At 38.1% G+C, this 72,089-nt stretch overlaps 1 protein-coding gene and 1 pseudogene across 2 annotated transcripts; both read left to right on the top strand.

The window, feature by feature from the left end:
- The first annotated feature begins 35,954 nt into the window (after positions 1 to 35,954).
- LOC114294050 (N6-adenosine-methyltransferase non-catalytic subunit MTB) lies at positions 35,955 to 50,378 on the top strand. The gene is given in 8 exon segments (XM_082882846.1): positions 35,955 to 36,223; positions 44,766 to 47,426; positions 47,795 to 47,878; positions 48,011 to 48,115; positions 48,246 to 48,354; positions 48,894 to 49,045; positions 49,839 to 49,986; positions 49,989 to 50,378. Coding segments are annotated over 7 exon segments (3,555 nt in total). The 5' UTR covers positions 35,955 to 36,223; positions 44,766 to 44,768; the 3' UTR covers positions 50,288 to 50,378.
- LOC145796984 (vesicle transport v-SNARE 12 pseudogene) lies at positions 39,247 to 40,964 on the top strand (annotated as a pseudogene). The gene has a single exon (XR_014337845.1). The product of XR_014337845.1 is annotated as a vesicle transport v-SNARE 12 pseudogene (transcript).
- Positions 50,379 to 72,089: the final 21,711 nt, after the last annotated feature.

Genomic DNA, 72,089 nt, shown 5'->3' with positions numbered 1-72,089 from the left:
TTTTCCAAGATCTAAAGAGTATTTCCAAACCACATCTCCACAATAGATATCCACCATTTGAACTTATCTTAATCATAAATACATCCCCACAACTTTTCTCGAGAAATCATTTGAAAAACCCTCTTTTACATTTCAAAATCAAACCCTATATTTAGCCAAAAATCCCCAAATCCCTACATTCTTTCAATGAACAAATAACTAAGGTACAATTCATACCAAATGTTGAACAAATCCCTACCTCAAGATTAGAAGAAAATAGAGAGTACGGGTTGAAGTTTGGAAGAGCCAAAAACGATATCTCCCCCGATTAAAATGAAGCTTTAGACGAGCTCTATCTTTTTCTCCAAAGAACTATGGTGGAGAAATCAATGGTGATGGTGTATTTGAGGTTTTAAGTAAGAACTAGACACACACACACACACACACACACACACACACACACACAGAGTGTGAAGAACTAGGGTTTTGAAATGTTTTAGAGAGACAGAGAGGAAATGAAAAGTAAATCAAAAACCCTTTTTCCTGAACTGATATACACGCAAACTGCTCAAGCGACCAAAACACCTCTCGACCATCAGATACAATAAGTGACACCGCTTGAGCAACCAAAAACACAGCTCAAGCACACAATGACCTCCCTCCAGAAGCTCAAACCCGTAAAAGACTGCTCGAATGTAAGAAATACCACTCAAGTGAAGATACTCTACTTCTAGAAGTTTTGCAGACTGTAAAAGACTACAGCGCAAGAAAGACCACTCGAGTGAACAAGAAGAAAATTGGACAGCAACTCTTTGAAACACTAACCGCCAACCTATTCCAAATGCAACAGTAACTCCTAAACAACCAAACTTAACTAGCAATAAGATAAAAATGGCATGAACAACAACTAAGGATATGGATTCCCGGATTCAAAAGTAAGAAATAAGTTGGATCTAAATTGGAATCGTTATACACTTATTAACCTGTGACTGACTTACTCAATATCTTACATGTTTGTATATAAATTATAAAGAAATTATGAGTATGAAGTTGTTTAAGTTTGATTTTAAATTTAATGAATTTGAAAATGAGTTCAAACTTATTTACTTTTTGAATCATTCTCAATCGAGCCTTAATCAAGCTTATCATGAATGGAGTTTGAATAGTTTGATTTTTATAGTATATATAACTGAGACAAGTTAAGTAATAAATAATTCAAGTTAGCTTGAAATCTTGTGAGCTTTAAAAAGTGTTTAATTTTGATTTATTTATATAACAAGTTGATCTCAAATAAATTTTCATGAAATTAAAAATAAGTCAAACTCAAATAGCTAATAAAGACAAAATATGTTAAAATAGCCAATAAGATAAAATGTCACATTCAAAACATAATCATTTCATTTTTTTCTCTCATAACCATCAAATCAATTACAAAAAAAAATAATAAATAAATAAATTATCTTTCCAAACATAACTTTTTTAACCAGACTAAAATAGCTAATTAAATATAATAATGAACAAATGAAACTTTCATCGTTGTTTTATTATGACCAATTACAGTTGGATATTTATACAGATGAGTAAAACATATCAGTGTAACAAACTTCTAACAAATCAATCCTAACAAACTCTAACTGTTAACTAACTTGAGTTGCACTTGAGTTGCATCTGGTGAGCCATAGGTTGTAGCCGTAGCTGCTGTTTTAGCTACTAAGGTAATCTTATCACCCCCCTACAAGCTAATGGGAGGAGAGTGGACCAGTAGCTTGGATTAAAGGTATGGAAACCGAAGTAGACAGAGGTTTTGTGAAGACATTTGCAATTTGTTTAGCAGAGGGAATGTATTTAAGAAGAAGCTTCTTGGATGCAATTTTTTGGCGGATGAAGTGATAATCAACTTTAATGTGCTTAGACCTTGTGTGAAACACAGGATTAGATGCTAAAGCAATTGCGAATGAGTTGTCACACCAAAGAATATGAGAAGAGACAGGGAAAAGAGAAAGATTATGAAGTAATATTTGCAACCAACTCAGTTCAGCAGTAGCATAAGCAAGAGAGCGATACTCAGCTTCAGTGCTAGATCGAGATATCGTAGGCTGCTTTTTAGTAGACCAAGAGATAATATTAGATCCAAGGAAAACACAATAGCTAGAAGTCGATTTTCGATCAACAGAGTCACCAGCCCAATTAGAATTAGAAAAAACCTAGAGCTCAAAAGAGTTAGGACGAAAAGTCAAGCCATGAGAAATAGAACCTTGAATAAATCAAAGAATCCTCTTGACCAAAGCAAAGTGAGCATTAGTAGGTTCATGCATGTGTTGACAGGCTTAGTTCATAACTAAGGATAGATCTGGACGAGTTATATTGAGATATTGTAAAGCACCAACTAAACTTCTATATAATTGAGGTTGAGTAAAGGGTAGAGAAGCGGCAGGAGTGAGGACAGGTTTCATGGAAATAGGAGTATTACAGGGTTTACAAGAGGTCATCCCTACCTTAAGAAGAATGTCAAAGGCATATTTAAACTAAGACAAAAAAAAAAAAAAAAAAAAAAAAAAAAAACAGAATCACCCACAGATTGAATAGAGATGCCCAAAAAATAAGAAAGATTACCTATTTACTTCATGGCAAAGGCAGAGTACATCTATTGAATGAGTGTTTGAATATGAGATGGGCTACTACCAGTGAGTAAAATATCATCCATATACACAAGAAGGACTATAATGGCAGTGGAAGTCTTGTGAATAAATAGAGAGTTATCATAATGAATGTTAACAAACACTTGAGATAACAAGAATTTGGAAAATGTAGAATACCATGCTCAGGGAGACTATGTAAGTCCATAAAGAGCCTTCTATAACTTGCACACATAATGAGGAGAAGAAGTGCTAACAAAGCCAGGTGGTTAAAGCATATACACTTCTTCATCCAAAGTGCCATGTAAGAAAGCATTACTAATATCAAGTTGTTTCAATGGCCAATGATAATGTAAAGCCATACAAAGCAAAACCCTGATGGTGGGATGTTTAGTCACAAGGCTAAATGTCTCTGTGTAGTCAATGCCCTCCTGTTGTAAACAAACCCTTAAAAACCAATCGGGCTTTATATCTGGCAATTGAGCCATCACTGTTTCGTTTGATTTGAAAAACCCACTTACAGCCAATAGCCTTCTTAGTAGAAGGAAAAGGGACAAGGGACCAAGTGCCTTGAGCAAGTAAGGCATTATATTCTTCAAGTATGGCAGAATACCAAAGTAGAGAGGTAAGAGCTTCTTGATGAGAAGGAGGCTTAACATCTGCAAAGGAATGAGTAGTGCAAGCTACAAGACCCTTAGTTTTAGATTTGGTGAGCATCAAATGGAGATTAGTAAAAGAAGTAGAAGGTAAGACTGTGGCCGGAGAATGTAGAGAAGGTAAATTAATAATAAATAATAATAATAATAAATAAATAAATAAAAAGAGTAAATAGGAACAGGGTGAGAAGGATAAGAGAGAGTCAAGGTCTAGTCAATAGGTGAAGTAATCGGAGAAGTTGGAAGAGAGACTGCTAAATTAGGCTATGAAGCTACAATAGGCTAAGATGAAGGCCTAGATTGAGGGACAGTAGATAGGCGTATAGGAGAACAGACCTGAGGATCTGCAAAGGGAACAATAGATAGACGTACAAGAGAAGCTACTGTTGGACAGAACTGAGATATGGGCAAGAAAGAGGTTGAGCAGCAAATAGATGAGACCTTGATGGAGATGTTGCAGTAGTAGGTGTTGGCCAAAAGAAAGAGTAAAGATGCGATAAAGACAGAGCAGGAGAAGAAGGATGAGAGGAGAATGAAAAAATATTTTCATGAAACTCTACATGTCTAGAAATATAGACTTGGCTTGTGGTCATATCCAAACATCTGTAGCCTTTATAAGAGGAGTGATATCCAAAAAAACACATAAAGAGGGCTGAGGCTGCAATTTAGTATGAGGTCTTAACCAAGGAAAGCATTGGCATCCAAAGACCTTCAAAAAAGAGTAATCAGGTAAGACATGATAGAGAAACTCAAAAGGAGATTTGTGAGACAATTTTGCACTAGGCATTCTATTAATAAGATGAATGGCAGCAACAACTGCATCAAACCAAAATTTAGTTAGAACAGAAGAATGGTGAAGCAAAGAAATAGTTGTTTCAATAATGTGTCTATGTTTCTATTCAGAGACACCATTGTGTGGTGGAGTATATAGGCAAGAGAGCTGATACACAATGCCTTGAGCTTTTAAAAATTTATTTATGGATGAGTTCACAAATTCAGTGCCACCATCAGTCCTTAACACTTGAAGTTTAGTAAAAAATTGAGTCTCAATATATGCTTTAAACTCTAAGAATTTTGAGAAAACTTCATTTTTATAACACAGAGGATAAAGCCAAGTAAATCTACTATAATCATCAATGAAAAGCACATAATACTTGTATTCTGATGCAGTAGAATGAAATGGACCCCATACATCACTATGAATTAGAGAGAAAGGTTTATTCATAGTAGAATTGGACAGTTTAAAAGGGAGTCTATGACTCTTAGCCACACTACAATATGTAAAAGGAGAAGTAGCAGACTTTGTTTTATTGAATGTAAAAGACAAGTGCTTCTCTAAAGCAGTAAACTTCAACTGAAATGGATGGCCCAATCACCTGTGCCAAGTATTTTCAGAAACACAAGTTGTTGTCAAGAAAGCAGTAGATGATGAATGAGGAGCATGCATAGCAACAGGATAATGATAAGAAGACAACAGATACGGAAAGTGATACAGGCCATTAGCATTATAGTCCTTGTGTAAAATGGCCTTGGTGTTCTTGTCCTGAACCACAAAGGAAGAATCATCAAACGTAATAGTGCAATTATTATCCTTTGTGAGTTGATGAACAATGAGAAGATTAGATGAGATAGGAACATGGAGAAATTTATTGAGTTTAAAAGAAGAATGAGTACGAAGGAGACCTTTACCTGTGTGGTGAATAGGAACAAAAGTACCATTGCCAACTGTGATTTGATTGGGCCATTATAGGACTGAGACAAGTTTAGATTGGAGAGATCATGAGTAATGTGATCAAAGGCAGCAGAATCAAGATACTAGGGAGCAGCCTCAGATGAAGAAGGAGGAGGAGCAGAAGCAACATAAGCCCGTGGTAGAATATAACCAGAAGAGATTACCGGGGATGACTGGGAAGAAGAGTGTTGAGAAGAATTAGATGCAAAGTCTGATGAAAATTGGCATCCAGTCTATGCCAACATTCAAGAGTCGCATGGTTTCCTTTGCCACAAATCTAACAAATTATAGCAGATGATGAATAGATCCTCCCTTTGCCTCGAGAGTTCTGTCTTCCACCACCACGAAAAGTGCCTTGAAATCCTCCTCTTTGACTTCGAAAAGAGGATCATCCTCTTGAAGAAAAAGATCCACCAGTTAAGTCTCTCATGTACACATAGGCAACTATGTTTTCTTGTGATTGCATTTTCCTCTATTTGGACTCTATATGTAGAGACTCAGAACACAAAAAAGAAGTTAATTCTATAATGCAAATAGGTTCAATCCGTGCACGCACAGTAGTTTTAAGAGCATCAAACTCATCTGGTAAGCCATTCAAAGTAAGCAATACCAGATCTTCATCATCCATAAGTGATGAAGCTAAAGCCAATTGATCAGCAAGTTCTTTGATTTGATTCAAATATTCTTCAACTGATTTGGAACCTATGGTCAAATGAGTCAGTCGATTTTTCATTTGATGGATAAGAGAATGAGATACCATGGTGAAACGTTTGCAAAGAGCAGTCCATACCTCAAAACTATGTTATAGATGAAGAACAGAAGAAAAAATTGTAGGTGCAAGAGTAGCAGGGATACAACTGAGCAGATGAGCATCAATCTTGTTCAAATTTGCTCAATCTGGATTCAAAGCTTCAAGACCATTAGAGTCTGTGATCATCAATGGAGGACATGGAACTAATCCGATTGCAAAATCTAACAAGTTAGTAGCTCGTAAAATATTCAAAAATTGACTTCGCCATATTAGGAAATTTGTGGAATCGAGTTTAACTGTGATGAATGAATTCAAATTGGAAATCAAGAGATTGAGATTGTCAGGTAAAGAAGAAGAAGATGATGTAGCAGCCACATGTGGATCGGAACTATGCTCGTAGGAGCTTCAATTTTGCTCTGATACCATGATGAACAAATGAAACTTTTGTTGTTATTTTATTACGATAAAATATAGTTAAATATTTAAACAGATGAGTAAAATAGATCAGTGTAACAAACTTCTAACAAATCAATCCTAACAAACTCTAACTGCTAACTAACTTGAGCTGCACTTGAGCTGTATCTGGTGAGCCACAGGTTGTAGCCGTAGCTACTGTTTTAGCTGCTAAGGTAGTCTTATCAAAAAAAAAAAAAAACAAACTAAAATAACTAATTTTCCAAACAAGCTCTAAATTGGTTGATTTACAACTCTACTAAACAATAGACCTTATGTGGGAGGAGATAGTTAATTTTGAGTAATACGTACTTTTTGTCCGACAAATACTATATATAAATGAATTATTTACCAAATTTTAGTACTAGATATAATGGTTTTTAGATTTATTGATGTTTATCTTACTATTTTTATGTCTAATGATAAATTAAAAAATAATAGTCGACAAAAATGTATTTATGTATGGTTTTCAGATTTATTGATTTTTTATCATACTATTTTTATGTCTAATGATAAATTTAAAAAAATAATAATAATAATTGGCCAAAATGTATTTATGTATGGTATTACATTTTTGTACAGCATGTTATGTAATGAAAATTGACAATAATACTATGTTAAACTAAAAAATTAAAAAAATTAAGTGTGACCCAAATTTATTATGGTGCGTTGAGGATTGTACCGAGAATAAAATTGGACCACTTACTAATTTTTCAGTGGTGAGCAAAAAGATATGCAACTAAGACCATACCCATAAAAATGGACTAGACTAAACGTCTAGCGAGAGAAGTAACAAGAGAATATCCAACCGAACAAGCAGATATTGGGAATTAAATGAAGTAATGCGATGTCCACAATCAGAAGACATATCACTTATTAAATTTGATGTGATGTTTTGACAGTAAACGGTGTAACACAGAAAACTTTGATCACCTGAATAACAGTTTGATCATTTCCAAGGAAATATTCTATGGATAATAATGATCAAATAATGACACTCAACAGTATAAAAAGAATCATGTGACGAACGCAAAGTTATAAAATCTTCACAACACAAACACAATTTGTCGTCTTTATTTCTGTTAATGTATATATGGTATTCCGAAATATATTAGGTATTGATTTCCTAAATATATTTGGGAATAGTCATAGTTAGGTTTCTTGTAGGATACTCTTTCTCATAGTTAGCTTTCTAGTAGGATATTCTTTCTCAGCCTATATATACAGGTTTTCTATTGTATAAGATAAATTCAGTGAATGCAATACATATTGTTTCCTCTCTCTCTCTCTCTCTCTCTCTCTCTCTCTCTCTCTCTCTCTCTACTATTCTAACATGGTATCAGAGCTGTAGGTTAAGCTCTTGGTGTTCTTCATCTTATCGGCGGGCGACAGCCTTGCCTTGGCCGCCTGCCGGACCTCAACCTATTCCGTTGTCATATTTTCAGTCAATATCGCTTTGTGGTGATCCCTTCCTTTGTTCACTAATTTATTCCTATCCCAAATATCTCTATCATATATATATATATATATATATATTTATTTATTTATTTACTCGCAACCCACTTTTTTGTGTGTTTCTGCTCCACTTTATTATTATACCTATATCATGGAAAACATGGTTATACACCATGCGCACAACTCCAATAAATATATATATATATATTTTTGTACTTCTGCTCCACTCTGTCTTTCCCTCTACTTCAACCTCAAATAGGTTTCTATCTTCAAGCCTATTTGAGTTTGAGGAGGGGTATTATACTTATATCACGGTAAACATGGTTATACACCATGTGCACAACTCAAGCTGCCCCTTGTGGCGCACCACCCAAATCGCCCCTTGGCACACCTGCCAAGCCACTTCTTTTGGTGCACAATCCAAGCCGCTCTCTCTGGTGCACAACCCATGTCGCCCTTTGGCGCACCACCAAAGTTGCCTCCCGACATACTATCCAAGCCGCCTCCTGGTGCCCTCAGTCATCTATTGCCATCATCATTCAATATCATGTCATAAGTTATGTGTGTGCCATGCTTGATTGTTCAACATCTAGTTTCTACAATGGTCCGACATGACCCCTTAAATTGTCTCGACATTGATTCTAATCAATTCCTACAACAGTCCAACATGACCCCATAAATTATCCTAACATTGATTCCGGTTAGCTCTTATAATGGTCTGGCACGACCTTAAATTGTTCCGACATTAGTTCTGGTCATTTTCTACAACGGTCCGACATGACCTTAAACTGTCTCTCGACATTAGTTCTGACCTCTGATTTATCTCAAGTGCCCTTATGGCCTCTGATCTATCTCAAGCGCCCTTGCGCTCCCATTCAGACTTTGCAATCTATTTTCTTTTTATTTTATTTAGTTTTATTTCATGTTTTAGTTTCTCTCTCCAAACTCAAAATGTTTATCCTCCTTGAGTTTAAGGGAGGATGTTAATGTACATATGGTATTCCTAGATATATCAGATATTGATTTCCTAGATATATTTGGAAATAGCCATAGTTAGGTTTCTTGTAGGATACTCTTTTTCATAGTTAGCTTTCTAGTAGGATACTCTTTCTCAGCCTACATATATAGGCTTTCTATTGTATAGGATAAATTCATTGAATACAATACATATTATCTCCTCTTTCTCTCTCTCTACTATTCTAACAATTTCTAAGAAAGAACACATTTTCACTTATTTGACCGTTGAAACCTCCTCTAGTTTAACACCTTGCATTGAGCAGCTCTCACTAGTTTTGTCCTTTTCACAAGTATCTAGAGGCTCGCAAATTGGAAGGAAATTTCCTCCCACAGAATATACCAATAAAAGAGTAAATGAATAAAAATAATACAAAAAAATTTGGATGTTTTTATTTCAAGGCAAAAAGACTGTTAAAAGTGCCTATAATTTAAAAAATGCAATTACCACACCTTTGTACACATCTAATTTCATGTTATTTATTTATTTATTTATTTATTTTGTGCATAACATTGTGAAAAGACTAAAACATAGAGAGTGAAGTAGCAAATCAAGTCATTCACGGCAACGGAATGGGCTGCATGCAGTCACTCTCATGGGTGATACACATACGAACTCACTTTTATGTATGTTATTATTATTATTATTATTCATAATCTTTGAATGAAGTTCTTATTATGCTAATATATATATATATATATATATACATATGGGTCCAACTACACTACAACATATGACTTTTTGCTACAAATTATTTTGGTCCCTATAACCATTATTGTGGTCTCTAAATGGTTTTTGTGACCAAATTACATTTGTGACCAGAAAAGTCGATAATAGTACGTCCAAAAAGGTCAAAGTTGACTTTTAGCAACAAATTTTTGAAAGTGTCATTGAAAATTACAATTAGCGACAAAATTTATATGGTCACAAAATGTTTTATTTTGCATAACTAAATATTTGGTTGCTAATACTTCATCACAAAATGTCTTAATTTGGTAGTTCGACAGTAGTTCGAGAGTATTCGGATGTTTTTCTGGAGGATCTTACAGAGTTACCACCACATAAAGAGATTGAGTTCTCTATCGATTTTGCACCAAACACGGCTTTGATTTCCATGGTGCCATATAGGTTTACGCCAGCCGAGTTATGTGAGTTGAAGGTGTAACTTCAGGAATTATTAGATAAGGTCTTCATTTGCCCTAGTACCTCACCTTGGGGAGCACCGGCTCTCTTTTCAAAGAATAATGATGGCACATTGTGATTGTACATTAATTATCAAAAGTTAAACTGGGTAACTATTAAGAACAAGCACCCATTACCACAAATAGAGGATCTGTTTGACCAGTTAAGGGGGTCACATTGCTTTTCAAAGATTGATTTGAGATCGGGGTATCACTAGTTAAGGGTGAAGGAGGAAGATATTCAGAAAATGACATTTCGTATGCGATATGGCCATTACGAGTTCTTAGTAATGCCTTTTGGGCTAACCAATGCACCAGTTTCATTTATGAACTTGATGAATTGTCTTTCGTAAGTTCTTAAATCAGCTCGTGGTCGTCTTCATTGACGACATCTTAATCTACTCACCCTCCGAAGAGGAACATGAGAAACACTTGCAGGTTGCACTTGAGTTTCTTAGAGCACACCGTTTGTATGCTAACTTCAGGAAGTGTGAGTTTTGGCTCCACAAATTTAAGTTTCTAGGCCATGTGGTGTCCGAAAAAAGGGTGACTGTGGATTCATCTAAGTGTAGACACCCCATTTTTGACCGTCCTTAAGACTTGGACGTCATCGTTTGAACACCGATGATCATCCATGCTCGTGTTCGTTTTGAGTTTCCGAAGGTCTCGGCTGCGCACCTCGCCTTAAGATCTCTTAACTCATCTGTTTTGTGCTTGGTTGTGGACCAAGGACTTGTGTTTTTACTTCTGAGGAAAGGGGGGGCGGTTTTTTGGCCATCCCCACACCCCATCGGCTATGGCATGATGCCATCAGCCTTGTTTCCTTGCCATCGGTCATAAATGTTGGCCGGTTGGCACTTTTGTTGGTCGGTCAGCACTTATTTTGGTCGATCGGCCATATTTTCTGGCTGAGGCCTTTTCTTTGTCTTTTTCAAGCATTGTGCATGCCAGTTGTACCAGCTGGTGAGCACAGACTCTCCCCTCCATACACGTGTATGGAGGGATTTGAACCAAAACTTAGCTTCTCTAAGAAGCTTTGAATTTGATTTCCTATAAGAAGGGAGCCCCCCCTCCTTTTCCAGAGGTTCAGCAAAATTGATATAGAAGATATATATATATATATATATATTTGTGTGTGTGTTTGTGACCTAAAGTATGTTTTTGTTCATACTTTTGCACTAGAGCACCTAGTAGAATACCTTCCTTTGGTTGCTGACGCACTAGGAAGTTGGTTTCAGAGTTCTTGGGTTGGTTTTGATCCAAGGGAGTGGCTAGAGTTGTGTTCTTGAAGGTGTTCTTCAAGGGTGAGTAACTAACCTTTTGTTTCCCCATTTTGGCGTAAGCTTTTAGACCTATTTGCATATTGTTTCAAGCTTAACTATAAACTAAAAAAAGTTCTATTTTGATATGCTTAAGATGATTGTTTAAGGTCTCTTTTGGGTTGGGGGTTGTCTACCCCCTCTTAGGCCTTGTTTGGCATTATTTTAGGTCAACCTTTTTGGCCTTTGTTCTTGCTTTGGCTTGACCTTTCTACCACTGAAATCCAGAGGATTTTTAGTGGTGGAAAGGTGGTTTTAGAGTCTTGTATAGAAGAGGGACACCCCTCTCTCCTTGTGTCTCTTATGCTTGCATTGTTGGCTCATAATGGTAGCATGTTTTTTTAGCTTGTTTGGGCTCCATTTCAGCAAGTATTTGGTGTTATCTTAGCATGCTATACCTCTGTCTAAGGTTGGTTTAATAACATCTTGCATACTCCATGCACTTGTCTTGTAATCGTCTCATTTGCCTTAACATGCATCATGCATTCGAACCATCATTCTTGCATGTTTTGGCTCAACTCAAAAGAGCTTTTAGCCTTGTTTTATCATGCTTGAGCTCTGATTTGCATTGATTTAGTCATGCATGCACTGTTTTGTATGGCCATGGTTCAACCTAGCTTGTTGGCTTTGAGTGTCCAAGTCATTAGCATGCATTGCTTAGACCATTTTCATGAGTTGGAATCATTTCCTATGTGATTTTAGTCCATATAGAGTGGTCATACACTTGCACTTGTCACTCCTTTAATGCTTTAAAGAGTTAGTGTTTTATGCCTCAAGAGTGGGTCATTGTGCATGCCTTTATGCTTAGGCTTTTGGGATGCCATCTCAGCGGGTTTTTGGGCTTATTTTACATGCCATAACTCTGTTTTTCATTGGTTAAGTCATGCCATGTTTGGTAGTAATAGGTGTAGTGTAACACCTCTTTGTTAGCCTTGCATGCTTCATGTTTTCAGTCTTTTTTTCTAGCTTGTGTTGGCTAAGTTCGAGCATGATTTCGGTCTTGTATTGACTTGCCTTGGGACTGTTTTGGTTGCCCTTGTCCCTTTAGGGCTTGCTTTGTATAGCTTTGGTGTAATCCCTTTTGCTAGCTTCAAGCCTTGAGCTTTCTTATATGCTATGCTTGACTTGTGTGCATGATTTGGCATCATTCCTCACATGATTCAGAGCTCATCTCATTGCCGCATTATCGTGTTTGTTACTTCTTGCTCATGCTTGAGAGTTGTATCCTTACGCGTAGGTAATAGGCCATTACATTCGCATGCTTATTGTGCATCTCATTCCATCATTTCTTGGCACTTTGGCCACTGTTTTGGTATGGCTGAGGCCTATCCATTTTTCAGTATAAGTCCATGGATCATGCGGTTTGTGTATTGTTGTATGATTATCGCATTGCATGTTGTTGCATACTTATTGTTGGTATCATTGTTGCATGCCTATCACATTGTATGTTTGCATATCTAGGTTGCATAGTCGTATTGCATACATTTTGTATATCATGTTGTTTACATGTTAGGTTGCATTACATTGCATTTGTCATGCTCATGTTACATTGCCATGCATTTCCATGATGCATTGTACTTGGTTGCATGCATTGCATGGTGTTTGGTTTGGGGTGTCAAACCAAACACGAGGAACGAGAAACGTTCGTACTTGAAGTGACGAAACGTGCCTCAATCCTCGGTCGTCGACGCTCTTGATCAAACATGATAGAGTTCTAGGCATTCATATGTTTTTGTTGCATTCATTCCACATTGATTTGCACACTTGGCTCCTTTAGCCATCATGCATTGAAATGCGCGATTGATGGTCTGAGGGTCGAGAACCATACTCTCTTGAGTTCATGACATGATAGGAAGGGTGGTTGTGCACACATTGCCTTGAAAATGCATTGCCATGCTCTGTTTGTCCTCTGCTGCAGCAAAACAGCATTCTGCAGGAAGATATGGCCGGCCGGCCATCTTCAGTGTCGATCGACTAAACATTGTTGGCCGAGATCCTCACAAATGGTCGATGACCAATTCCACATGGCCGATGTTCCTATATTTTGGCCGGTGACATCCCACAGTGCTCAGGGAGTGGTTCGGAAGCATCCTTGGGACTTGTGCAGTTTTCAGAGGTGTAAAACAGTGCAAACAGAGGCAACATGTTGGCAACGGGTTTCCGAGCGAAACGATCGAGCATGCATCATTCAATCATTCTGAGGTGGAGCTACGGTGGCCTTTTTAGTTTCATAGCTTAGTTAATTTGTTTAAATTAGTTAAGGGTTTTGTAATATTTAATTAGCTAGGGTAGTTGATTAATTATTTGGTTTGTATTATTTATTCGGACCCTCCGTCGAGAGGGCGAATTTTGTAATAAGTGTGCGTGAGTGTGTGAATGTCTTCCAACCCCACGTCTTTCTCCCTTTTACTTACCTGCTTTCAATGGTTAGTTTTAGGTCATGTTTCAATTAGCATCCTTATGCTCGCATGTTTGCATCATTCATCTGTATTGCAAGCACCGGGCTCGGCGCATCATACTAACTGCATAGTATTTCAATTCCAACTTGAATACGTGTATCGAGTTGTCGCATTTCACATGCCATTCTTAGATTAGCCGAGCCTATTCTAGTTGCATTTTTGCATATGTTGCATTAGCCATCTTAACATGAACTAGGATCGTGCATTTGATTACTAACTAGCTATTGTTTTGGCTCGGAGTACTAGGTAAGCGTTTACGCTTTAGTATACCGCATGTGTGTAAGTGTTGCCATGATAGCATGCTTGCCATGAGGCTATTTGCTTATGTGATATAACTGTCTGAATGCCTGTGGATGAAGGTTGAACTACCTGAATTGGAATAATTCATTGAATGCGAGTTTTAAGCCCACTCTGCAGGGTGGCAAAAATCATGTTTTCTAAGCCCACCCGAGGGTGGCAAAGCCACGTCTTAGCCTACTTGCGAGTAGCACCATCAAACCATTTTCAAATAAACAAACATGAAATGTTTTGTTCCAATTTAGGCGATCCGGTCTATACTTGTGTGTTGTGCGCATCACATAGTAATTTTAGGCTAATAACTGGAATAAGAACGCATATGTTTTCAAAACAAAATACCATGCTTAGTACAGGCTGATCTTCGATCGGGCGAGTAGGGGTGCTCATTGCATGACCTTCCCCTCTCATACCCAAGTTCCCGAGTCGAGGCAACTTTGGTGATGACGAACACGTGGCCTTAGGCAACGAGTCAGGGTTTCCTAAATTCCCCCAAAATAAAATATTTAGGTGGCGACTTTGTATCTGGCAAAGCAATCCATGTTTGGCACTTCTTTCTTAAAATCAGTTTTCCAAAACGATTTGTCAGATTTGGACTTTTTGGTGATTTATCAGTCTTGCATTGCACTTTGCGAGATCAGATTAAGAACCGTGACATTCGAGTCCGAACTGTAGTAAGCCCAAATGAACAAAACGGGATCCCCTCCCCCGGGACGTTCGGGTGCGTCTACACTAAGATAGATGTAGTATAAGATTGGAAACAACCTAAGAACACCTTTGAGATCCAAAGTTTCTTGGGCTTGGTCGGGTATTACCGATGTTTGGTGAAAGATTTTTCTAGATTGGCTTCGCCGTTGACTAGGTTGACGAGGAAAGGTGTTATATTCGTGTGGAGTGAGGCTTGCAAAAAGTCATTTCAAGAGCTTAAGGTTGGACTCACTACTGCTCCAGTTTAAGTTATCTTGGAGAGGGGTTTGGGTTATTATGTTTATTGTGATGCGTCTTGAGAAGGTTTGGGTTGTGTATTAATGCAGGAAGGGAAAGTTGTAGCCTACGGTTCATGGCAATTGAAAACCCATGGGAGAAATTATCCTACGCACAACTTAGAGCTAGTGGAGGTGATCTTTGCCTTGAAAATCTAGAGGCATTAATTGTACGGGGAGAATTTGAGTTGTTTTCCAATTATAAGAGTTTGAAATATCTATTCTCACAAAAAGAATTAAATTTGAGGTAGATGAGATGGATGACGTTCATGGAGGATTACGATTTTGAGTTGCATTATCATCCGAAAAAGGCCAATGTAGTGGCCGATGCGTTGAGTACAAATTCCGTGAGCATAGTAAAGAGTATTGTTGTCTAGGCACGGGAGATATTGGGAGTTATTGGCGAGTTTGACTTGCACCTTGGCAAGTTCGACTTGCACCTTGGCGAGTTCGTTGAGTTGGCCATTTTATTTACCACAGTTGCACAACCTACCTTAGTTAGTTGGATTATAGGGCACAACAGTATGATCACGAAGTAGAGAGTATCCGAGAGAATATCTCTAGTGGGAAGGTAGAGAAGGGTTTGAATGTTCATTCGAATTCAAGTGTGAGATATCTAGACCGCATTTTTGTGCCAGATCTTGTAGAGAAGAGATACTTCGAGAGTTCTACCATTTACGCCGTGTGATACACCCGAGAGGCACACAAATATATCATGACCTTTGTCGCCAGTTTTGGTGGAGGAGATGAAGAGAGATGTGCCTTTGTTTTTTTCGAGGTGTCTTATTTGTCAACAAGTGAAAGTCGAGCATAACGACCAGTTGATTTGTTGCAATCCATAGTCGAGTGAAAGTGAGAGCATGTCATGATGGATTTCGTTGTTGGTCTTTCGAGAACTCAACGGGGTAATGATGCCACGTGGGTAGTTGTCGACCGGTTAACTAAATCCGCACACTTTATACTAATGCACACAAGTGACTCAGTAGATTATCTTGTTGATCTGTATGCCAAAGGCATAGTGTGACTTCACGGGGTCTCGATGACTATCGTCTCGGATAGGGATCCACGTTTTACAGCTCGATTGTGGCAAAGCCTATAGTGTGCCTTGGGCACTAAGTTGACTTTTAGCACTACCTATTAACCTTAGACTGACAGCCAATCTGAGTGCACCATTCAAATTTTAAAGGACATGCTTCGGGGCTTGCTTTCTCAATTTTAAGGGGTCGTGGGAGAGGCATTTTTCTTTGGTAGAGTTTGTCTATAATAATAGCTTTCAAGCGAGTATTGAAATGGCACCTTTTAAGGCCCTATGTGGCCGATCTTGGAGATCTCCTGTGTGTTGGGTTGAAGTGGGTGATACACCTATGTTAGGTTTGGAATTAGTCTAGGAAACAACGGTGAATGTCACACTTATCCGTAAGAGGTTAGTTTTGGTTCAGAGTTGTCAGAAAAGCTATACTAACTGAAGGAGGAGACACTTGCTTCTTAAAATCTCACAGAAACAGGGTTTGATGAGATTTGGAAAGAGTGAAAAGTTGTCTCCTAGGTTCATTGGGCCCTTTAAGATTCTAGTGCGGATTGAGGAAGTAGCTTATCGTTTAACCTTGTTGCCCTAACTTTTTAGGGTTCATGATGTGTTTCATAACTGTGTACTTTAGAAGTACGAGCTTGATCCTTCACATGTTTTGGATTGGATCAATTTAGAGGTAGATGAGGATGCCTCGTATGAAGAGAGACTGGTTCGAGTGTTAGATTCTCAAGATCAAGTCTTGAGGGATAAGACTATTCCATTGGTTAAGGTGTTATAGTGACACCATGGAGTCGAGGAGGCAACTTGGAAGCGTGAGGCTGAAGTCCGTAAGAAGTACCCGAACCTATTTTTTGATGTTTAAATCTTTTGTACTAGATTTCACTTGAGTTATAATATATAAGCATTATGAATGTTTTAGGGGATTGTAATTGTAGTATTTTGGAATGGATTGCTATGTTTATATACTATTTATTAACTTGAGTTATCGTTGTTGTTAATGATTTATAGTGTTGTTTTATATTAGTTAAATTTTGGGGATGAAATTTCCTGAGGGGATTATAGCGACTTGGGTTAAAAGTTGACCCTATTGTATTCTTTGGTTTGGGATCCGGTACTCATGGTTATTGTTTATACTCTTTATTGTTTTTTAGTAATGTAGGATTGGTTGTTTAGAGTTGTCAGTTGTGTTTTGAACAGGCTGGGAGTTAGTTTTTCAAAATGGTTTCTACTTGTTTCTCATCAAGTTCACTCGAGCGGTCTTTGGTTCCTTCTAGTATTTGTGTTTGCAGTCTAAACCACTAGGAGGGGGTCATTATGCGCTCGAGCTTTGAGTTGGTCACTCGAGCGGTTCCTTGTGTCTGACACTTGAGTGGTGTTTTGGTCTCGAGCAGTTTATGGGTATATCAGTAAGGGAAAAAGATCTTTTCCTTTGCGTTTTGCTCTCTCTCTCTCTCTAAAAGGAAACTTTACCAAATTTATTCGCACTCTCTCTCTAGCTCTGGTTTAAACACCCCTATACACTCAAATTCGTTGGTCTCGCCGCCATAGTGCTTTGGAGAAAAGTGTAGATCTCGTAAAGGTGAACATTTTAATCGAAAATGTTTTGTTTTCGGCTCCGTCAAAAGTTGGGTCTTATTCTTCTTTCCTTCTGCTCTTGAGGTAGGGATTTCTTCCTCCTTGTATGATTGTTAGCCTCGTTATGTGTTTATTGAAAAGTGTAGTGATTTGGGAATAGTTATATGATTCTTAGCCTCGTTATGTGTTTATTGAAAAGTGTAGTGATTTGGGAGTAGTAGGTTTGATTTAGGGTTTGGTTTGGGAATATAAAAGAGAGATTTTCAAATGGATTCATGGGAAATATTGTGGAAATAAGTTTATTGTTAAGTTGTGTTGGAAAATTGGAAATTTCTCATTTAAATGTGTTTGTTAAAGGAATACATGTTTTGTTGGAAATCATTGGTTTTGAACTAAGAATAAAGGGAAGATGTGGAGTTTTTTTCTTTTTTAAAGATAAAATGAATATATCTATTGATGATGAGAGTGGAGTCGAATATATTGTCATTCCTATATTGAGATTATGAAATTATAGTTGTTAGAGATTTATCTTTTGTATAGAGATATATATTTTGGGCTATCGGTGGAGATTAGCTTTGATTATTGTAGAAATTCCATGAAGATCAGATTGATTGAAATCAACTACTCGTACATCTTGCATTGAACGTTGCTTCATACTCATACATTAAAAGGTATTATTTTGAGAAAAAAAAAAAGGGTGAATACCTTGGTGAACCTAGTTAGGGGGTGTGGTTGTGGTATCATTTATGTTGGCCTGTGTCCTTGGTGAAAGTCCAGAAACTCGCGTGATTAGGTGCTGATCATTTTGGTTAGTACCGATAAAATGGCTTTGGTAGTGCTTGTATAGCCTATTGGCAGATACGTTTCTAGAGATTACCATGTTATGTATCCACTACCTTATTTTCTAATTTAAAAAATATTGTTTTACAAATTTATTTGTAATTATGGCATTGCATTGTTTTGAAAGAGAAAATGTAGCATTTTGGTATGTGGTGTGCATATGCATTCACCATATGACTTTGTTGAGCATCATACAGTGTATTCAAGTATTCTCTACTTTGTTTTAGCTCACCCTATGTGGAAACTAACTTTCAAGTGCTGATGATATACCTCTGCCAAGGACTTAGCTTGGGAGGATCGTGGAGTTGAAGACTTATTTTGTTTTTCTTTGTTATAAATATCTTTTGTACAAGTCTCAAACTTTTTACTTATTTTGGGTTTGACCCACTTTTGTTGTAACCAAGTGTCGTCTTGGAAATATGTAGCCACTAAGGCATGAACTTCTCTGAATTTCCTTTCATTTTACTTATATCGCCTTGTGTCATATGCTATAGATTCAAAATCTAGAGTTTGTGAATGTATGATGCATGTGTTACCTTTTGTAATGATTATCAAGTGAATTAATGAAAGAATGTAATCTTATTAGTTTCTGCACAATTAGCGTACTTTATAGGATTATCTATTGTTGTTATTTAGGGGTATTACATCATCTTTAGAATGTAGAATTTACCTTAGAGCCTTAGTTTCTTTATCTAAGCCGTCTTCAGAATCATATGTAGAAGCTACAGTCTAAACTTATTCCACAGGCAGTGCCAAAGTGGACTTCAGGTTATGAGCATGCAACGGAAATGATTGTGATAGCATTTTCATTAATATATGAACTGGTTATATACAAAAGGTACTTACTGTGATGATAAATTAAGAGTAAAATCCTCGCCGACTAATTTGTTGCAGCATCAAATCAATCTTGGGATTAACCTCCATGATATTAGACTCCAAGTTTTGCACTATTGCATTTAGTTCCTCATTGATTCTCCATTGCTCTTCAAACTCCCTTCTGGTTTCCTTATTTTCTATTTCAAGAGCAGCATGAGTACGTCAACCAGATGCTATCATACCAAGCTTCGAACCACGTCTTAAACCACTTATGTAGCTATACTTACACCCAAACACCTCAATGGAAAGTTGCTCATCAGATAGTGGGCCAGATCCATCTTCTATAGCTTCATTCTCCCGCTCTTAAGTTTTTTTGTATAGTTGTTCATGAAATGAAATAAACTTACTTGTCCATTATATATATAGCATTTGTTTTCTTTATGTTCACTACTAATTCCTTAGGCAAGTATTCATTAACAGGAAAATACTTATATTTAACATTAGAAAATTCTTACATGTCTAATTTCAGTTTCATTGTGGAACCATCCTTGCCTTTTCTGATTAAAGTGTATCTTGTGATACAAATCAACAAGTCCAACCTCTTATCTATCCTCGTCTCACTGTCAAAACCTTTATAGTTAGTATCCTATAGAATACATACATCACCAAAAAAAAGAAATAAAAAAATAAAAAAAAAAAGTATAACATAATACATCATCAGTTAAGTGCCATGAAGACCCTACATTTCAAATCCATCAAATCCAAAACACAACCTTACATAGGTATAACATAATACATACTTTTAATAAGTAGGACATAAAACCAAGATGAAGGAATATTGATCCAAAAGTGCCAAGAAGACCCTACATTCTAAAGACATTATCCATCGAGTACTATAATGAATTTAACATTGCTAGGTGGAATTCGAAAATCTCAATATATGAGTACTTATTCTCTTGGTTTTCAATCTCAGTTGCATCAACAAAATACTCAAATATACACTATGATTTAAAGGTCTTCAATATTGTCACAACTTCAAGAAGAAAGTACACCAACTCTATAGCTTACCTCATCATATTACACCTTTCTAAATGACTTTGAGCCAGCAGTGTGGAGGAACTTAAGCTCAAATTGATTTTTCTTGTTTTTCTAACACTTTTCCTGTATGAAGTGTAAAAATGTATTCAAAAGAAATCAAGTTTATGTGCCCAAATACTTAGCAATAGCTACAGCCACATCCATAGCAGTAGCCTCAACTACAGCACCAATTGTAGCATCATCAGCAACCCACGTACAAGTAGCTTGCACAAGAGCTGTAGTCTCAGCACAAGTGTGTGCAAGTGCATTACCTGGTACATCTAGCAAATGTAACCTAGTTAATTCAACAATTAAATCTAATTTATAGTATATGCAAAGTTATTGACTTTTATTATCAATTTCAACATGTAACTTCTAAAGAATAATTTTAATATTTATAATTTGAAACATTACCTGGTACATCTTATCAACTCACAATTGACACAAGTATTGCCACACCTCTTTTTTGATATCTTCATGTGGGTTTGCAAGGGCTGATTCCATTGTAGGGAAACTTCTAAAATGTTGGCATAGATTAAAGTCATAGTTCTTGTACCGGAGTTTCATCATTCCAAGGATAGAAGCAATAGCATAAGTTTCATTACTAAAAATGAAACCTTCCTGCCATACCAATAAAATTAAACACTTCAAAATATTGAGCAACATAATTCATAAACTAGAAGGGAATATTAAACTAGACGAAAAAAAACTATCTTACTCGAATGTATGCAATTAGTGTTTCTTTATCTTCGGGACTAATAAGAATCCAATTTGGCACATTTTGTAGGGCAAATTGCCTAGTGATTATCCCCAACTTGGTGGTGAATTTATCAGACCACTTTCCCAATGGATTCCCAGTAATCCTCCAACTTTCAACATGCAATTGCTTCCCTTGACTTTTTATCTTGACTAATGTGAGGGTTCATGACTTCCCACCTCCTTTCTTACGCTCGGTTGTATCTATTAAAAACAACATATAAGAAAAAAAATGTCAACATATGAATTGGATGAAAAGAAGAAACAAACAACCAAAATAGAACATAAAACTAAAATATTTACGAACTTACCAGTAATACAACAGTTCGTGCTATAAGTATCCAAGTATGAAAATTGTGATATAACTTCATGCATAGATGCTGATGCAGATGTTGTTAGGGGCACAAACTTTGACGTAGATGAGAAATTGACTAAGTAGATGTGGATGCAAAAGATGTAGCTGCTAATTTGTTGGACACATAGGCTCCCCGTCCTCTACCTCTGACAGACATACTAATAAATGTAAGATCCAAAAGTGCTGTAAAATAAAATGTCACTTTCAAAGCATTAAATATTCCACAACAGAAATATAAATAAGAGTGACATTAGCAAGTAAACTAAACCAAACAAAATCGGGTTCTCTTCCTCTAAAAAATTTATCTAAATATCTAAACATGACCTAGCTAAAAACAAGAAGAATGAGATCAATTATTTTACTTTTCTTAGTGAAGTTTTTCTGCCATAGGATCCAGTGGCACTTCCTTTACTGCTTCAAGAATTTTTCCCTTGTGTACACTTTCTTTTGCACTTGTCTTCTTGCGGACCTTTTCTGCAGGAGTTGAAGGTGCAGGTGCCTGATAATATCACATGAAAAATAACAAATTATGCACTAACAGAAGTGAATCAAACCATTGCTTATGTGCAGCATATGCAAGCTTCTTAGTTCATAATAATAAAGGTGTAAAAGGAAATTCATAAATACATATAAGTGTATGCATATAATGAAGAAAAAAATCCACTAAAGACATAATTATATGTATTTTACAACTTAGGAATTTTGAATGTGCAATGCAATTTTGCTTAGTGTTTCTCAGGTTCTTAACAATGGAATTCAAAAAATGTGGATTGTGTGGCAAAGTTACTAAAAACAGATTTCTACTTTTAGCTTTGTTAGCTTAAAAAACACACACAACTTAGTGATTTAAGATGAGTCGACTAAACCCATAAATATCACTATTGTATATGCTCGGGTCATATGGAATGGCCAAGGTTTGGATTAGGTTGATGCGTTTGGGAGGTGGAGCTTGGTTATGTGGTAGGAGTGGGTTGGTGGTGACATTCGGCTTCTCTGGAGGCACTATCACCCTGTTGTCGATGAGATCCTGAATCTCATGACGCAATCTAAAGCACTGGTCGGTTTCGTGACCATGTTGTTGGTGAAAGGCGCAGTACTTCGCCGGGTTATGGGAGGGAGGAAGCTTTTCTGGTAATGGCCGCAGCTCTAGGGGCTTCAAGTGCCCTTTCTTGATCAGAACCCCCAAAGCTTTGGACAGAGACATGTACAGCGGGGTAAAGGTTCTCTGGCCTCGGGGTGCATATCTGGCTATTTGCGAGCTACTTCCGGACACACCAGTGAAGGGTGTAGCTGCAAGGGTTTTTGGGGTTGTGGTGGTGACCATGCCCACTAGGGATGGCAATTTAAACCCGGCCCGACGGGGACCCGACCCCCCGACCCCGATTTAAGCTATTTTTTTCTGAAAAATATCCCCAACGGGGCAGGGATGGTATTCAAAAATTAATCCCCAATCAGTTTCGGGCGGGGACGGGGACGGGGATAACTGTCTCAGCCCTGTACCCAGCCCGACCCCGGCCCTATCCCCGTTCCCCAACCCTGTCCCCGTTTCCTCAATATAAAATTACTATTATACCCCCATATATATATATATATATATAAATCAAACCCTAAAACACACACAACTCTCACACGGTGTGAGTCACACCGCCTCTCTCTCTTTCTCTCTCTCTCTCGCTGATCTCCCTCCTCCTCTCTCTCTCCCCGCCGATCTCCCTACTCTACCCGCAGATCTCTCGCCAATCTCCCTCCTCCTCTTCCTCAGTTCGACCAACGAATGAGACCCCCCCTCCTCTCCAAACTCTGCCGCAACCACAGCCCTAAGAGGCTAGCCACGGCGGCTCTGTTCGAGCTCCCCGCCGATCTCCCTCCTCCTCTCTGTTCGGGCTCCCCGGCGATCTCATGCTTTTGGGTATGTCTGTTGGGTATTAATTTTTTTAGAACTGGGGCTGATGAGGAAGATGATGATTCGGCTGCCATTGTCGACAACTCTTGAGCTTGTTCTTGACCTCTCTCTCTCTCTCTCTCTCTCTCTCTCTCTCTCTCTCTCTGTGAATGCTTCTGATTTTTTATTTTTTATTTTTTACATCTGATTTCTGATCTGTGCGATTTGTTGAATATATATGTTAAATTTGATGTATGGGTGTGTTGTTGTTGATGATGATGAAGAAATATGCTCAGATCTGTTGTTATTGAAAATCTATGTTTTGGTTTTTTTTTTTTTTTACCAAGGAATCTTCGGGGTCGGGGATCCCCGATCCCCGTTAGGGGGCGAGGGTGGGGGTGGTAATAGGCTCCCCGTCGGGGATCGGGGCCGGGGACACGGAAATTTCTACCATCGGGGACGGGGAGTGTGATCCCCGGCCCCTCCCCGCCCCGCCCCGTTGCCATTCCTAATGCCCACATCTAAAGTTCTAGCAGCTGCAGCACTACTCGTGCCTGCATTTGTACTGCGGTTGAATGCCCTCTTGGGCTTCTCTCTCTCATGGTCAATCAGACCCTGTTTCATGGTGTCCTCGATCTGTACCCCGATCTCATGTAGATCCGTAAAGGTAGGAAGGGGGAGGACAATCATCTTTGCATAAGCTTGGGCTGGAGGTTGCGCACAACCATCCGTATCTGATCTTTGTCAACCGGCCTAATGGTCATCATCGAGGCTTTTGCCCTCCAACGGGTTACGAAGTCGGAGAAGCTCTCCTTTGGCTCTTGCCTAGTTGTCTTGTGATCACGTGTTGTGACCTCGATCTGCGTGTTGTAGAAGTATTGACCTATAAAGGCCTCAGCCATCTCCTCCCAACTTCTCTTGACAAAGTCCTCCAACTTTGCATACCAAATAGCCGTAACACCCGACAAGGTCCGGCCGAAAAGGGAAAGCTTCTGCAATCTGGAGAGGCCCATCGGCCTTAGGATATCCAAGAACAGCCGCAAGTGTACCATAGGATCCCCAGACCCGTCAAAGCGGTCTATGTGCGGCATTTTAAACCGATCTGGCAGAGTCACAGCCGAGTCAGTGTATCTATCCTCTATATCCGGAATGGATTTCACGCCTTGAGCCTTCTTGAACAGCTTTTCTAGCTTGCTCACTTTTAGCGGTGTTGGATCCACCTCGAACTCAAACGGTATATCCACTAGGTTGGTGGGCGCTTTGGACAGCTTGGGTAAGATTGGGGGCAGAGCCGGCCCTGTTGGGACGTCCGTATTTTCTTGGACATTTGCGGTGTCCTTGAGTGTTGGAACTCTAAGTGGGGGAGGAGGTGGGTGCGAAGAAGATGCTCCGGCTTGCTGTGGTTGTTACTACTGCTGAAGTCTAGTAATCAGTTCTGTTTGTTGAGCCACTACCTCTACTTGGCGCACGGCCAACTCTGCTTGGCGGGCAGCATCTCGCTGCATGGCTTACATAGTTTCTTAGAGCTGATGCATCATCTCTTCCATACTTGCCATAAGATGCTGGTCTAACTGAACAACCGGTATATTTATCTCTGCAGTAGAAATTGAAACCTCAGCCTGGCTATTCACTGGTGGAGTGGATAAAGACCACTGATCTGGTAACCACTATACTAATGCACTGCGTCTAACTGACCTCCGTCTAGCAATCGGAGGTAAAGAAAGGAACACTGGTTGTCCGTCTATCAGATCCTTGGATCGATGAAGTCTTCGACCTCTAACCCAGAGTGCTTGGGAAATATCTGCGTAGTCAGAAGGAATGGTGCTAAACTACCTTGTAAAAAGATAAATAAAGCATAATAAGGAAACAAATAACCAGAAAAACGGACAACATAACGGCTTAAATAAACACAACACACAGTTGATATTGTAAGCTGAATACACTGTTCTCAAACACTGATCACTGTTCCCAAATCACTACCCCAGATCTGATACCCTCAGGTAAAACTGATTCCCAAATACTGATGCCCACAGGCTTGATACCCAGACTTGCAAACTGATACATGCATTCCTGTAGAGGCACACTCTAAAAGCACATAGAAAGCAAGTAAGAGCCAAAACACCCCTATGGAGGGATAGGGTTTCCTTGTCCTATCTTGTCAGGAGCTAGGGTTTCACTACACACACAGCGATTTCAAACAACCTACAATCGGGTAAGCAACCTGTCCTAGCTTGGAATAGTTACTATGGATTTTGATATGCACTAGGTCGAATAGTCAAAAAGGGTGCCTTGGTAAAAACCGAGGTTTGTGTTCCCATCGTGGCAGAGCCCGTAACAGGTCAGCTTTATGGCACGCAGCCTCAGGCAAACCGTTCAGGAATAGCAGGCGGCAAACACGGTGTCTTAGGTGCGCCAATGCAAATGCAATGCAAAGAAACACATAAGTGTAAACAAAACAAGATATCATGAGTTCGAGTCGAGTTCTCTAAATCCCTAGCAGAGTCGCCAGAAACTGCAGACTGCCCGGAACGCCGCTCTGCGCGCGAGGGCGCGAATCGTTTGTTCTTAGCTACTACAGTTCGGACTCTTGTTATGGTTCTGAATCTAATCTCACAAAGTGCAACGTGGGACCTAATAAATCATCAAAGATTCCAAATTCGGCAAAACATTTTGGAAAATCGATTTTAATAAAGAAGTGTCAAACATGGACTGCTTTGCCAGATACAGAGTTGCCACCTAAATATTTTTTTTTTGGGAAATTTAGGAAACCCTGACTCGTACCTAAGGCCACGTGTCCGTCATCACCAAAGTTGTCTCGGCTCGGGAACTTGGGTACGAGAGGGGAAGGTCCTGAAATGAGCACCCCCTGTGATATCCCTGTTCCGTAATATGTTAATTGGTCCTTAAAATGAGTAGGATTATGTGTTAATATGATTTTGTGTGCCATTATGTGAAAATATGTGGTTTTGAATTTCTATCTGTTCACCGTAGGAATATCTGTTTGATTATTTGCTTTGGAAATTAAATTGAAGGCCTTATCAGCCATCAAAACCAAAACTGATTACGCCATTGTGATTGGCATAATTTTTAGAGCCTACGGTGAAATTTAATTGAAAATTGATTTGGATCGAATTAATTAGATTAAATTAATAAATTAAGTGCCCAATTGTTTATAATAAAATAATGTATGAGTGGTGGGCCTTTATACACTCAATTTCCCTCATTTACCTCATTTTGGCTGTTGATAAACTCTAAGAAGAGAAGAGAGGGTCGTTAGAGAGAGAGAGTGTGTGGGAGATTGAAGGTTTGGTCAAGAAACTTGGAGATTTTGGAAGTTTACTCAAGAGTTTGTTATAGTTTGGAAGATTGAACTCTTAGGTAAGTAAACTCATGGATTTTTGTTTGTAAATTGTAGATTCAAGTTTGATTAATGGCCAAGAACATGAATTAGTTTGGTTATAAGGAAATTGAGTTGAATTTTTTGAATTTGAAGTCATAGAACACATGCATGTAGAGAGTTGCTATGGATTTCCATGTTTGAAATGAAAGTCTGAAAGGCTTAAATGCCAGTTTGATATGACAAGTCTGAAAGGCTTAAATGCCAGTTTGAAATGAAAGTCTGAAAGGCTTAAATGCCAGTTTGATATGACAAGTTTGAAAGGCTTAAATGCCAAATTGATATGACAAGTTTGGAAGGGCCGAAAGGCCAGTTTGATACGAAAATTTGATAAGGCCAAAAGGCCAGTCTGATATGAACGTTCGAAAAGGCCAAAGGCCAGTTTGACATGAATGAATTAGGCCCGAGGCCGTCTGATGTATAATGTTCCAATGTATTTACTTTATTTGATATTATTCACTAGGCTTTCGCTCACGCTCATTCATGTGTTTGTAGGTGAGCCAAGAGAGGTCCAGACCTAACCCCAGTGAAGTCTGCATGGAGCGACCAGGTTCTTGGAGAGTCAGCCCACGTGTCTCACGCACGAGACTCGCCTTCGCCTTTTTGTTATTTTGTTTTATGTTGTCATGTTGGCGAAGTTTTTGTATACGTCTGTGTATAGTTTTCACGGGTTGACTTAGTTTTTGGATGATCCTATTTGTACAGAACTTATGCTACTGTATTTCTGTTGTGAGTTATTAATGTATATATGTTTGGTTGTTTGGATGTGCCATGTAAGCACAACTCTAAGGACAAAGTTTTGAACTGCTTCCGTTTGGCCCCCATTAACTCTGTTAAAATACATTTGTTTTGGTTTGAGGCCGTAGGTAATCTTATGATTACTGGCTGGTTATGTCCTTAACCCACGGGGGCGGTTTTGGGTCATGACACCCCCACTCGCCTGATCAAAGATCGGCCTCTACTAAACGTCATATGTTGTTTTTGAAAACACATGTGTTCTTATTCTGGTTTATTAGCTAGTTTACTATGTGATGCACACAGCATACAAGTATAGACTAGATCGCCTAAGTTGGAACAAAACATTTCATGTTCGTTTGTTTGAAAACGGTTTAGAGGTGCTACTCGCAAGTAGGCTAAGTCTTGGATTTTGCCACCCTCAAGTGGGCTTACAAAACATGATTTTGCCACTCTCAAGTGGGCTTAAAACACACATTTTGATGAATTGTCCCAATTCAAGCAATCAAACCTCCACCCACAGGCATTCAAGCAGTTAATCACTTAAGCACATAGCCTCATGGCAAGCATGCTAACATGGCAACATACACATCTCATGCAGTATGCTAAAGCGAAAACACTCACAGTGTACTCCGAGCCAAAACAGAGAACTAGTTAGAAATCATGCATGATCCTGGTTCATGTTAAGATGGCTAACGCAACACATGCAAAAATGCAACTAAGATAGGCTTGGCTATTCTAAGAAGTCATGTGAATGCAACTTGATAACATGCTGTTTGAACACGTATTCAAGTAAATGTATTGAAATACAATGTAGTTAGTATGATGCGTCGAGCCCGGTGCATGCAATACAGATGAATGGGTGCACGCATGCGAAGCATAAGGATGCTAATTGGAACATGCCCTAAAACTAACCATCGTAAGCGGTTAAGTAAAAGGGAGAAAAAAATGGAGGTTGGAAGACATGCATCACACACACGCATGCTTATTGCAACAGTTGTGCCCTCTAGACGGAGGGTCCGAATAATGAGCTAACTAGCTAATCTAAGCTAATTAAACTAATTATTACAAAACAAGCTAATTAACTAACAAGTTACTAACTAATTATTACAACACAAATTGAATAGCTAAGTACATTAACTACTTAAGTACAAAAACAAAGCATTAGTTAGCTTAAGCAAAGCAACTAAGTGAAGCAAATAAAAGGGGCCTCAGAGCGAGAAGCGCATGCATGCTCGGTCACCTCGTTTGAAAATCCATCGCGATGCCCCAATTTGCCTCTGTTTTCAATTGTTCTCAGAACACTGCACAAAGCTCTAGATAGTTTCAACTCCACCATGGGAACCTATAGGAAGGCTTCCGACCACATGTTGGTGGTGCCAACCACTTGTAAACCACTTACCATTGCCGCAGACAAGAAAAAGTGGTCGGCCAGCCACTTTTACTGGTCTGCCGACCAGTTTTTGCCGCACTTCTCCAGTTTGCTGCAACAGAGAACAAGAAGGGGCATGGCAATGTATTTGTAAGATATGTGTGCACAACCACTCTCCCTATCATTTCATGAGCTCAAGGGAGTGCAGTTCTTGACTCTCGGGCCACCAATCGCGCATCTCGATGCATGATGGCCAAAGAGGCAAGATTGCACGAATCAATGTAAATGAATGCACACATAACACATAAATGCCTTAATCTTTATCATGCATGATCAAGAGGGTCGATGACTGAGAAATGAGGCATGTTTCATCATTTCAAGTATGAAACGTCCCTCGTTTCTCGTGTTTGGACTAACACCCAATCTAAACAAATGCAATTCAACTCAAGCATGCTAAACACAATGTAATGCATGCATACACAATGCAATGCAACATGAGAAACCTATCAATGCTAATGACATGCATACACAATGCAAGGCAACATAAGCATTTCAACACAAAGCAAACAATAATGCAAGCATAATGAAATGCAACATAAGTATGCATCAACAATGTAAACAACAAGCATGCAAAACACAATGCAACTCAAGCATGCAAACATGATGCAATGTAACAACATTTGAACAACATGCTCAATGGACTTAAACTAAAAATGGACAGACCTCAATCATGCCCAAATCAGTGGCCATAATGCTAAAATCAAGGCACCAAAAGGCAAGACATGCATGCACATGCATTGGCCTATCAACTAGGCATAAGAGCACAACTCTCAAGAGTTCTCAAGGAGTGACAAATCAAAAAGTGTAGCCACACTATATGCACTAAAATCAGGTATGAAATGATGCCAAATCATGCAATCAATACAAGCATGGCATGCTAGGGTTCTTAAAGCATAAATCTACCAAAGAGGACTACACAAGGGGGCATGCAATACATGGGACAAATGAATGAACCAAACATGGACAGAGCTCACATAGGTCAAGACAATGACCAAAACATGCTAAGTTAGGAGCTCAAAAGTCTAGGCACACATGCATACATACTAGGCCATAAACAAGGCAACAATACACAACCCTTAGAGGCACTTAAAGGGTGAAAGAAGTGGAAGCATGGCAATGCTACATGCTCTGAAATGTCATGTTAAGTGATGCCAAATCATCCAAACAACACAAATGAAGCATGTTATGATGCTCAAAACTCAAAGCTAGCAAGGCCAATTGCACTACAGCTATGCAATACATGAAGCATATGGCAAGTATAACCCAAAATAGTCCTAAAGCATGCTAAAATGATACTAAAACATGCGTGGACCAAAGCTAAAACAAGCTAACATGAAGGGCATAAAGCATGATGTATGCAAGGCCAAAAGGTAGGATTACACTATAAGTGCCAAGACCAAGCATGAGATGGCTTCGCCAACAAAAATCAGAGTTATATCATGGCAAAATAACCCCAAATACACACTGAAATGATAGCTTGCAAGCTTAGGCATGATGGCATACACAATGGCTCATGTTTAAGGCTTAAAGCATAAATCCTCCAATGCATTGAAAGAGTGACAGATGTGAGTGTATGACCACACTACATGCACTGAAATCACATATGAAATGATGCCAAATCAGGAAAATAGCCCAAGCAATGCATGCTAGTGGCTTGGAAACTCAAAGCTAGTGAGCTAGATTGAACCATGGCTATACAAAGCAATGCATGCATGACCCAAAACACTTAAAATAGAGCTTAACCATGGTAAAACATAAACAAAAGCTTCTTAAAGTTAAGCCAAAATCATGCTAGAATGATGGTTCAAAGCATGATACACATTAAGCTAGTGAATGGAAATGCACTACAAGTGCATGAAGCATGCATGGGGCTATCAAACCAAGCCAAAAAAGATCTAAGGCATGTTAAAAAAACACCAAAAACCTACTGAGATGGACTCAAAATATGCTAGAAAGACATGCCACTTCATGAAGCACAAAAAGCTAGTTTGTAAGGATTACACCACAAGTGTAAACAACATGCATGAGGTGACCAAACCAAGTCAAAACAGTGGTATGAAATGCTGAAATAATTCCAAAAATAGGCTGAGAACAAGCCAACACAAGCTAGATAAACATGCTCAAACATGAGGCATACAAAGCATGCAACTAAGAAACAAGGAGAGGGAATGACCCTCTCCTATTTGGGATCTCAAAACACAAGTTTTACCACTGAAAATCCACTGGATTTTAGTGGTTAAAAAGCCAAGAGAAAGTGATCTCAAGGGCCTAAAGTGATGGTGCAAAACAAAGCCAAACAAGGCATGCAAGGGAGTAGATCACCCCCAACACAAAAGAGACCTCAAACAAACATTACAAGCATGCAAAATCAGAACTTTTTGTAGTAGAAAGTTAGGCCTAAAACAACATGCAAGTAGGGCCAAAAACTTAATCAAAAACAAGGGTTTAACAGGTTAGAAGGTCACCCTTGTAGAACCACTTTAGAACAACAACTCCAGCAGCTTTCTTGGATCAAAGCCAGTGCAAAAACACCAAAACTAGCTTCAAAGTGCCTCAGCAACAAGAGCATGGTGTTTGAGTGTGTGTTTGTATGCAATAGTATGATGAAAATGCACTTTTAAGCACAAAACAAGAGAGAATGAGCAAATATAGAGATAGGTGTGTATCTATAGCTCAATGCCAAAATTCTGAACCTAAGGCAAGAAGGGGGAGGTTCTCTTTTATAGAGAACCAAAGTTTAAGCTTGTTGAACAAGCTTAGGCCTTCAAGCCATTCCTCTATATGGAGGATGGTTTCTGTGCCCTCTAGCTGTTACAGCTGGCACCAAAAGATCTTCAAAAAGGTGCTGGAAAGCTGCCGACCACTTAAAGTGGTCGGCAAACTACTTGTAGTGGTCTACTAGGAAAGAAAGTGGTCGGCAGGTGGGGAGAGGTGGTCTGCACACTGAAAGCAAGCCAATGGTGTGGTGGCCGACCACTTTTGGTGGTCCAAAGACCAAGAAAACCAGTTGGCCGACCAGAAAACTAGCTGGCGGGGGAGAAAAGTGGTTTTCAGGGAGAGAAACTGGTCTCCCACCTTCATTCCACCTTCATTCCACCCTCCAAGCAAGGAAAACAAGGGTTGTGCCAAAAACAAACCAAAAAGAATGCAAGACAAGAGTCCGGGGGACAAGGCGCGCAGCCGGAAACCCCGAAAACTAGTCCACAGGCACCAAAAGCGGTCTACGAGGGAAAAGTGGTCTACGACCGCAAAAAGTGGTCTCCCAGACCTCAGTGTTCCTCTAGACCAAGGCAACAAGGCATGGTCCAAAAACCATACCAAAAGGAGAACGTTAAGCGGTCCCGAGACAAGGTGCACAACCAAAGACTCTAGAAATCGAAAACTGGCTTAGCAGAGGGAAAAGTGGTCTACGGACCTCTCTCTTCCCTCCAGGCAAGGTCAAGAAGGCTTGGTCCACAAACCGAGCCAAAACACAAAAAGTTCAGAGGTCCGGAGGCAAGGTACTTAGCCGAAAACTCCAGAAACTCGAAATGAGCACAAGATGCACTATCACCGAGCGCTCAATCGATGACGTCTAAGTCTTAAGGTCAGTCAAAAATGGGGTGTCTACATATACAAACCCACTTTTTAGATTCATTTTCTAGACCCGATGATGGGTAAATAATATGATTGATCAATGATTGAGAAGATATGAAAGAATGTGTTATCTTAGATATCCTAATTGATTATCACATTATTGAACTTAAAAATTAGATATAATTTGTAGACTTATATAACAATGCCCTTGTTTTATAGATCTTAATGAGAGGATTTAAAAAAAAAAAAAATTATTTAAGTAAAACTAAAGATGTAGATAAAAAAAAACAATATTAATTTCTAAATTTTAAAGCCATTACAGATTTGAAAATAATATGCTAACATCGTGATATTGAGCTTTTAACAATCAATAATGGTATTTTTGGAGAAATTTTTTTTTTTTTGAACTACGAAGTATTTATTTCTCGTTTTTAAAGAAGTTGTTTGGTGCAGTTTATTTGCGTTGTTTATAATTTTTTTATTCTTCAAGTTTGTGTTAGATTATTTAGTGAATTTCTACTTATATCAGACAAAAATTGGTTAAATTAAGTCGAAAAAAGATGATTTTTAAAAATTGAATAAAATATGCTTTTAACTTTTACTTTTAAATTAATGATTTTTAATTTACAATAAATTACACCAAATTGCACCAAACTAGTAGCATAAACTTATAAGTCTAAACCAGCCAAATCACCCTCTCAACATACGTAGCTACTAGCAAGAGATGGTTTATTTAATTTTTGGGTAAATTATTCACATTTTTTTTTTTTGAAAAGTGTGTATTTTATTTAATCTCAAAACCCTTTAAATAGACTCAAAAGTCCTATACCCATTTATCTTTTCATCTTTCCTTACACATTATTTTTTCTCTATATCTCTCTTTCTCTAATATCTACCACAACCACGCCTTCTTTTTTTTTTTTTTTTTTCTAATCTACAATCACTGGCAACTACTGAATACCAACTCCTTACTTCGTGTTCACTGACAGCGAAAGAGATGAGTTTCCGACAAAGAAGATGAGTATATTTACTCAAATCTGATGTAAATCTACTCAGATCTACATCAAATCTGAGTAAATATACATTAGATCTGGCTATATCTAAACTAAAAATTAGTTGTCAGAGTACAAGCATCTCTTTATAGTTCTCAGTTTTAATACTTTTTTTGTACTATCTATACTTTTATTTTCCCTATTATAATGGAGAAAATTTTCAAGTTCTGAACAAGTTGTTTTCGAATTTTAATTACAGGCGGTGAAACCTGTAGGTGCCGTTTGGTAACACTTACGTTTTCAGTTTTCTGTTTATATTTACAAAAATTTAAAAAACTCAAATAAAAACTTGTTTGGTAAAATTTTTTATTTATAAATCAGTGGTCTCAGTTTATAAATTTGGCCAAAAAATGAAAACACAAAAAATGTGTTTCCATTTTGAGTTTTCAGTTTTTTTTTTTTTTTTTATCACCCAACATTAGCCACCACCCGCCACCATTTTCCACCACCGTCATCCGCCGCCACCACCCACCACCCACCCTCCACCACCACCCACCTGCCACCCTCCACCACCACCACCTGCCGCCACCACTCACCGCCCACCACCCACCTGCCACCCACTTGCCATCACCACCCACCCCTCGCCACCACCACCACCACCACCTACATGTCATCCACCCGCTACCACCCACTACCTGCCACTACCATTCACCGCCCGCCACCACCACCCGCCACTTACTTGCCACCACCACTCACCACCCACTTGCCACCACCAGCCACCCACCACCACCGCCCACCTGCCACCCTCACCGCCCACCACCCACCTGCCACCCACTTGCCATCACCACCCACTTGCCATCACCACCCACCCCTCGCCACCACCACCACCACCACCTACATGTCATCCACCCGCTACCACCCACTACCTGCCACTACCATTCACCGCCCGCCACCACCACCCGCCACTTACTTGCCACCACCACTCACCACCCACTTGCCACCACCAGCCACCCACCACCACCGCCCACCTGCCACCCACTCGCCACCACCACCACTACCCACTCGCCACCCACTTGCCACCACTACCACCACCACCACCACCCACTTTCTACCACTCGCCACCGTCACCCACCCACCCACTACCACCACCCCCGCCACCTACCTGCCACCACCACCTACCACCACCGCCACCCACTCACTACCACTTACCACCCGCCACCGTCACCCACCCACCCATCCACCCACCACCACCACTACCACCCACCATCCGCTACCCACATACTATCACCACACACCACCCGCCGCTGCCACCACCACCGCCACCACCCACTCGTTACCACCCATCACCCGCCACCGTCACCCATCCACCCACCATCACCACCCACCATCCGACCGCCACCACCCACTACCACTTGCCATCCGTCACCCACCCGCCACCACCACCACCACCACCACCCCCACCCACTCGCTACCACCCGCCACCGTCACCCACCCACCCGCCACCCACCACCCGCCACCTACCCACCACCTACCACCACCCGCCATCCGCTACCCACCTGTCACCACCACCCACCACCCGCGCACCACCACCACCCGCCACCGTCACCGTCACCCACCCACCCACCCACCCCCCACCACCCACCGCCACCCACCGTCACCACTTTCCACCACCGTCTTCCGCCGCCACTTGCCACCACTTGCCATTTCTCACTCTTTTTTATATTTTAAAATTTTTTTAAACATTTTGTCAATTACCAAACGCGTTTTTAGTTTATGTTTTTCTAAAAATAAACAAAAAATAAACATAAACCAGTTTATAAAATTTTTGTAAATATAAACTGAAAACGTAAACGTTACCAAACACACCCGTAACATTTTATAGTTTCAATTTTTTTGGTGCTGAATTTAATTATTCTTTAAAACTGTAAAATTTTACAATTTCATAACATGCTTTTCAGTTTGTTTAATAAGGATAAATACTTAATATAATCATACTTTGAAACTGTAACATTTTACAATTTCAAAACTTGCTTTTCAGTTTGATCAATATTATAAATTATTTGCTTAAATCCTACAAAAATTGAAAATTTGTTGTTTGTTGTTCTTAGGTTTTTTTCTTTTCTTCTTTTAGTTTATCAATATTTAGCACATTTTGTTATGTTTTTTCACTTTAATTTCTCAGGTTATTTTTCTTCTTTTTTTGGGCAATATTCTAGACATTTCGGTGAGTCTCCGGTGATATTCTTGAAGTCCAGCGAATATTCTAGACATTCCGATCTAGTGACGTTCAGAACGTTCCGACGATACTACGGCAAATTTTTGATGATATTCCGGCGATTTTCCGGTAATATTGAATATTCTGGCGAGTCCCCGATAACCGTTTAATGGAAGTCCAGCAGTGGTGAGATGTAGGAGCCTCTTTAATTATTGTTTTATTTTTTTTAAATAGGATTTTTTTGGTAATAATTAAAAACATATAGGACTAATTGATGCAAGTATTTTATTTTGAGATTAGATAAATTTTAAACTTTGTGTATGTGACTTATAAGTAAGTTCTCCTTTATTTTTTGGTTGACCCAAGAGAAAAAAGACTATCAGCAGTCCAAACTTCCAAGAATTGGGCTTCATGAATGGGTTTCATTGTAAGGGCCAAAATCCGATGACTTCGTTTGATATGGGCCACGAGTACCCAATCCGTCACGATCTCTGCAACGATCTCTCAGCAGGTCATCGTCGTCGTCGTCTCTGTCTCAAGTTGCCTCACAAACCCTAAACCTAACCCTCTGTTCCACCAACGCATCTCGCTGTTTTCGTCTTTTTCTGAGCTATATCCAGTGCCACAATCAGGTGCTTTATTGTAATATCCTTAGTTAAATTACTTCTTATACATCAGAAGCTTCAAATTTTCCATTTCTAGTTTGCTAAGTTTTATATTTTCAACGAAGATATGCTCTTGAAGATATTTTTCTTTGAGCCATTGCCAACTTGAATTTGGTTTCTGTTTTTTTTATTTTATTTTAATCTTATAGTTATTATCGTCATTGTGTGTTAGTTTTCGTTATACTTAATCCACGCCGCAGGAGTAGCGGGCAGGGTTTGATGTTAATGTTTCTGTTTCTGGGTTGAGGATGGTGTTGTGCGAGATGTCTCCGAGAAAATGTGAATTGGCTCCAAAGCACTTAATTTTGCATAAAATGGAGTTGGAGTTAGATATAATTTTAGGATTTTTTTATGCCATTTTTTGAAACCCTGTTTGGTAAACTAAGTGAGAAAAGAAATGATAGAGTTATGGTTTCTAACCCAAGCTATGAAGTAGATACGATACAATATGAATACAACAATACAACAAAATCTAAAAATTAAGATACGAGTATAACCATCATACGTTGGAAAAACAAATTATAATTTTTAGTATTATATTTTACACGAGCTCAAAGAATAATGAGAAACCATTATGTAAGAATTAGATTTTCGTTGAAGAGTCAGTAGTCAATTTGCTCTTTTATTTAGTGGATACATTAATTTGATAAAATCTGAAAAGAGAAGGTACTATTTCAATTTCAATATTTTCTTTTTCAGTAAGAATTAAGAAAATATTGAAAAACTATTATTGTAAATGTATTTATTCTATACTCTAATACTATGCAAAATTTATTACAATCTCAATTTCATAATAATTTGGATACGTGACCTAGAGTATCCAGAGTATCCAAAAATTATCCGATACTTCTCAAAATTAATATCATATATAAGATACGTTTAGGAAGTATCGGATATGTATGTGTGAGTATTTGAGGAGTATCGGTACTCGATAATGGTATGATACGGATCTGACTCCCATTTAGAAGTATCCATGCTTCATAGCACCTAAGTGAGAAAAGAAAATGAATGATATATTGTGTTTGGATAAACAATAAATATAAGATAGGACATGTGTTATTTTATTTTCAATGTTTTGTATTTAGATGGACAAAACTATTGCAAATTTTCTCCAGAGATCTAGAATTTTTATGATGATTTTAAAGCATTTTTTTTTTTAATTATCTAGACTCAAATAAGAAATAGTTGGTGTTAGATTCTGTAGTTGGTTATGCCCTCTTCTCTCAAAGAACTCCTAATGATTTCGAAATCTAGGTTTGTTGAATCGAAATCAAAATTTTGAAATGCATCCTTTGTATGTCATTCAAGTTGGTGGAAAGGCTGTTAGATTTGAACTATTTGGAGTATTTAAAGTGCTTTTATAGTTATAGAGACCCCCTTATGGTTCAAAAAAGACATTTATACCCTTTTATATCTTCTACAAATTATATACTCTGCAAAAAGAAGAAAACTTTAAAATTATTATACCTAATTAAGAATCATTTTTTTTACTTACCAAAAAAAAAAAAAAACCCTACAATTTACTACCTATTAAACTTAATTTAGATTTATTAACATTTTAACTTAATCAAGAACATTAAGTCTACATGCTAGCAATTTTACTAACCAATATACTAAAAGCTTGATGTGGCAACAAACAATAAGTCCACAAACTTACTAATTATATATTGAATGTTAATGTGCACACCAACATCAACAAAGTTGGCCCCACAACTTTATAACAACAGAAAACGAAGAAAAAAGAAAACCCTCTAGAAATTGAATTGTTGTTTCCAAAGAAGAACCAACACCAAATCACGACAATCTTCTCTCTCACCTCCCTCCATAAATTATATAGGGCACTCCCTTTTAAATATCTTCAATATCTATTAAAATTTTCAATACTAGTTTTGATTGGTACTCAAAATGTTCAATTTCTATTTTTATTTCTCTCTATATATCTATTGAATTGGATCCCACAACTTCATGACAAAACGATGCTAAAAAGAAAAAAAAAGAAAAAGAAAATCACATTTAGCCAGCTCTTCTGAGAATGAAGCATTTGTCTTCATCCATCGTAGTCATAGGAACAGAGAACCCCTCTAGTCTCAAACCCCCCAATAGATGTCTGCCTCTCTCTTTGAGAAGAAACTCTCTCTGTTGTCCCTCAATTTCTTCTACTCCGTGTGTTGTTTTGTTTGTGATGGTTAATTGGTTTTGATGGTTTTATATATCAATCCAGTTTTGAATTTTTATTGAACTTTTTTGAACATGTGGGCTAAGATAGAGGCATTCATGCAACCCTTTCAAGCTGGTAGGGCTTGAGAAGTTGCATCTCCTTGATTGGCAACGTTATTACCTGTGGTGGGAAACACCCGAGATGATTAGCAAGGCTGGCATGGATGGAGAGGCCCTCTCGGCTCTCAACTAGATTTGTGAAGAGAGACGAAAGGTTTGTGTTTTTGTTTTTGTTTTTGTTTTTGCCTTGCTTTGTTATTAATTGTGGGCACTGTTTTTGGTTAAGTTAGGTCGGAGATATCAAATGGGTTGAGGGGAGAAGATTAAGTCAAGTGCAATAGTGCCTTTTTACATAAAAATTTGACTTTGACTTAACTTTTTTTTAGCCCTCTCTCGAAATCCTCGCATTGGATGGGAAATGTAACAGTTGCACTTTTAGTCCAAACCCATAAGAGAGGTCTCTACCTATATTTGAACCCGGGGGGGGGGGGGGGGTTTAAAGTGCTCCCAACCTTAACCACACGGTGATAAAGTGAATTTTTCCCTTTGAATTATGATCTGACCATTCTTGTAGTGTTTGCTTTGTGGTGCTGTGATAGAATCATTGTAACATTCAATACATCAATCAATAATACATCAATAGATACAATATTCTCTGTATTTCTCTCTTTATACATTGATTTTTACATGGTATCAGAGCGAGGTTGAAAACTTAGTAATTCCGCTTCACCGGCGGGCGGCAGCCTCGCCTTGGCCGCCCGCCGGACCTCTACACACACACACCCACTGTCTACGTTTAATCGGAGATTCTTGGATTCGAAAACTGAGAAGTCCGATCCGATCGCTGCTTTTCCTGCGAAATTCCCAATCGTCGCTCTCTTTCCTTCCCTGTGGACCTTGGAATTGACTTCATTGACGAGGGTGTTGTGAAGCTTTTGGAGGAGCGATGAGTCAGGTTTTCGAAGGATATGAGCGCCAGTACTGCGAGCTTTCTGCCAATTTATCCAGAAAATGTAACTCTGCTGGTCTTCTTCCTGATGGAGAGGAAAAGATGCAAAAGATTTCTGAAATAAAAACTGGAGTGGATGAAGCTGATGTTTTGATAAGAAAAATGGATCTTGAGGCAAGAAGTTTGCAGCCAAGTTTGAAGGCTGTCCTGCTTGCCAAGCTAAGGGAATACAAGGCTGATCTAAATAAGGTTAAAAGGGAAGTTAAGAAAATCTCATCAAATGATGCTAATCAGGTCCGTGAAGAGTTGTTGAAGTCTGGAATTGCAGATGCGCATGTGATTTCTGTGGATCAAAGAGAAAGATTGGCAATGTCAACCGAGAGACTAAATCAGTCAAGCGACAGGATCAAGGAGAGTAGAAGAACTACGCTGGAGACAGAAGAGCTTGGTGTCTCCATCCTTCAAGATTTGCATAATCAACGTGAAACTCTCCTGCATTCCCATAAGAAGCTTCATGGGATTGACGATGCCAGGGAGAAACCTTTTTGCCGGAATTGTCGAGGAAGAAGACTCGGAAGTCTAGGGTTTGAGGTTGGCCTTCTTCTTTGATGTGAATCTCAGGCTTGTAAAGAGCAGTGCAAGTGAAGGACCTCCTCTTAGGAACCAATCTGCTGTTGTTATTGGTGTTGAAGCAGAGACTTAGGCCGTTGGATCTTCGCAATGGACCTCTGAACAGTAAGGCAATGGTGAGGCTACTGTGGCTATCACTCTAGTGGCCCCCTTGGTCTTGGACTCTCTCTCTCTCTCTCTCTCTCTCTCCTATCATACACAGATAAACACATTGCTTTTACTTCTTTTTTAAATACCCACTCATCATCTCTCTTCTCTCTCCTCTCTCTCCCGAGTGTGATCTTGGTGCTAAACAGTGTTGTGCAACTTGAGCTGTTCAACACCTCTTTACAGGCTGTTCATGATGTGGGTTGGAAAAGGTAAAAGCTATATAACCTTTATATATAGTTATATATATATTTTGGTTTGATTTCTGCTTTGCCAAATTGCCAGCCTAGTTTGGGACTTGAAAATCTATTAGAAAATTCGTTATCCCATGACCCCAGACGCATTATTATGCTCTCTACTCTCACCTTCTCTCTCTCCACTTTATCACGTGGGTTTGTCCCTCTCTCTCCTCTGTTTGATTTCAAAATCAATTATTTTTATTTATTTTTTCCAAATCACTTTTAATCTTTTTTTAAATACCCACTCTCCAATAATATATCTTTTGTAGGGGCACTAACCCCAATTTTATTTTGAAACAATCACACTGATGTTTTTCATATAATCCATCTACAAATATTTTTTATCTATTTTCTTTATCCCTTGTTTTCTTTCATTTTATTTTTATTCTTAAACAAAACATCACAAAAAAAAAAAAAAAAACCAATCCATTCCAACTCGGTTTTCTTTCCACAAACTTATCATTTCTTCATGCCGGGGATCAACCCCGTTCACAATTTTACACCAAAAAACAAAAAAAAAAAAAAAAAAAAACAAAAACAAAAACAAAAACCAACCCACAAACCCACATCCACAGGCGGGATTTTTCTTCTCTACTCTGCCGCCGGTCTCTTCTTCTTGCCTCCGTCCTGGACGGCCCTTGACGGTGTTGCCTCCGTGTTTCCCACTCCACTGGGCACGATCACTACTCCCTGCTCCTCCACTGCAGCATATGACGGCCCTCCAAATCGGAACATCACGGTGGCCTTCCGCTTCAGCTCCTTATTTTCTGTCTTCAGCACACTTATCTCTGCTCGCGCATCCTTATACATGCGTTGGAGCAGAGCCAGCTGGGAGTTTAACTGTTGCACCTCATTTGTCCTGCTCTGCAGCCGGTGCGACAAGTTTGTGACCGCAGTCATGGTTTCCACACATGACTTCAGAGTATACTGATTGGCCTCAATATCCGTTTGCACCGCCATTTTTTGCTCCACAGACCGCATCGGAAAGTTCAACGGAGCAAAACCAGAGGTGTTTGGTTGAGGTTCACTGGCCACCGCACCAGTTATTTCTCTTGTGGGCTCGTTGAGTTCTGGAAAGAGCGTGAGCAGACCACGGGAAGAGGAGGCCATGTTTTGGGTAGCTGGACGGGAAGAAGAGGCCATGTTGCTGAGTGTTTCAGAGACGGGTTGGTTACAGAGTATTACAGAGTTTCTCTCTCAGGCAAGGAAGAGTTTTTCAGAAGATTTTAGCAGGTTTTCTGCCTCAGCCTCCGCATTGATTTATATAGACCATGACGAAGAGGCCGACACGCGCACTGTCGCTCACGTGCCTCGCCGCGTCTCCGGCTCACCTTTTGATGGCTCGACGCTTTCTGTCGGGCACGACTTTTGATGAAGTGGGCGCGCCTTTTGAGGGCGCAACTTTTGATGGCACGCCTTTTTATGGATTGGGCACGCCTTTTGATGGCACACCTTTTGACAGATTGGGCACACCTTTTGAGGGTGCGATTTTTTAAGGGTCCGACAAGACTCTGTAAACTGTCCCGACATAGATTCCGGTTAGTTTCTACAAGGGTCCGACAAGACTCTGTAAACTGTCCCGACATAGATTCTGGTTAGTTTCTACAAGGGTCCGACAAGACTCTGTAAACTGTCCCGACATTGTTTCCGGTTAATTTCTACAAGGGTCCGACAAGACTCTGTAAACTGTCCCGACATTGATTCCGGTTAGCTCCTTCATGGGTCCGACAAGACTTTGTAAACTGTCCCGACATTGATTCCGGTTAGTTTCTACAAGGGTCCAGCAAGACTCCGTAAACTGTCACCACAACTGTCACAACATTGTCTGCTACAACGGTCCGACATGACCCCATAAACTGTCTTCTACATCGGTCTGACACCGCCATCCAGTGTCCTCTACACCGTTATGACACCACCATGCAGTGTCCTCTACAACGTTATGACACCCCCATACAGTGTCCTCTACAACGTTATGACACCACCATCCAGTGTCTTCACCAATGGTCTGACACGACTATACAGTGTCTCCTATCCTCTTTTATTTTTATGTATTTTTCTTGTTTTGTTACTCTCTCCAAACTCAAGTTGGTTAGTTCCTATCCCCCTTGAGTTTGCGGGGGCTGTTAAAACCTATCACCTACTTCACCCACTAAACCTAACCCACTACACCACTACCACCTCACCTACTCCACTAAACCTAACCCACTACACCACTACCACCTCCACTTTACCTACTCCATCTACCACCTACTACCACCTACTCTTCTATATATAGGAATCATTGTAACATTCAATATATCAATCAATAATACATCAATAGATACAATATTCTCTGTATTTCTCTCTTTATACATTGATTTTTACATTTATGATACTTAATATTTCATTGTAATATGACTTGGATTTTAGAGCTTTATCTGGATTTATTTACTCCCTTTAAATGATGATGTATACTTCATCAAGGCTGAATATTTTCAGTAGAACTGCTGTCCTTTGATTAAAAAATGCCAAGTGCTTACTATGGAAACATGTATCCTCTGCTTGGTCGGTCAGAAACAGTGGGAAGAGAATTGAAGTTTCTCAACCCTCCGAATGATCTTTGATAATTATTTGGCTTAGGATTTTTATGTTCTTTGGATAAGAAGTAGAAAGTTTAGTGACCAAAAATTTATAACTTCAATAATATGTTCTTTTTTCTTTCCCTTGGTTTGTTAGTGAGTGACAAACAAAAAACTTTGGAATGCTTGGATCGCCCATGGAATTTTATTTGTAATAATGTGATATAAAAATTGTAATATAAAATTGGATTGTAAAAGAAAATAGAAGCCATCACCACCAGTGTGTGCAAGTTTGTTGCCAAGTGATATTGTTTTTATTTGTTTATTTATTTTTTTATATGGATAATCCTTTGATTTTATCAGCATAAGTGGCCACCTAACTGCTTTTTTCTTGTAAGAACCCCTTTTGGAATGATAAATTTTATAGTTTTAATAATTCTGATGGATACCCGTGGAGACCCGACCCGATATACATGGATTTTCCCCATTTCCCCTCATGGAGTTGGCTTGTGACATATTTTGAATTCCCAATTGGGATGGTTTGGGGACGGGTATAAGCTCCCCTCCCCCTTTCTCCATGTGTTTTACAATTATTCCCTGTTTGAGACTAGGATTTCCAGCATACAGTGACTTGTTTTCTACTGCACTCTCTCTCATTCTCTCACTCCTCCAGCGGTGATAGCCATTGGTGCTGACCACGGTGTTTCTCTGGCGAGGTGAGTTTCTCTCTTTGTCTTTGCCGTTTGGGTTTCAAATGGTACCAAAAACTCGTATTTGCCTGTAGAACGGAGGATTTAGAAAAATGCAATGCAGAGTAATAATTCGAGTCAATGGGTGTATTGGTATGTTTTACTTGTGACTGGGTTTTTCTTTGGCAGTGGTTGGATTGTTTTTTGGTTAGTTTTTTACTTCAAAGGCTGAGATTTTCCTAGGTTTTTGTAGCAATTAAAAAATTTAGTGAACATTCAGATATATATATGTATGTGTGTGTGAAGAAGAAGATGATGATGAAATTGAGAATGAATTATTGAAACAAATGGTACCTGGACATTGGGTGACGTGAATTTGCATTGAGCGTGTGAATTTGTTTCAGTTGTGATTGAATGGTTTCTAATAATGTGTCGGTGTAAAGAAATCTCTACATTTACTTGATTCCTCTAGGGCACTGTTGATGAAAATGGGTTTCCTCTCTCTTTCTCTTCATTTTTTTTTTTAATTTTTAATTTTTATATTCTGTTTCTTTGGAGAGACATTTCCTTCGGGAAATTGTTTTATTTATTTATTTTTATTTTTTAAATGGATTTTAGATTTCATATTGAAGATACAAAACAAATTTTCACAAACAGTCACAATAGAACATTCTATTGAAAGGAATCCAGTTTTTAAATTAATTTTGGTAATTTCAATTAATAGCAGCTTATTTGATTGTTTCAAGATTATAAATTTGATTACTTTAAAATAATTTTTTTGATTAATTAACTAGATGTGTGTTTGGTTGTGGTGAACCCGTTAAGGGACGGGAATGGTAGTCCCCACTGGGGATCGGGGATGGGGAGTTCAAAAACTGCTCCGTTGCCATCTCTAGATGAATGAATTGATTAACATTTTATTTCTCATATTGTTCTATATTGGATTTCAGGATGATTTTCTTATAAATTTATGATGCTTATTAACCACATTTTTTTAAAGCACATAAACTGAAGAGGAATCAATGTTTTGAGGTCATTCTCTTGTTATGGATTCTAAAGGTATTTCGAGCTATGAAACAGGAAATGGAGGATAATTCAGATATGAAGAGTGATAGAGCCAGAGATACTGAGGAATGGGAGGGCGATGATAAGAGAAAGCAACGGTCAAGCAAGCCAAGAAAGCCTGGGAATGGAGAAGAGGCTGAAGGATTAGATGGCCTTGGAAGAAGGAGAAGTACTGGGGATAGAAATGAGAGCCGAAAGAGGTCTGGTGGCTCAAGCAGAGTGGATAGTGACGAAGACGAGTACAGAGCAAGAAAAGAATCACGTTCAAAGCAGATGAAGAAGCAACAAGAGGAGAGTACATTGGAGAAATTGAGCAATTGGTATCAGGATGGAGCACAAGAGAATAAGCATGATGGGGGAGAGAGGTCTGCAAGTCGAGGACATGGTCAAGCCGATGAAAGTGATAAAAGGAAATCTACCTCAAAGTTCTCAGATCATGACTCATCCCAGAGCAGAATTAAAGGCAAAGATGATAGATCACATGAGAGGGAGCTTGAAAAGACACTGAACAAAGATTCCAGATATTCGGAAAGGAGGGAAACCAATCAAGAAAAGGATCATGGATCTTCTGAGAAGGGGAGAATCCTACGGAAAAGATGGGATGAATCGGATGATGTCAAGAAAGTTGAAGAGAGTAACTATGTGGAAAAATCTGATCTGAAAAGTGTGAAGGCTTCTGATCCTAAGCGTGAGAGTGCTCGAGAGAGAAGTGTGTCTGCAACAATCGAACTGAGTGACAACAAAAGCAGAGGTTTAGATTCGAATAATGACAAGGGTACAAAATCCTACGATAGGGAAGAGAGAAGAATTGATTCTGAAAGGAGTAAGAGCAAAGTCAGGTCAGAGGCTCCAGAAGAAGACAATAGGGGAAGTTCTTTGACTCGTGAAGAAAAGTCAGTTAAGGAGAGAATTGAGAAGCACAGACAGCAGAGAAATTCCACTAGTCAGGATGTCGTCGAAAGTCGTGAGAGGCCTTTTACAGCAGATGAGGAAGGAGCATTGATGAGAGACAAAAGTAGAAGAGAAGTAGACCACTGTAACAGGTCAAAGACCCCAGAGAGGAGTGGAAGGCGACATCATGAATCAGAAAACTCTGAGATGGATTATGAAAGAAGCATTGCACTTAAGCAAAAGGAATTAGAGAAGGATGGATGCAAGGATGACAGATCAAAAGTAAGAGATAATAGCTGGAGTGACAGAAAGAGGGACCAAGAAGGTTCCAAAGATAATTGGAGAAGAAGGCAACCCAGTGGCAATGAGAAAGAGACAAAAGATGGGGATATGGCTTACGAGCATGGAAGAGAATGGGAGTTTCAGAGACATGGTTTTGATAGGAATGACAATGAAAGGCCTCAAGGTCGTTCTGGAGGTAGGAAAGATGCAACCAGAACTGAAGCTGTTAAAACCTCATCGAATTATGGAATCTCAAATGAGAATTATGATGTGATAGAGATCCAAACCAAGCCTTTTGATTATGGAAGAGAGGAGTCCAGATCCACCTTTGTCAGGAGAACTGAAGCTGCTCAGCAATCTGATATAAAATCGGCTCCAAATGATGAGTGGACATATCTGCGGGAGGACAGGGCAAGAAAGATTGATACATTCGGGTCTGGGAAATCCGGTGATGATTCAAAGGATAGATTTGTGGATGATGGTCCTTCCATGCGAGATCAGAATTCATGGAGAGATGACAATGACTTTCAGGCAGGGAAAATGAGAGGCCAGAAAGGTCTTATGTCCTATCGTACTGCTGGTGGCCATAGTTCTAGTAGTGGTTCACAGACTCCTCATGGAAACCAGGAACCAGGTTCCTTTAATAGAGCTGTTCCACAAGGAGCTAAAGGGAATAGAGTTGGAAGGGGAGGAAGGGGTAGGCCTACTGGGAGAGACAACCAACCGTTTGGAATCCCAGTGCCCCTCATGGGATCACCTTTTGGACCACTTGGAATGCCTCCACCTGGACCAATACAACCATTAACTCCCAGCATGTCTCCTTCTCCAGGTCCTCCAATATCTCCTGGTGTCTTTATTCCACCATTTTCACCACCTGTTATTTGGCCTGGAGCTCGAGGTGTTGAGATGAATATGTTAGCTATTCCCCCAGGTCTCTCACCCATTCCTCCTGGACCATCAGGGCCAAGATTTTCTCCTAATATAGGGAACCCACCAAACCCTATATATTTTAATCAACAAAGCCCTGGAAGAGGAGAGCCTCAAAATTTATCCAACCCTGGTGTTAATGCTATAGTACCAATCGGACGAGGACAACCACAGGATAAAGCTTCTGGGAATTGGGTTTCTCCTAGAACTAATGGACCCCCTGGTAAAGCTCCTTCTAGAGGAGAGCAGAATGATTACTCCCAAAATTTTGTTGACACTGGTATGCGACCCCAGAATTTCATCAGGGAACTAGAGCTCACTACTGTTGTTGAGGACTATCCCAAGCTTAGGGAGCTTATACAAAAGAAGGATGAGATTGTAGTCAAATCTGCTTCGCCTCCCATGTATTACAAGTGTGACCTCCGTGAGCATGTACTGTCACCAGAGTTCTTTGGAACTAAGTTTGACGTCATTCTTGTGGACCCCCCTTGGGAGGAATATGTTCATCGAGCTCCCGGTGTCACTGACCACATGGAGTACTGGACATTTGATGAAATAATGAATCTTAAGATTGAGGTAATTTTGTCTGCTTGGAGCTTGATATCCTGATGCTATGATTTGATGTGAAGTTACTCTTGTAATTTTCCATCCCATATTTTTTTTGGGTGAATAATAATTTTCCATTCCATATATTTTTATTTGTATGACATTATTGTTCTCATATGCTTAAACTACAATTTAGATGATATGATGCTGGTCAAGTTGCTTTCTGACGCCGTGAATGCAGCTTATGTCTAGTTAATATAGATATCAGTGATACTTCAAAATATCTTTGTTGTGCTTTATAGTGCAAATATGCCACCTGATCCTAACATATTCAATTTCAAGTTTTTTTTCCTTGTTTTATGCTTGATATCTGAACCATCTATGGTGCATGTTTACAGGCAATAGCTGACACACCTTCTTTTATCTTCCTCTGGGTTGGTGATGGTGTTGGCTTGGAGCAGGGCCGCCAATGTCTAAAGAAGGTATGCATTTGAAGCCTTTGGAAACAGCCTATATGTAATGAATTGCTGCTTTCTTCTGGTTGCTACGTTTCATTTGGTTTGTAATATCTTCTCTTTTTCCTTTTTTTTAACTGTGTTTTCTTTTTCATGTAGTGGGGATTTCGTAGGTGTGAGGATATATGTTGGGTGAAGACAAACAAAACTAATGCAACTCCAGGATTGCGTCATGATTTTCATACTTTGTTTCAGCGCTCAAAGGTTGGTGGTCAGTGTTTTTTTCTGCATCTGCTGCTTTTTCTCCTTTTTTTGATCTCCCTTTTGTTATGCTGTGATGTGAATGCAAATGTTGTTTTCCTGAACTGTTGATTTCCTTGGCATCATGATGAAGGAACATTGCTTGATGGGCATAAAAGGAACCGTTCGTCGCAGCACGGATGGTCATATAATCCATGCCAACATTGACACTGATGTGATTATAGCTGAGGAGCCTCCTTATGGTTAGTTTTACCATTCATTTCTTGGATGTTAATGACCCTTGGTATGCTGCAATGCATTTTGGCTTATTTTATTGATTTTGATGTATAAAAATAGAATGAATGCATATGGACTATGAATATAGTAATTGTGCTCTTGTCTTCTCTTCCCCTTCCCCTCCTATTTTTCTTGTTTTCATTTATTTTATTTTTTTAAGTTAGTGTGGGTTTTCCTCTATACCTGCTGCATGAAAGCAAACAAAATATAAAAAAAAAAATGTGAGGCATTCTTTGCAGCTTTTTACTCAACACGAGGAACTCATGTTTCTTAGTTCTTGCAAGTTTTAAAGATTTTTTAGGGTCTTTTGTTTGGGAAGTGTTCAAATTCATTTTGGTATGGTATATATTGAATGAAATTGGAGCACAAACAAATTCCGTTTACAATTTTGTGTTCCCAGGAACATATGTAAAATGTATTTTCATGGGCTCCTAAGGATATTCTTTATTTCATGTAGCATTATAATGTATTTAATTCTGATATCTTGTTTCCAACGAAATTGTAGGTTCAACTGCAAAGCCTGAAGATATGTATCGCATAGTTGAGCATTTTGCCCTTGGCCGCAGGAGGATCGAGCTCTTTGGTGAAGATCACAATATTCGGTCTGGCTGGTTGACTGTTGGTAAAGGACTATCCTCATCAAATTTTAATGCCGAGGTACTATGTTTATCATGCTTATCATACAAAAATAGAAAAGGAATAGTAAAAATCAACCATAGTTGCTGAAACTATTGCCCATTGGCTAATGTGTTTTTCGGAGTGGCTATTATTTAGGCATATTGGTCTACATTTATTTAGTGAAAAGCGAACATGGATTATGAAAACTGGGAACTTCTAATACTAGTGACTGGAGAAAGAGAAATGCAACTTCTTATAAAGCTTGTAGTCTTCAAAATGTAGGGAAAAAGTCACAGTGGATTAAGATTGTTGGCATGTGCTAATGGAAATCGCAATCTAGAAGATACTCTTCAGTTTGAACAGGATATTGGAATGTGGAAATTGCCTCTGCCCTTCCCTCGTCACGGCTAGAAAATGTAAAAATAAATAAATAAATAGATAAATAAATAAATAAATAGCTTATCCTATATAGTACCTTGAAATAAGTAAAAATGATGTTTCTTACGGAAAATATGTTGGATTTTTTCCCTTGATCTTAAAAAATATCAGCTGGTGAAAACTTAAAAATTTTGCATGAAGGAATGACATGCAGAGGAAGAACAAAAACCACACAATTTACACTTGACTTCTGCACAACCATCAGGGGCATGCATATCAAGAGAATTTGTATGGTCCCATTGAGAATTAATTTTTATTTTCTGCTAGGGCAAGTTGGCCAGCCTTGAAGTTTTTAAGGTTTTTGACAAGTACATGATTTCCTTGACATTTATGTTTAGTTGATTGGCTCTTGTGACCATTGTTCTTACTAAGAAAAATGTTTATTATTTTTCAGGGATTTATCCAGAACTTCGCTGATAAAGATGGGAAAGTTTGGCAGGGAGGTGGGGGACGAAATCCACCCCCAGAAGCACCTCATCTTGTTTTGACAACCCCTGAAATAGAAGCTCTTCGGCCCAAGTCACCAATGAAGAACCAGCAGCAATGCAGCAACAACAGTCCGCTTCTATCTCTCTGACAACAGCCAATTCCACCAACAAAATGCCCACTGGAAACTCCCCACAAAATCATAACGCTCTTGTTCTAAACCAAGAAGCTTCTAGCTCCAATTTTTCAACTCCCGGTCCTTGGGCTTCACCAATGGAAGGCTTTAGAGGAAGAGAAGGTAGAAATATGGCTGCCGATGATAGGTTCTTCGATATGTATGGTTTTAATGCGTCCAGCGGGCGGCCAAATGGTGAGTATCAAGATTTTGTAACTCAAAGAGCAATGAATTTGATGTAGCAAATCAACCAGCATCAAGTATGTTTGTGATGTTCCTTAGATTTTTCTAATTTCCCCTCAGTATAGTAATAATGGAAAAAAATTGCATTTACACCCCCCTGTGCACATTTTGATTTGTCTGTTATATGAATCTGCTCTGGCCTGCCCTAAAGTTTTCTGTCTCCATAATTAGAAACTGTAAAAGTTCAGGTATTACACCATCAAAATTTGTGTTTTTTGGGGACAAAATTACAGCAGTATTTTTCTTCTTCTTATCTCTTTTTTATTTTTTATTTTTTTATTTATTCATTTTTTTATTTTTTATTTTTTATTTAAAGATTGGGTAACCAAAGAAACAAGCTACAAAGCTTCAAGAAGAGCTAACGACAAAAACGATGAAAGAACATTTTCCATCCAAACAACTAAACCCTCTAAACGGACATGCCATGCGAGCCAATCCATGTGCCAACTTATTACCTAGTCAGGGGGTATGTGAGATATGAAAACGTCGAAAGCACCGACCCCTCTGAAAGGCTTCCTGCACAACTTATTACCTTGCCGGGGCGTACGTGAGATACGAAAACGTCGAAGGCACAGACCCTTCTGAAAGGCTTCGTGCAGAATGTGACCAAAAGGAGAAAATCAATTTGAAGCATCACGTATAGCATGCACAATGGTGAGTAAATCACCCTCAACATGAATGTCTTGAATCCCCAACTTACTAGCGAAATTCACTAGTAAAGTTAAAGTAATTAGAACTAATACAAATGGTGTATCATTTCAAGAATAAGTGTAAAGCATATATTTTAATGTAAAAAAATATGCCAATATTTTTTTTTTTTTTCTTTTCTAACTTTACGTATCTTATCTTATTTTATTTTATTGTTATGTGAATTAAAAAAATTTAAATTTAAGAAATCTAGTCTATTATTATTATTATTATTATTTTATTTTATTTATATAATAAGCAACCAACTGCCATAGATAAAGATAAAATACATTAGTTGCTTCCTAAGAGCAGTAGTTGCTTCCTTACATATCTTAACAAAACAAAAGGATAGCAACATGTATGGAATTTCTCCTGTCATAGACGTGCATGTCCAAGGACAACAAAGAACATATGTCCATGAAGGATTCATTGTATTTATATCTATATATATATATATATAAATAGAGAGAGAAAGAGAGAGAGCCTTCATTATTTCGGTGTGTGAATTTAAGTAGGTGGGTGAAAAAAAAAAAAAAAAAAAAAAAAAAAAAAAAACCAGTAAAATTCATTTGGATATATAACAACTCAATGAATAATGATAGATGATTAGCAAGATGGTTTAATCAGAAATATAAACAAATTCTAGTCAGTCCAAAAGAAATAAAACAAAAACATGTTAATAACTTTGTTTAGAAAGTCATAAACACTTTGGACCACAATTTTTTTGAATCCTCGAATAGTTTCTTTGTTATTTTTGTTTCATTTTTAGCCTCTGATAAACCTCAAGTTTCTCCTTGCTGTTCTCCAAACCACACCCAACCTTATTGCATATCTTTGTTTACCCTTTATAGGCCCATACCACAAATAGAAATACACATGAAGAAGAGAAGAGACCACCTTAACTTGTTCATTATATCCTCCATTTTAGAATTCCTCAAAACATAACTAGTTGAAAAAATGGCCGGCAGAAAATTCACTGCGATGATGGCAGTCATAGCGTTGGTTGTTATGGGAAGTGCCATCGCGGGGGAAGCAATTTCAGTTTGTGCTAAAGACTGCATGCCTTCATGTTTGGGGGTAGCAGGATCCACCATTCCCAATTGTGAGAAAACCTGCGAAACTTACTGCAAAACACAAGGTCATCAGCTTCTCTCCATTCCATATATTTTGAGCTCCCTACTTCAAAACTTACATAAATTCTACATGAATTCAGAATTCCTCCCCTATGTTCTTAAGCTTTGTTTTCCATTGTGGAATCTAAGCCTCGGAAATATTGGGACTCGAAGTTATCTTAGTTCAAAATTCACTATAAGAAATTATGGTTTTAGAAACAAAAAATTAGGGATAAAATTTTTTATTACCAAAACTATTATTATTTTATTTTTAGCTATAAAATTAGACATTTAGTGATGAGCTACTAACCTTTTGGGACAAAAAATTATCTAAATAAATGAATCTTTTTGGGACCAAGTTTATTACTGACATTTTCAAAATTGTGTCCCTAAAAGCTCATTTTTTGACTTTTCGGAACAACCTTTCATCAACTATTCTCGCGACAACTGAAATTAGTCTCTTTTATATATTTTGCAACAAAATTTATACTTTTAGAGACAAAAAAAAAACTTAATCTCTAAAACTCTTATATATTGTAGTGATTACTGCGTTTGTTTCAGTGGAAAATATTTTCCACTGAAAAACATTTTTTATAAATTCCAGAGAATGTTTTCTATAGAAAATGTTTTCCTATATTTGGTTGTGTTCTTGAAACTAATGTATTAATAGTTGCATTAGTGGTAGTAGTAGTGACGGTGGCAGGGTGGAGGAGGCGGCAGCGGTAGTGGTGGTGGTGGTGTGTTGCAGTGGAGGTGGCGGCGTGGTGGTAACATGGTGACATTGGTAACAGTTTAATTCGGAAAACATTTTCTGCATTTTAAAAGTAAAAAACATCTTTCCGTTCAAAGTGGCTTGTTTTCCATTAACTAAGGAAAATATTTTTCGTTATACCAAATATTAAAAAATATAAAAAATATTTTTTTAAAATTATTTTTTGTCAAAACAAAGGTAGTGTAACTATAGTTGAGAATTCGGGCATGGATTCCATACTGCCAAATCCAAGGCTCATTTTTTATTTTTTTTATTTTTGGGACTTGTTTACAATTTGAAAACACGAGATTGAAGTTGTTTGACAAAACTTTGTAACTTATATTCTGTTTGCTTTGACTTAAAAGTTTTTGTCAAATATATTTTGCATATTTTTTATTGTTTAGTTGAATAAAAAGTAAGTAAAACATATTTGAAGGAAAATATTTTTTTTATCGTAATTTCCAAAATGATTTATCATTAAAAAATTTATGAGTCAACTTTTAGAAAGTTCACTTTCAACTTGGTGCTTGCAACTGGTCAAAAGATAGCTCTTTAATTGCTTCCTACTTAACTTTTACAATAAAAGGTTTTTGTTTCAAATATCAACCGAACATAAATAAAAAAAATTTAAAAAAAAAATTTTACGGTCAAAGAAGCAAAGAGTTAAAAATATCAACCTTAAATAGGAATTATTTAGTTGAGATTATTCAAAAGAGTAGGAGTCTTATTTAGGCCAAGTTTGGCAAGTCCATATAAAGTCAAAAAGTCAAAAAATTATTCAAAAAGTTAAAAAGTTAACACTATTCACCAAAAGTCAACAATTACGGCTACACAACTCCTAATCCTAATTTTCCCCTACACACTAATTTATACAATTTTTTAATACACATTTTTTCATAAAAAGTCAAAAAGTTAACCCAAACATCCATATTTTTGTCCTCAATTTTTTAGTCCGAAAAAATAAAAAGTGCACTTATTTAGGACACCCCAAACAACACCTTAGTTTCCCCATTAAGTTTTGAAATTTTTATTTTTATATATGGTTTTTTTTTTTTGATAATCAAATTGCTCTCACTAAAAATTTAGAAATATTATTTTCACTTGTGGTATTCTTTTAGAAAAAGAAAAAAAAAAATATCTGCTCTCTTGAGTTTGTTTGTTTTACTATCACTTCAAATGCAATTATTATTAAAATAAATAAATAAATCTTTAATCAAATAAAATATAGATAAGTATATATATATATATATATATGTATGTATATTGCCTTATGAGATTGTTTAAATTTTGACCTGACTAATTTGGAATACATATAATTTCTATCATTTCATATAGCCCTGTTTGGTAGAGCTGTGGGAAAGTGCTTATAGCTTATGCCTAAACAGCTTATAGCTTATAACTTTCAGCTTAAGCTGATTTCCAGCTTATTCTTAAAGTATCTCCTGCCCCACTCAAAGAATAAGCTGATTTCTGACTTCCACAAAGCTATAAGCTATAAGCTATAAGCTAAACCAAACACATCAAAATAGCTTAAATTAAGCTGAAAGCTGAAATAAGCTGTAAATAATTTCTGCCAAACAGGCACATATCATGTAATTATTGGATTTAAGACGGTGGAGTGTCATTATTGATCCATTCCTTGTGGTATGATTTCAAAACTTGTAAGGGAATTAGAAGTTATGACTAAGAAAGACCCATTCAATATAAAATTTTTTAAAAAAAAAAAAGAAAAGTAAATTGAGAAGAAACCCTACAATCTGTTGCTCGAATTTTCTCTTGAATTATGATCTTTTTATTTTTTTCAAGAGCTTTAAATATTTAAATTGGTTTTCTCTCTCAATTTATTTATTTATTTATTTTTTCAGGCATTAAATATCCAGCATGATTCTGACATCTTTAGACAACAACCAAGAGAGGGAGCCAAAAAACTCTAGTGAAGATTTAGATCTTAGTTTGGAGACTTGATTTTTGCAATCAATATCACTGCCCCTTTCTTAGAAGTATTTTTTGTTGTTATTAATGTATATAGTATTCCTATAATCAAATATTAATCAAAACTAATCAACAAGATTTGTACATTGGCCAAAAATTTGCATCATCCCACCTGCATGTATGCCATAAAAAATTAGTATTTTTCTACTTGTATGTAGGTTGTATTATCCTTCTATTTTTTTATTTATTTATTGTGGTAATAATGAAATGTACTTTATCTTTATTGTGATTGTGATTACTTCATTGTAATATGTTATTGTATAATTAAAAAGAATGATCAAAATTCTTACCTCCTATAAGTCATACCAAACTAGTGCACTTACTAAGTGGTCAACCGCTGGACCGTCCGCTGCATCAACCGTAGTCAATCAACATTTGAATGATCAAAATTCCCACAACCGATCAATTAGGCCAGTCTACTACCTCCACCAATATATGTAGAATAATGTTAGGGATCATGAAAAAAATGTTATGAAATACTTCGTGAAAAATTTTTATCATTTGATTAGTAAGTGGTGTTTTCTTATATGTGTAATCTAATGATGAAGAATCTTTCATAATTATATTCATGATATTTTTTGCATGATATCTAACATTAATTTTCTATCATGACGCAACTCTCTACCTAATGTAACACCCAAACTCAATAGGATTCACATTTATGACTGAAGGTTGGTAAAGCAGCGGTACTTATGGGACGAAAAAAAAAAAAAAAAAAAAAAAAAACTTACATGTCATTCATATACGAGTTAAGAGAAAAGCCCTACCTATAGAAGCTCTCTCAGGAAAAACAAAGATATGGTGGTGACCCTAGCTTGTTCAAGCTTCAATGGTCTAATTCTAAACGTCCAAGCAAGCTCCAAGTGTAACATTTCAAATTTCTGAAACCTTATTTTAATGACTATACCTCCAAGTTTGGATTATTTGTTTGTAGATCCAAAGGTTGGTATGACTTATGAAGTCAGTCGTTTGTTTCATCTCTATTCTCAAGATTGTAAGGATTATATCGAACTTCGTGTGCCATTTTGGTTGTCACATTTTGACTTTTGTATATTTTGCATTGTGAAATTCGAACTTAGATTTGAGATTTTGAGGAAAATACCCAACAGGGGTATTCCACACGTGCGATAGTGAGGCAAAAGTAAGAGTTTTCCGAGGTGTGAGTTCTGGCCAAATCTGCACGTGCGGCCACACGTGTGGCAGTGCACTGGTGGCTGCGGACATGGCATTCACTTGACTTTTCATTTTTCTTTTCTTTCTTTTTTCTTTTACATAGCAAATGTCCCTCTCCATCTCACTTTCTATCATTTTTCCATATCTCTCTCTCTCTCTTTCAAATTTCTCTCTTTATATTTCTTAACTTTAAACTCAAGATGAAAAACACCTCGGGTTGGATTTTACATTTGGTCCAAGAAAGAAAGTTGTCGAGCTCATGAGGGGGCAACAATACTATTGGTTCAAATTTTCATTTCGCCAACTTCGAATATTTTGGGTATCTCCATTTTCTCACATTTTTGAGGTAGGGGAGGTTCTCTTCTCTCATCTATATATTATTATGTATTTTGTTTTCTTGTTAGTTTCATTTACATACGATATAGTTCACCATGTTATGGTTAGATTTTTGTATTATTTAGCATCTTTATCTCTTCTACTAGTGTAGTTTTGTGATTAGGAATATATTGGAGTGTCTTATGATTTTTATTTGTGTTTGGAATACTTTGGTGGAAAGACTCCAAAATTTTTGTGAAATTAGATTTTGGTTGGAAATTTTAAAATATATCACTGTTGTTGAGGTTATTTTTGAATGCATATTGGTGTCATGGGAATATTGTTTATCACTCACAATAAAGATTTTTTTTTTTTTTTGAATATTGCTTATCATTCTTTATGAGGATTTATGAAAATATTATTTATCACTCTTAACGAGGAATCATTGGAATATTTTTTTATCACTCTATATGGAATTTATGAAATTATATTAAATATCAAAATGCGAGTTTTAATTTCATATTTGGTACTACCGGATGTGGTAGGAATTTTGTGTGAGTTAATTTGTGGAGTAAAGCAACTTCGGTTTTAGGATTTAGGATGAGAGACTCGAAACTTTGTCAATGGGACGCTGGGTCTTGCACATGACTTCTACATTTGAAAAGTGCATGGAAGTGTCATGCAAACCAAAAGTGTGTTGTATGGTGTAGACGCATGATTGTGACATCACAGAACTTGTTAATGAGGAGCACACATAGATTAACTAATTTATACCTAACTAACTTCCTAAATTTTGGAGCGTGATACCCTTTGTCATACTAACCACATATGTACTCCATTTAGATCACGAAATGAGAAGAAGAAAAAAAATTATTGAGGTTTATCAAGGCGAAAAAGAAGAAGAAGAAGAAATGATTGTGTTTTCACTATCGTGTTTGGATGTGTGTGGACTCGTCTTTTTCCGCGTCCCGTCTTTCGGAAATGGTTGAAAAGAAGGCCTCACAATTCGGACTCCTGCTGTTCTAAATCTAGTCTCACAAAATGCAATGTGAAATTGATAATCACCAAAGAGTCCAAATTCGACAAACCTTTTTGGAAAATCGATTTTAAATCAAATAATACCAAAATTAGACTATTTTGATAGATACAGAGTCGCCACCTAAATATTTTGTTTTGAGAAAATTTAGAAAACCCTAACTAGTGTCAAAGGCCACATGTTCGTTATCACCAAAGTTGCCTCGGTTCGAGAACTTAAGTACAAGAGGGCAACGTCATGAGTTGAGTACCCCCGCTCGCCCGATCACAGATCGGTCTCTACTAATCATGATATGATTTTTATAAACATTATGTGTTTTTATTTCGATTATTAAACTAGTTTTACTATGTGACGTACACAAGCAAGTATAAACTAGTTTACTCAATTTGAAACAATTCAACTCATGTTTGTTTGTAAAAATGGTTTGAATTTACCACCCTCAAGTAGGCTTAAAAGATGCAAATTTGCCACCAAACATAATGGGCTTAAACTATGATTTGCCACTCAACAAAGTGGGCTTAAAACTTACATTCGTTGAATCGTTCCAATTCAAACAACAAGTCTTCATCCACAGACATTCATGCAGTTTGACATTTAAGCACATAGCCTAATGGCAATCATGCTAATCATGGTAATATGGCAATCACACTCATGCAAGCATGCTAAAACATAAACACTTACCGAGTACTCCAAGCCAAAACAGAAACTAGTTAAAAAAATGGATGATCCTAACTATACAACATGTCTAATGCAACGCATGCAAAGAATGCAATTAATAGGCTCGGTTACTAATATGGCATATGGATTGATTTGATAACATGCGATTAAATACGTATTTAAAGAAGATGTTGAAATGACAATGCAGTTTGAATGATGCGTCGAGCCTTGGTACATGCAATACAAATGAATGGATGCAAGCATGTGATATGCTAATTAAAACATGTCCCTAATCTAACCATTGAAAGCGATTAAATAAAAGTGAGAAAGACGTGGGGTTGGAAGACATACACACATGTACGCACACTTATTACAACATTATGCCCTTGCGAAGGAGCGTCTAAATGAATAAGCTAGCTAACTAGCTACGCTAATTAAGCTAACTATTTATTACAAACCAAAAACTAATTAACTATTATAGTTAACTAATTATTACAAACCGAAATTGAATAATTAGTTAATCTAATTAATTATTTACAACGCTTAATTAGCTATAACAAATTAATTACAACACATATTTAAGCTAGATATTTAAACGATAAGTAAACTTGGAATGCAAGGGAGGCTCATGTACGTGCTCGGCTTTCACCCGAAAAGGGACTATCTTGCTACTGCATGTCTCTGTTTGCACATTTGAACACCAAAGAAGCTGTCCACTTCCAGAACACCTCTGCTCCACCTCAGAAACACACTGTGCAAATTTCATTGGTGGCCGACAGGGGGCCGGTCGGCTACCAGTGGTGGCCGGTCGGCCACTAGTGATGGCTGGTCGGCTACTGGTGATAGCTGTGGGTCACTGATGGTATGAGCTTCCTTGCTGCAATAGAGAGCAAAACAGAGCATTTCTCAAGGGTTGTTTGCACACATTGCCTCTCATTTTCATGGGGAAATCAAAGGAGGAACAAACTTTGGTTCACAAACTATCAATCAAGCAATTTCATTGCATGATGGCTTGTAAAACCAATTGTGCAAGATCAATGGATGCAAAGACAAGACCAAAAGGACCATCACCTTATCATGCATGATCAAGGGTAATGGAGACCAAGGAAAGTGACACACTTCATCACTTTGAGTATGAAATGTCCCATTTTCTTTGTGTTCGAATTAACGTCCGATTCGAATACATGCAATGTAACACAAAGAATGCTTATCTTGAACACTATTACTTGTCAATTTTGTTTACTCATTTTAATTACCAAAACATTTCTTAATCCATTAAGTCCATTGGTGATTGTCCTCTAATGAAAGAGAGCTCAAACCACAAGTTGCTTTAGGCATGAAAGAGGCATTACGCTGTTGGTAATGAACCTCCCTAAGGGATTAAGCCATTAGGTGTAGCACCTCTATTTCACACTTAGGCAAACAAATGGTTTGAAACCACTTTCAAAACAAAACAAAAGAGTGAAGAATTGAGGGAGATTGTAGAGATTATAGTGCTAAAATTAGGTGCAAAACAACACTAAAACATGTTATCAATTCAAACCAATGGTGTTTAAAGCCTTAAAACACTAAGATAGTGAAGGAATTAACACTACAACCATGCCATACAAGGCTCAAATGAATTAATCAGCCAAAAATAGAGGCAAAACATCCCTAAATATAGTCTAAAACATGCTGGACTTGAGCCACAAAAAGCTAAAACAATAAGCTAATAAATGAGGCTAACTAGGCATGCAAATAAGACACAAGAAGGGGAGGTTAACCCCTCTAATTTTGGACTTCAAAATAAGGTTTTGCCACTAAAAAATCTCTGAAATTCAGTAGTTAAAAAAACCAAAAAAGCTGGTTTGAAAGTGATGAATAATAACACAAAAGCTTAACAAGCAAAGGAGCAAGGAGGGTGGACCACCCCTTAGCTGAAAATGGCCTCAAACCCACACTTTTAGGCCATAAAACAGAGTTTTTTTACAGTTCAAAATTAGCCCAAAAATAGTTTGAAGAGATGGCAAAACGAGTGTACAAAACAAGCTTAAAGGACAAGTGTTATACCTCTTGAAGCAAAGGACAATTCTAGGCACAAACGAGGCACTAAATCAAGCCAAGACCACCTTCTAGAGCTCAAAGAGGGTCCCAAGTAACCTCAGTCCAAAGATAAGCAACTTTGGTTAAGGGTTGATAGGTAAACTAGAATTATATTTATACTTGTATGCACAAAAGTTCAAGAGAGAGAATTATAGAAAGAGAGGCTCTCAAAAATTTTCCAGCCTTGAAAACAATAGAGAAGGCCTTCTATATATAGAAATATATGGCTTCAGGTCGAAAATATCTCAAAATGGGACAGCTGGACCAGTGTAGAACAGTTGGAGGGAAAATATCTTCACAAAAACTGCCTTTTGACACCAGTGGCTGACAAGCCTCCACTGGTAGCCGACAAAAGTAACCCTTGGACGACACATGGCCGTCAAAGCCCATCCATGGCCAGCAAACTCCACCAATGGCCGGCCAGAAAAATCTGCTCTCCAGGTCCAACTTCAAATGGGTATATCTCCTTCATCCGGACTCCTTTGCAGGTCATTCTTGAGTCTAAATTGAAGCCCCCGTCTTCTTTCCAATGGTGGCAGCCTCACATCAAAATTCCAAGCGTGAAAAAAAGGTATACCTATTTTAGTGAAGGCTGCTCAGTTTTGGTCCTAACGAATTCATGCCTAACTTCTCCTAGTTTTCTTCTCTCCCCTCCTATTTTCTTCAACTCCAAAACTATAAATAAGGTGTTTTGAAATATTTTTCGAAGATTTCACATCTCTTTCATTTATTTCCACTTTGTCCTTGCTCGGTTTACCGAAAAGTGCAACATTTAACGAAATGCGAGTCTCGGAACATCGTAGAAACTTTTTCAAAAATATTTTGAAAGAGAGGGTTTTAAGGTCTAAAATCATTTTGGTCAAAATAGTTTTGGTCCAAAATGGGGTGTAAGGTTGGGATTTGAAGCTCTCCTTGCCGAAGAAATCGAACATTTGCACAACATAGCCTTCTTCCTCAAGTGATCAACTTGTGACACCCAAGTCTTATGAGCAGTCAAAAATGGGGTGTCTACAATGTGTAGGAAAGCAAAATCTGTGATATAGGAATAATGGAGGGATTTCTTTTACTACTAAAAAAAGCACTTTTTTCCACTACTACAAGCCGTCGCAAATAATAAAAATACAGTCGCAAAAGACCTTTTGGGACGACCCATACGACCGTAAATGGAGGGACGCAAATGTAGGGGTGGCAAATACTTTTTGTGACGACAAAGTAACGATCGCAAATTATTTGCGACTGCCTAAACTGCTTTTTGCGACAGCTATTTTGCCGTTGCAAAAAAAAAAGAAAAAAAAACACTTTTAGTGACCATTTTTTTACCATCGCAAATAATTATTTATTAAAAAAAATCATATATAGGTTTGCTACATCAAAAAAATCATTAACAAGCACCAAACAATTTTTTGTTAATAAAAAATTACAAAATTAAGAAATTAATTAAATTTATAATAGACATATTAACTTATATTCACACATATATAAGTGCGCAAATAAAATATAAACTTTCATACATGCAAAACAAATATCCATTAACCATCCTTAAAATACACTGTACTAAAAGATTCAAGTCTTAAAAAAATAAATAAATAAAATAAAAATAAAAAATGCATAATCTTTGGCTTTCAACATCACCTGCTCGATCATATGAACTACCCCCTCAACAAAACCTGCAAAAACATATATCAAACTTGACTTGAAAATTTAATGCACTTCAATGTGTTATTTTAGCTTGAAATAATCAAAATAAAACTATTTCAAAAGAAATTGTCAAAAGAAAAAAAGGTCATTCTGTAAATTCTTTTGCTTAGAGTAAATTACAAAAATATAAATGTCAATTCGTAATTTGCACAAATAAATAGACAAGAAAATGGTTACCTAATCCAATCAGATTAATGAATAAACCAAAGAATTTGAAAAATGAACATAATTGACATAATCTCTGTCCTAGCATGGGTTAATACCAGAAGGAAGCAACAAGAAGAAATTTGGCTTCAATATTTAGAAGTTCATTATCACTACCTAGTGACATCGAGTTACCGACCTCACTATGTAATTCAACAATTATATAGCAATGAATAATTTGGGAAATAAATTCAATCAATCAATAACAAATGATTACAAAGGTGATTTGCATCACACTCCAAATAGATGAGAACACTTGCCTTCTCAAATCAAGTAGTCCATTAGTAGATTGAATTGCTAGATTATCCAATCTAAAAGTTTTGCCTCCAAACACATACCTAAGAAGACTTCTTGCTTAGCTTTATCGTGGACCCCAAAATATGATTTGCCAAATTCAGTACGCTTCAATTCTCCATTGCCATTCTAATAATTCAAAAAAATAAAATAAAATAAAGGAAAATCAATTTATAAAAAATCCAACTCTTATTTCAGGATAGGGAATTAATAATATCAAGACAAACTGAAAAAATTCAAGGCAGCATTTAGGTAGACACATAAAAATAGACTTACAAGTACTATAAATTTTTAAGCTGGCCAAGGTGAGGAACTAATTGGCCAGATAATGCTGCATTTCCAAGATCACTGAAGAAGAGACAAACAACCATCATAGAAGGCCTCAAAAATTGGGAGAAAGTTATGTACTTCATGGAAGTTCAAAATGTTTTCATGTGCATTGATATCATCAAAGAAGATAGCTTACACTCTTTTCACACTATTTTCATTTTTTATTTGGATCAAACCTATGGCATAGATCAATCATCAACCCCATGTATATCCTATATTTTACTTTTGATTTAAACCAATTAGTCATGCATAGAGTAAGTATAGAGTACACTAGCACTGTTAATTTAATTATCCTTTATTCTATCCCTCTGTGTACTAAGGTCTAACCTACACATACAAACTTGCAGGCACACTGTATACTGAGAACATAGGATTATGAATGAATATTAGGTTTGGTATAGAATTTGACATGGCCTGAGATGCTGAATTAGAGATTTGAAAACGAGTTACTACAAGCACTTCTTGAAGTTAAAAGTTTGTTCAACGTAGGATTATGAACTTGATTCATGCTTATATTAGTTAGTGTTGTTTGTCTATAGAAGCTTATAGTTTTGACTAATCATGTATGCTTTGGTTTAGGGAAGAGTAAGAGAAGTATCCTGTCACAATTTTATTAACCATTCTTCAAAGAAAGAACATTTCCATAATTTTATATTTATACCAAATTGATATTAACAGCCACTCGCAATATAAAAAGATACTAGTCAGTAAAGTTTAGTGCTATAAAAATTACCTAAGAGACTAAGCATAGATTTGCCAATCAGAACTCAGAAGCTCTCTCTTTAAATCCATTTATTTTCCAACACTGTGCTTGGCCTTTGTGTGAGATTCCAAAGCATTTTCCAAGTCAAATGACCTGCAAGAAATATTGGGAGAGGGAAAATTGAGATAATATTTTTGGTAACATTCACACTATATTAGTGTAAAATAAATATCAGCAATTTACAAAGAACATGTAAAATACATGTTAACAAAGATAACATATTGTTATCCCAACAATACCTAGAGACAACATGGTTGTATATATATTCCCAAACAAAAACAAAAAATTAAAGAAAGTGTTGGAAATCCTGAACTATTTTAGTAATCTAATAATTCGAAACCTAAAATTTGTAGGACCAAACTTTCCCTAACAGTATTTGCAATCGGCCTTGGATTCGAGATTCGATTCGAGATTGGAAATAAGTAAGACAGATTACATACCATACCAATCTCATCAATTTCTCTAACAAAATCAAATCCATACCATACACACTTGACTCGACACTGAGAGCAAAACTCATGATCGTTCTTACTTCTTCTATAAATTTTTAAAATGTAAATGCCAAACAAAGCTTCCTGTATTCTAATTGATAATTAACAATCACAAACAAACCAAATCAAAGTACTATGCAATTAGTTTACTGGGCTGTCAGATGAAAAATCTGAGATAGAAGCTTGATCAAATATCCACAACTGGTTGTCTGTTACCAAGGTTCTGAAACTAGATATCGTACTATTTGGATGACCAACATCTTCCCCTTCCACAATATCCAAAGACAAAATTCCAGAATGATTGGTTTCAGTTGAATTTGTTTTCTTATGAAGAAGGGTATGGTTTATGGTTGGAAGAGCTTGAAACTGTTGCATTGATAGTGAAGGAGAATGAAATTGAGGATATGAAGCAGCCAAGCCTGGTTTGGTCAATTCTGCAAAATGAAAATATGAAGGAAAATTAGATTTTGACTCTATATTAGCTTCATGCATAGTATTGCCACAACAACAAAATGTCAAAGCAGAAATTCTTTTACATAATGTACAATACAAAAGATTATCATTGTATATGTCTTTCTATGTTCATGTATTTTTTATGGCAAAAAATATGTAATTATGATTAAAAATATTTGTGCACAACGTTTATAGGACTTGTCAAAAGATGTGACATCCAAAAGTGTCCTTGCTTTGTAGTTTCTAACAAGAGTACTTCTCAAATTAAAATACAAACATGGTGAAGAGCCAAAGAATTACGGAAGTTTACCACGATGAATATCATAATAAAACTCCTCAAACTAGAATGAGAGCAAGATAGAGAAAGAGGCCCAATGAAGAACCTGAATTCTAATTGGCAACTACATCACAAAAAATCAGAACTTAAAAAGGAACATATTGCTTGAGCACCTTCTACAAAACCTTCTACAAAAAATTGGAGGAACAGATTCTAATTTACAAAGGTTGCATTTGGATTGATGAATTTATAAAATTGAGACTTGGGTTTCAAGTTCAAATCTATAACAGGATTCATTATTGGAGCTGGATTTTACGAAATTAGGGTAAGGATAGAGGTAGGAAAGGTATCTCAACTTGAATCATTGTGGATAAAACCATGTAGACACTCCATTTTTGACCGTCCTCAAGACTTACACGTCATCGCTCATTGTAGACACCCCATTTTTGACTGACCTTAAGACTCAGACGTCACTGATTGAACGCTCAGTGATATTGCATATTGCGCTCGTTCAGAAGTTTCACAGTCTCGGCTGCGAGCCTTGCCTCCGGACTTCCGGGCTCTTTCGTGTCTTGCCTCGGTTTGCGAACCAGGCTCTGTTTTCTCTGTTTTCTCTTCCCGAAGGGAGGGAGAGGTCTCGTAGATCATCTCTCAGTGGCCATAGGCTACGTTTCGTGGTCGTAGGCCATTTTGCCCATTTGGAGTCCGGTTTCCAGTTTTTCGGAGCCGTTGGCCGTGTGCCTCGGTTCGGGACCGCTTAACCACCTCCGTTTGCTCCGATTTTTGGCATGCATCTTATTTGCTCCCTTTTGAGGGACATTGTGGCTTGAGAGACCAACTTCGTGGTAGAACACCACTTCTGGTGCCTAACAGTCAGTTTTTGGGGCCTCGGGCTGCGCGTTTCGGCCCTCGAACCTTCATTTTGCATCAGTTTGGGCTCATTTTTGGTGGAGACCTTATTTTCACTGCTAAGAAGGTCGTAGAAGGGTGGGAGGCCAGTAATTGTTCTGACAACCAGTTTTATTCCTCCATCGCCCTCTGTCGCCCGTTTTTCTCACTTGAAAGCCAATGTTGACCACCCTAAGGCCACTTTTTCCAGCCCTAAACCACATATTTGTGTTGTACACACCTGGGAGGCCGCCAATATCACATGACCAGCCAGTAATTGTGTTTGACCCTTTTGAACCCCTCCAAAAAGTGGGCTTTTCTCTCTCTTGGTTTACTTTCTCCAGTTTTTGACCACATGGTTGTATTGTGCACACATGGGAGGCCACCAATTTGGGGTGGTCGGCCACTAATACTGCTTGAACCTTTTGACCCTTGGCCGGCCGGCCATGGGGAGGGCCGTCCGGCCACCTGCAACTTAAATACCAGGCCGGCCTTGCTCCCCTCCTCTGGTACATTACAAATCTGTATTTTGTTTCCCCCCAGATTGTGTATCCGGGGGGCCTGCACTTTTGGGGGGAAATTTAAAATCCATTTCCTCCCTTTTTTCCCACACTCTTGCCTATATATCCAGGCCCTCCAGCTCTCTTTTGAAGGGTTAGAAAATCTGGTCTAAGCCTCCTACATTGTATCTCTCTCTCTCTACACTCCAACCCTCAAAACCCCTCAAATCCCACACCCTTTTCTACACCACCACATAGCACCACACTACCACCATCCTTTCCAACACTTGGAGCTGGTTTTCCAGAGCTTAGGAGCACCTTTTCTCAAGCCAAGAGCTATTGAAGCTTGGTCTACAAGGGTGAGTCTTCATTCTCCCTCTTTTGTGCTTTATTTTGTTCTATATCTAAGCCATACTCGCTTACATTTTTGGGCTCCGACCCTAACTGAAAATAGTCATGTTTTAATGTCTTTTTCATGATTGATTAAGGGTCCTTACATGTTTAAGGTCTCTAGCTACCACTTGCTTCTTTACCTCTCTTGTATGCCTTTTTCTTGCATAGTATTTTAGGCTCATTTGTAAACTGTTTTGAGCTCGGTCATAAACTGAAAAGTGGATTGTTTTGAGCCCTTATTCAATATTTTTGAAGGGCTGTTCACTGTTTGAGGCTTCCTTTTGTCACTTGCCTCTTCATCTCTCTTTTGGCCTTATTTTTGCATGTTTTGTTAGCCCCTTGTTCTTGTGTTTTTGGGCTCTGGTCTGAACTGTAAATAGCCTTATTTTGATCCCCTCTTCATGTTTGATCAAGGGACTTTTACTGTTTGAAGCTCCCTTTTTGCTCTTTGTGTCTAAACCTCTTTTTAGGCCTTATTTTGCATAGTATTTTAAGCTTGCATGTGCATTGCTTTGGGCTTGGTCACTAATTGTAAAATACCATGTTTTGAGCCCCTATTCAACTTTGTTGAAGGGCTCTTGGCCATTTAGGGCCAGCAGCTGCTACTTGCTTCATTATCTCTCTTTTGGGGCCATTTTTGCATGTTAACTTAGCCCTATTTGTGTTCACTTTTTGGCCTTGCTTAAAACTGTAAATATTCTTGTTTTGGGACTGTCTTGATTCTGTCTTCACACTTCGTGTTCAAATAATGCATGCTTTTCATAGCCATAGGTCATTCCATATACCTAATTTCATGTTTCGGGTCTCATTCCATGTATCGGGTGCCATGTTTCCATGTTCTGGGGCTGTTTTGCATCATATTTTGCTACTGAAATTTTCATACTAGTATGCCATATTCCATGCCTTGCCATGTCTTGTCAGAGTGGCATTTGGTGCCTTAGGGTCGATCCTCGGTTCGCGTGCACGTGGGCACGCATTTCGAGTTGTCTCATTTTCATCGTATGGCTACTTATGTGAGTGTGGCTGAGGTCCACTCGTGTTGGTGTAAGTCCATTGTGCATTGTGTATGCCATTTCATTTCATAGCATTGTGTATGCTAGGTTGTATGTTAGCACATTGTGTATGCCATGTTACCTCGTGCATCATGTATGCCATCTCATAGCATTGTGCATGCTAGGTTGTATATTAGTTGCATTCATGCATGTCATGCATATTGCATTGTGTTTGGGATAGGAGTTAGCCCGAGCACGGGAAACGAGGGACGTTTCATACTTCGAGTGACGGAATGTGTCTCTATTCCCAGTCACCGACACTCCGGATTATCCATGATGGAGTTTAGGTCTTGTTGTGTTTATATGTGCATTCATTTCATATTGAGTCGCGCAATTCAACTCTTCGGCCATCATGCATCGATATGCGTGATTGGTGGCACGGGGATCGAGGACTACACTTCCCGAAGAGTAGTCATGCATACATATGTGAAAATACTTTGCCATGTCCCTTTGTTGCTCTCTGTTGCAGTAAAGCAAAAATCGACAGCGTTCCGGAGCTTGGCACGCATTCCAAGAACAATTGCAAATAGAGGCAAACCGGGGCATCGCGAGGGATTCTCCGCACAAGGCAACCCGAGCATGCATCATTCATCATCCGGAGTAGATTTGAGGCAGTCCCTAGCTTGCATGCCAATTTATTGCTTTCCTAATTTAATTTGTTAATTAATTAGGGTTTTGTATATATTTGGACTGTAATTATTTGGGACTGTATATTATTTATTCGGACCCTCTACGCGAGGGCAATGTTGTAATAAGTGTGCGTGCGTGTGATGTATGTCTTCCAACCTCACGTCTTTCTCCCTTTTATTTATCCGCTTATGATGGTTAGATTAAGGCATGTCTCAATTAGCATACAGTATGATAGCATGTTTGCATTCATTCATCTGTCTTGCATGCACCGGGCTCGGCGCATCATACTAACTGCATCGTATTTTCAATTCCAAATTGAATACATGTTAGCTGTAGCATTTCATATGCCATGTCTAGAATAGCCGAGCCTGCTATAGTTTCATTTTGCATGTGTTGCATTAGGCATTTCTGTATAGTTAGGATCATGCATGGATTTCTAACCTAGCTTCTGTTTTGGCTTGGAGTACTCGATAAGTTTTACGCTTTAGCATCCTTGCATGCGTGTGAGTGACTACCATGATAGCATGCTTACCATGAGGCTAATTGCTTATGTGATATAACTGCCTGAATGCCTGTGGGTGAAGGTTGGGTTATTTGAATTGGAACAATTCATCAAATGTGTGTTTTAAAGCCCGCTAGATAGTGGCAAAATCATGTTTTCTAAGCCCACCCGAGGGTGGCAAATCCACGTCTTAGCCTACTTGCGGGTAGCACCATCAAACCATTTTCAAAATAAACAAACATGAAATGTTTTGTTCCAATTCAGACAATCCAGTCTATACTTGTATGCTGTGCGCATCACATAGTAAATCTAGGCTAATAACCGGAATAAGAACGCATAAAGTTTTCAAAACTAGATATCATGGTTAGTAGAGGCCGATCTTTGATCGGGCGAGCGGGGGTGCTCACGAAGTGACCTTCCCCAATCGTACCCAAGTTCCCGAGCCGAGGCAACTTTGGTGATGACGGACACGTGGCCTTAGGCAAACGAGTCAGGGTTTCCTAAATTTCCCCAAAATAAAATATTTAGGTGGCGACTCTGTATCTAGCAAAGCAGTCCATGTTTGGCACTTCTTTCAAAATCTGTTTTCTCAAAATGATTTGCCGGATTTGGACTCTTTGATTCAGATATAGAACCGTGACAATTTGAGAGTCCGAACTGTAGTGAACCCCAAATGAACAGAATGGGACTCACCCTCCCGGGGGCGTTCGGGGACGTCTACACTCATGTACTCAATTATTGTGTGTTTGTGTTCGTTTTGAGCGCCCGAAGTCCTTGGCGGAATGCCTTGTCTTTAAGCCTTTAAACCTTGTTCTTTCTGTGCCTTGTTTTGGACCAAAACTTGGTGTCTGGATCTCTTGGTGACCTGTTGGTCACCACCCAAGACTGTCAACCATGGGATGTTTTTATCGGCCATGGGTGTAGCCGGTCAGCCACTAGTGGTGGCCGGTCGGCTATCAGTGGTGGCCGACGACCACCAGTACCTTTTTCCAGATATTTATTGACAGTTATGCCAGCTGTTGCACACTAAGCTGCATCTCTATACACGTGTATGGTGAGATGTTTCTAAGCTCAATGGGTGATTTTTCTATATATAGGGGGGTTCCTCTCCCATTTTGGAGGGTTAGAAAAATTAGAGCAAATCTCTCTCTCTCTCTTGATATTTTGTACACATTTGCTCACAAGTCTTTAGCTTTTGCATATCAACCCATAACCAAATACTCTCACCTTTCGGCTGAGATTACTTGGAGTCTTGCTTGAGCCCTAGAAGGTGGTTTAAGCTTGGATTATTGGCTATTTTGTGCTTTGCTTCAAATGTATAGTACTTACCTTATTTATACTTGTTTTGTATCTTGGCTTTGCCATCTATTTCAATTGTTTTTGGGCTGATTTTGAACTATCAAAAACTCTGTTTTTGTGACTTAAAAGTGTTGGTTTGAGGTCTCTTTGAGTTAGGGGGTGGTCCACCCTTCTTGCTGCTTTGTTTGTTAAGCTTTTGTACCATTTTTCATCACTTTCAAATCAACTTTTTTGGGCCTTTTAACCACTGAGTTTTAGAGGTTTTTCAGTGGTAAAAACCTTGTTTTGAAGTCCAAAATTGGAGAGATTAGCCTCCCCTCCTTGTGTCTCGTTTGCATGCCTAGATAGCTTCACACGTTAGCATGTTTTTCTAGCTTAATTTAGCTTAAGTCCAGCATGTTTTTGCCTTTGAAATAACCTGTTTTGGCTCTGTTTTGCACTGGTTAGTTCAGTTAAGGCTTGTTTTGCATAGTTATAGTGTTAATTCCTTCACTAGCTTGGTGTTTCAATGTTTCAACTATCATTGTTTTGAGTTAATAGCATGTTTTAGTGTTATTTTGCACTTCATTTCAGCACTTAAAATCTCTGCAATCTCCCTCCATTCTTCACTCTTTTGTTTGCTTTGAAAGTGGTTTTAAACCTCTTGTTTGCCTAAGTGTGAAATGAAGGTACTACACCTAATGGTTTAATCCCTTAGGGGGTTCATTACGAATAGTGTAATGCCTCTTTCATGCCCAAAGCACCTTGTGGTTTGAGCCATCTTGCCATTAGAGGACACTCACTAATGGACAAATGAATTAAAGAATGGCTTTGGTAATTACAATGAGTAAACAAAATTGAACAAGTAAAAGAGGCAAGATAAGCATCTTTCGTGTTGTATTGCATGTGTTCGAATCGGACGTTAATTCGAACATAAGGAAAATGGGACATTTCATACTCAAAAGTGATGAAATGTGCCACTTTCCTTGGTTACCATTACCCTTGATCATGCATGATAGATAGGGTGGTGGTCTTTTTTAGTCTTGTTTTGCACTCATTAAACTTATACAAACTTGGTTCTTTGGCCATCATGCATGGAAATTGCTTGATTGATGGTTTGAGAACCAAGAGTTTCACTCCTTTGAGCTTGTTTGATGATAAGGAGTGTAAACAGTAAACACAAACCTATGAGAATACACTGTTTTGCTCTTTCTACTCTCTGTTGCAGCAAAAAGATGAGTTCATGTCCTCAGTGGCCAACCAGCCACCACCAGTAGTTGACCGGCCACCATTGGTAGCTGACATCCCCCCTGTCGGTCACCAATAAAATTTGCACAGTGTGGGTAAGTTGAAGTGGAGGTGTTCTGGAAATGGGTAGCCTTTTCAGTGTTCAAATGTGCAAACAGAGGCTCGCAACAACAAAATGATGGCTTTTCGGGTGGAGAAACCAAGCACGCATGCATCCCTCGTTTCCTGAAGCCATTTAGCTAACTTGCCTAGTTGATTAGTTGTAGCTAATGCATGCAAATGTCGTAATTATTTAAGTAGATTAGTTGATTAATTTATGTTGTAATTAATTAGCTTAATTACTTTGTAATTAGTTAGTTAAGTGTTGTAATGTTTAATTAACTTAGAGCAGTTAATTAAAATTGTGTTGTAAAAGTTAGCTTAATTAGCATAGCTAGTTAGCTCTTATTCATTCGGACCCTCCTTCGCGAGGGCATAATGTTATAATAAGTGTGCGTGCGTGTGTGTATGTCTTTCAACTCCATGTCTTTCTCTTTTTTATTTAATCACTTTTGATGGTTAGATTAGGGGCATGTTTCAATTAGCATATCGCATGCTTGCATCCATTCATTCGTATTGCATGCACCGAGGCTCAGCGCATCATTCAAACTGCATTGCAATTTCAATATCTTATTTGAATACGTGTTTTAACCGCATGTTATCAAATCAATCCATATGCCACATTAGTAGCTAAGCCTATTAATTTCATATTGCATGTGCTGCATTATGCATCTTGTATAGTTAGGATCATGCATCTTTCTAACCGGTTTCTGTTTTGGCTTGGAGTACACGGTGAGTTTTTATGCTTTAGCATACTTGCATGAGTGCGATTGCCATGTTGCCATGTTTCGCATGCTTGCCATGAGGCTATGTGCTTACTTGCTAAACTGCATGAATGCTTATGGATGAAGGCTTGTTATTTGAATTGGAACAATTCAACAAATGTGAGTTTTAAG

Source organism: Camellia sinensis, chromosome 8 (genome assembly GCF_055761805.1).
Source record: "Camellia sinensis isolate YWXY chromosome 8, ASM5576180v1, whole genome shotgun sequence".
Lineage (NCBI taxonomy): Eukaryota > Viridiplantae > Streptophyta > Magnoliopsida > Ericales > Theaceae > Camellia > Camellia sinensis.
The sequence above is the reverse complement of the archived record's forward strand: the minus strand, read 5'-3'. Positions and strand labels throughout refer to the sequence as shown.